Raw genomic sequence first — 72,089 nt, forward strand, 5'->3', positions numbered from 1 at the left:
TATTTGTTGCCCGTACAAAATACACTGGGACAGCTTCACAGCAACCTCGTTAGCATCGATACTAAATTCGTCAAACTGCATTCTCTGCAAGCCATCGAAATCAACAGCATACCCAATCAACAGAGAATCTCCACGTTCGTCGAAGGTAACAAACTGTACATGTTACATCCTTATCATCCGTACTACAAGTTTCTCCTCGATGGCACGATTCAGATAAACGAATTTTCGTACTGGTCTCACGGCAGAAAAGCTAGCGTTCCCACCATGACCTTGATATCGAATCGTGGTGTTGAGAAAGCAGGAAACATTCCTCTGGCACGTTGGAACGAAACGCGCAACGTATATGAAATACACGAAGACGAAGATCTTACCGTTTTCGACGTGAGTGCTGGCGATAAGCTGATCATTCAAAACACTGGTGAGGTGCCACCCTCTTTGAATCCCATCACGCTTGTGCTTCTCTTCAAACGTAATCTCTAAAAAATGTCTAGGCAAGCCATCGTCGAAGAATTGCATAAACCTGCACGCCGCAACTACCAACGTTTGGCGGTGGTAACCAAGAGCATCGATGACCTCTGGCAAAGTGACCTCGTGGAGATGAGCAGCGGCAATCTGAAAAACGTACATAAATTGAACAAGGGCAACAAGTACCTCCTCACCGTCATAGACACGTTTTCGAAATTCGCATGGGCTCTACCTTTGAAAGCCAAAACGGGAACATGCGTCACGGAAGCATTCAAGACAATTTTTCGCGAAAGCGACAGACGACCACGGTTTTTGCAAACAGACAACGGTAAAGAATTTTACAACGCCGTATTCCAAAAGTTTATTCAAAAACATGACATTCGACATTATTCGACTTTCAGTCACATCAAAGCCAGCATCGTGGAAAGATTTAATCGAACCTTGAAAACACACATGTGGAAACGATTCACGCTTCGGGGAAATTACAAATGGGTCGACATTCTGCCGGAACTCGTCGATACCTATAATGATACAGTACACAGAACGATAGGCATGAAGCCAGCTGACGTTACCAAGTCCGACGAGCGGCGTTTAATTTCTACAGTTTACTGTCCAAAGTACACGCCCACGACTACCAAGAAATCAAAATACAAAATTGGAGACCAGGTGAGGGTCAGTAAATTGAAGCGAACGTTCGACAGGGGTTTCACACGAAACTGGAGCACGGAACTTTTTACCGTGGTTCGAGTTCTACCCGGAAACCGTCACACATATATAATAAAGGACAGTGGCGGTGAAATTTTATTGGGACGCTTCTACGAGGAGGAACTCTCTAAAACTAAATATCCCGACACGTACCTTATCGAAAAAGTTTTGCGTAAGAGAGGCGACAAACTTTTGGTGAAATGGCTGGGACTTCCGGACACGAGTTGGATCGATTCAAACGAAGTGATTCTATGAGTGCATGGAATGTCGTGAAACGTCTACCTGATTCGGAAAATCGAAAGAAGAAAAGGAACGGCGAGTTGCTTCCCGACAGCATCCGCTGTCTGATCGTAGGTCCTTCAGAGTGTGGGAAAACAACACTGCTCGTGGACAATTTTCTCCTCGCACCGAATTGGTTAGATTGGAAAAACAGGCACCTGTACGTGTTCTCGAAAAGTTTGGAGCAATCCAAATACCAGCAACTGATGAAACTGTATGATGGTCTGGACATTGCAACGTTCTCTTCGGAAATAAAACCACTCGACGATTGTCGTGAAAATTCAGTTGTTGTGTTCGACGATGTCATCCTGGAAAATCAAAATGAAATTCGCAATTTTTTCACGCAAGGTCGTCACAAAGGAATAGATTGCTTCTTCCTAGCTCAAACGTTTTCCAAAATTCCAAAACAGTTAGTACGCGACAATGCTAATTTCATATGTTTGTTTCGTCAAGATCACACCAACCTCAAGCACGCGTACGATGACTACGTAGGCGGAGACATGAACTACAATCAATTTTCGGAACGCTGCTGCTCCCACTGTTGGAACAGTGACGATTTCGGATTTGCGACGATTGACATGACGAGGAAACCCAACGACGGAAAATACAGAAACAAAATCAACGACTTTCTAAACGTTGCAACGTTGTGAGAAACGACGTGTATAAATAACGTTATGACGAAACGAAAAATCGAAGACGAAAATCTCAAGCTTCGCGATTACCTCGCGAAACGCTTCAAAGGTTGGAAATCCGAGAATCGCGGATTCTACGAAGAGAAGAAACGTCAAGATCAACCTGTGATCGACGCCATCAGCGATCTAGGTAAAGAAATTAAAGGCGTCACGGAACAAAATAAAAATTTGATCAACGAACTCGTACCACTTGCAGCTAAAAGTTACACCGTACCCACGCCCATTTCGAGCATTCCTTCGACGCCGTTCGAACTGAAGGACGTACCGGCACGACGTCGAGCCATAGGTAGCACGTCGTCGTCTTTGGATAAGATCGAGTTGGGACCTTTGGCACGAGACTACCTGAGCACGGGGAAATTCGACAAGGATGAAGTGTTCGGATTGTATCCGAGCATGGAGAGCAACGAAGGCGGCGGTGTGGTTTGGAAGATTGGAAAATCGAAGGTGACCTTCGAAGGCAACGACATTAAAGTTAATTTAGGCGAGAAGGATAGTTGGAACAGGTATCCGGGTACGGTGGGACTGTGGGAACTCGTTGCCAAAAAGCAGCCGAAAGATTACACTGACGAAGATTACCAGAGTTACAAGGAAATTTTGATCATGACGGATGCCTTATACCAAAACAACGACGCTACGCAGAATAGGGTCAAATCCAGCAGCGGCGAGAAGTACAGGAATCTCATCAAGCCGATATGGAACCAGGTGAAAACAGGCAGCGGCGTCAAACTCTACAACACCCTGCCCAAAGAGTTTGTGTGGGTGGACGACGTGCGCAAGCTCATAGACAGGTTGTTGGTTATTGCAGGAGAGGAGAATGCAGGCAATCGTAATTTCTACAACGAGAAGGTTGGCATCGTGGACATGATCAGCACCAAACTTTCCAACTTCATCGTGAACGACGACAAGGGCATAGGTTACCTCATCAAAATCATCAACACGCTGCCTCCGAGATTCTGGAACGTGGCCGAAGGAAAAGGACTCGTGAACGACATCATCAACAAGTTACCTTTCGAGATGCATTTACCTGGCTACCAGTACTGCGGACCGGGTACCAAACTCGAGAAAAGATTGGAGAGAGGAGACAAGGGTGTGAATCCGTTGGACGCTGCATGCAAAGATCACGACATCGCCTACAACACCACTCGCACCGATCTGGATGCGCGTCACGAAGCAGACAGAAAATTAGAGCATGCAGCTTTCGAAAGATTTGTTAGCAGAGACGCTTCGCTGGGAGAAAGAGTTGCAGCACTGGGCACCACCATCGCCATGAACACGAAACAAAAATTTGGATGGGGTGTGTAGAAATAAAAAAATTTCTCGAACCATGAAAAAAAAATTCTTCGGTATATAAATAACACTACGTAAAAAAAAAAAACTCCAGTTGTGTTTGTCATCTTATAAAAATGAGTAAACAATCACTAGACGCCCAAGCATTAAAACAAATGCTAAATTCATCAGTCGAATATGTAAAAATTCAGGAATTGGAAGTGGACAAACCTTACACGATAACTTCCGGTTCAATTGTTTCTACCCAGTATGGTCCTAAGGCGCGTCTGTTGCTCAACGCACAATACAGTCTATTTTTACCAGATCGATACGCTAACATGTTATCCGACGAGAAGCTAGCTATTTTAATCGAGAACAAAACTCGAATCGTGTACAAGGGTACAAAAGAACTTCTTGGTAAAAAAACAAAGCACGTAATAGAATTTGTGTAACGACTCTGCGCGGAGTATATCCATGAAAAAAAAATTACACGGAACAAAAAAAAATCTCAGAACATTTATATATAAATAACATACCGAAAAAAAATTACACAGGAAAAATCTCAGAACATATATATAAATAACATACCGTGAAAATAACATATAGAGCATCAACATGAAGCCCAAAGGTGTCGTGTACCAGATACCATACTCCAATCTGAAAAATCTAGGTGCCCTCGATGGGTTACTCACCAAGAAGCAACGCGAGAAGAAACGTTCTTGCTTGACGAAAGGACACGGAATGAAATTACTTCTCAGCACACCTCAATTGAGACGCTTGCAGCGTTCGCGGAAACAGCAAAAGATCGGAGGTTTCATATTCAGCATCCCAGCCATCCTGGCAGCATTGGGGGCTGTTGGAAGTTTGGCCGGCGGAAGTGCCGCCATCGCGAAAACCGTCATCGACTCGAAGAAGAACAAGGCCGAGTTGGAAGAGCAGAAACGTCACAACCTGGCCATGGAGAAGAAGGGGAAAGGTATGACAAAAAAACAAAAAAACAACCTCGATGCTTTGAAGAAATATAAAAAAAAGAAGAAGCCCTGTCCAACTTCGATATTGAATCTCTGATCGAACTGTTGGGAATAAGAAACTTCAGGGGTGTTTTCATGTCCGATTCTCTACCCTCTGCTGTGAAGAAAAAGGAGTATCGCGTGGTCAACCTGGACAGTTACAAAAATCCTGGTACACATTGGATATGCTACCTCAAAATTGACGATAACAATGCATTTGTTTTCGATTCGTTCGGTGGCACACCACCTGCCAGGTTGGTGAAGTATCTCAGTGTTGCCAACCTCTACTACAATGACAAACGCATCCAGGGTTTCACCGATGTTAACTGTGGCCACCTATGCCTTTCTGTTCTCGCATACATGTCTAAAATAAATAACCCGTCGGTAGAACATTTTCAGAAAGCATTGTGGAACCTGAAACACGATGGGCGTGTTCCATCTCACGAGCGAATCTTCGATCCTGAAACTCACGCTGCACGACGACATCGTCTATCCTAAATCCGTAGCTCTGCGTGCATTCTACAGCATGTACCTCATACCTAACGTCACGCAGCACAACAACAAAATTAGCGTCGGAAGCGAGCACATCGTCGTCACGCCAGGCCAATACAATCTTTCCACTTTGCAAGCTCAGTTACCCAAAGGCACGTACCTTTCTCAAAATTCGGTCACGCACAGAGTGGAAATCGTATCCGCGACGGAGACCGTGGACCTGGGCACCATGGGAGAACTTTTAGGTTTCGAGAACAACACCAAACTCGAAGCTGGCATCAAACACACGGCAACCAACATTCCTAAATTTCTAGCCATAGAGACTCTAAACGTTCACTGCAACGTGGCGGAAGGCATGATCACGAAATCCTCGGACAGATTGTTAGGAAGTCACAAGCAGACAGGAATCATAGCCACGTTCAAACCCAGTTCCGAATTCATGGAACCGATCATCTACACACCCTCTTCGCCGATCTATTTTCCAGTATGTCGCAACCGCATAGACGACATAGAGTTGGTGGTGACGAACGAGAAAGGAGACGTGGTGGATTTCGCAGGTGCAACAACCACTGCCATCGTGGAGATCAACGTATAATAAATAACACACATAGTGAAAATGGAGCAAATCGAAAGTTACGAATTGCAATCTTTTCCTCCCAACCGTCGCACGTTCGCCAATCTCAACGAAGCGAACAGGGAGATCGAATACGACGTGGACGTAGGCGATGGGTTCGTTCATCCTCACAGAGCGGACCTCTACCTTCGATTCGACGTGGTGAAGAAAGAAAGCGGAGACGCATTTCCGCCCAATGCAAATTTGATACTCGTGGACAACTTCGTGCCTCATCTGTTCTCGCAGGTGGAGGTGAGGAAACACAACACCGTCATCGACAGAATCGATTATCCAGGCATCACGTCGACGGCAGTGGGAACATTGAAATTATCCAAAACAGACGCAGCGTACTATCAAGCAGGAGGATTCGAAGCAGGGACGAAAATATCGACGACAAGTCACACGGTGCTCTTTCCCATGCGTCTGCTGCCGGGATTCTTCTCGGACTACAAGGAGATCATGTGGAAGGGAGGATTGCGCGTCACGTTTCGAAGAGCAGCCAACGACAACAACGCGCTGATGCGATACACCAACTTGAACGCCGACGGCACGCCGATAGCCAACACATTACCCGAAGCAGCCAAGTGCGTCATCCGGAGCATGGAGTTGAGAATGCCAATCGTAGAATACGAAACAAACTACGCCCTCAAGTACAAAGCGGAGATCTTGAAGAGTCCGCAGGTGCCGATTCACTTTCACGGTTACCAGTGCGTGCAAAAGATGGCGTCGGGAAGTCACATGGAATTCGACGTGACAACGCAGTTCAACAACATACAGTTCGACATGCCAGATTTCGTCGTGGTGCTTTTTCAGACCGGGCGCGATAAAAATCAGGAAAAAAATTCCAGCAAATTCGACAACTGCAAGATCAAGAATGTTTATCTGAAGAATGGAAGAAACGAAGTGTTCCCGCGCGAGAATTACAACCTCGACATGACCAAAGACGATTACCTAAAACTTTACGAAGCTTACACCTCTTTCAAACGTGTGACCGAGGGAAACGTGGGCATGTACTACACGCCCAGCGAATTCATAACCCACAGACCCATGTCCGTCATCAATACCACGAAGAGGAAGCAGGTGGTGGTCAACGATCGCACCAACATCAAGGTCGTCTGCGAGTTCAACAGTCCGTTGCCCGAGGACACCGTATGCAGTGTGATCCTGGTCGCCGAGAAGTCCTTCGTCCACGACGTGAAGAACGAGAGGGTCACAGAGCAGTTTTAACAAGTTTTTAACATTTTTTCTTGCACAATAAGAAATTTTTGTACTAGCACAATCAGTTTCAATAGCACAATACAAAAATTTCACTAATTCAAGATCAGTTACAATATCAATTTCATCAGTTATCAGTTACAATATCTTTTTTCTCATCAGTTTTTGCACTATAGCACGAGACAATCAGAAATTTTTGCACAAAAATTTTGTTGTTGTTGTTTTTACATGAGAAAATTAACAATAAAATTCTTTTTTTATCGTTTCAGATGCTGTCGAACATCAAAAACACATACACATACAAACACACTAAAAAAATAAGCATGCAACTTTATTTGTAACACACATACATTCTCCATCTTCATCAAAAAAATATTATAATAAACATAATTATTTTTATCTATCACACAATAAAACTCTATATCCAAAATATTACAACATCAAATAACACTAGAGTCGTTAGTACACGTTGCATGCATTACGGAGGTCCTCTGTAGGGTTTCATGGAAGTTTGGGGTGGAAAAAAAAACACGTGAAACCCTACAGAGGTGCGGTAATCTACAACCGCAGCCGTTAGAACCTTTTACTTTTTGGTTGGGCACCACGCACCCTGGCGAGGTTATAGGGGCCAGGAATCCTAAAAAAACAACAATTATTTATTTGTTTGTTTGCGTCACAATACAGAAATAAAGAGAAGTACGTACGTGTGTGTGCGTGTGCAGCACATCGTTCCCGCGAGAGAGGTTTACAAAGGTCACGATATACATTGGCGCCCGGGACTTGGAAATAATGCGTATTCGTTCACCACTGTTGCCAGCTCTAGGTCTCTCTCTCTTCATCTTACAGCAATATTAGTATCTCTATTTTTTCTAGTTGTAGGTGGGTTGCCAACACACTCTAGTTAATAATGCTACATATTATACACACGCACGCACACACATACTGTGTTGCCATCCATCCATCCATCTCTCTCTTTTACGGCAGTATATATTTGCTGCCGGCTCTCCTTGCCCAGTGTGTGTATGTTACGCCAGTATATAAATTGGCTAAGCCCTTGCCAAGTAAAAAAAAAGCTGTAGGTAAATATTCGTAATATTGTCGGTTGTTTAACTCTTCCCTCTCTCTCTCTTTTTTTTTTTTTTGTAAAAAGCTATGGCAAAAATACCAGTAGGTTGGCAAATTGCTTTATGCACTGTAAAGCCTCAAGCAGTATTGCCAGCTCCTTGCTTTAGGTTAGGTTAGACCAAAATAAAAACCTTGGTGACTTTTCGAGTAAGATGTTGGCAATACTGCAAGACAAGCCTCAAGCAGTATTGCCAGCTCCTTGCTTTAGGCTAGGTTAGACCAAATAAAAACCTTGGTGATTTTTCGAGTAAGATGTTGGCAACACTGCAAGGCAAGCCTCAAGCAGTGTTGCCAGCTCCTTGCTTTAGGTTAGGTTAGACCAAAAAAAACCTTGGTGATTTTTTCAAGTAAGGTGTTGGCCACACTGCAAGAAAATAAGGCTTATGCCTTACGAGAGGAACCCATTAAGGCAAGCCTCAAGCAGTGTTGCCAGCTTCTTGCTTTAGGTTAGGTTAGACCCAAAAACAAAAACCTTGGTGATTTTTTCGAGTGAGGAGTTGGCAACACTGCGAGAAAATGGGGCTCATGCCTTACGAGAGAAATCCATTAAGGCGAGCCCCACCGAGCCCCATTTTCGGTTTGTGAACCGGTGCACCTACACTACTAATGATAACTAAAAAATACGATTTATTTTACTAATCTGTGATTAACTACTTAACGGTTGCTCCTATCGAAAAACCTAAGATAACATTAAATATAGAACACGACTTAAGCTTTCAATTAAAAAGAATGATCATTGAAATCGGACCATTAGTTTCAGAGATATAATCGTTTTTCAAATGACAGCATCTGCCATCTTGGATTGACCGCCATTTCTATTAGCTACAACTTTGAAATGGCAATCATGGTTCTTTGACATCCATTCACACCCATATAACTATGGCATAAAGGAAAATTAGTACCTCAAATTATACCGAATTCGTGGCTGGCCCATAGACTGAGAGAGGTGGAGAAAGAAACAGACAGAGAAATAAATGAGGAAGAAAATAGAGAAAGAGAGAGAATTAGAATCTTAGCTGCCATGACCACAGAACCAAAGCCAACATGAAAATATTTCGTCCACCCTCAAGCCGTCCCAATGAAATTCTATGTCAGCGCCACTAGTTGTACAGCCACGGACACTTCTCGGTTCTGACATCCCTTTTCAAAGCAAATGGCGTTGCTACAAACAGAAATGTCCGTGACTGTACATCTACGAATACCATTCATCTCTATCGTCACGACTAACTTGGAAAGAAAAGTTATGCAAAATAAAATACAGACAAGAGGTAAGATATTTCAGAAAACAAATGTGCATGTTATGCGTTTTTCAGTTTGATATAAGTACTACGAGTAATTTAGAACATGATCTTATGGTGGGTACAGTGCATCGCGAAAAAACTGTTTCAGTCGAAAACCGAAAATAACCCGCACTTTTTAATCTCGTCACCTATTAGACTCGAATAGTTTTTTAAATCCCTTTCTGTGTAGTTATATTTCTTAGCAGTTGGCAACATTAAACGAAACCTTGCCATTGCTATAATTTGTACAGAATCCAATACGTTACGCAGCAGGTGGAACATTTGCATTGATGAACACACTCAATAAGACTTGCTAGTTCATTCTAGCATGTGGATACCTTCGAAACACTGACAAGTTGGATACGAGCGACTGGTAAGGCAATTTGCTGAACCAAGTTTGTCGCGTGGGATGCATAATATTTTAAGAGTGATACCTCGCAAACAGATCTGTTCCGAATCTTCTGTACTAGTCAATGTAAAGTTTACACAGACAACCTGTTCATTCCAGTAAATCAAATCCTAAAACTGGATTAGCATTATTAATAGACATTTTTGTGTTACTCTCAGCGAAATGGACAACACTGCATTTATTTCAGTTCATCGTTATTTTTGGTTCTGCAATAAATTCTGACGATCATAAATTAGAGGAAGAATTACTTGGAAGAGAGGAATTATGGATATACGTTTTGAAGCATGTATTTCAAAAGTTACCTTATCTTAATTATCAACTCAGCCTTACGTAATTATATTTATGAATTGAAGGTCTCGAGTGTAAAACATGGTAAGTGACATTTTGGTCATTTCTGAGTTAATTAAGAAAAAAGGTTTTTAGAAGTTATACTGCAGATAAATTGTTTTCGTGTTGTGTTCACCAATTTCAGAAGGCTTCACTGAGTCCAATGCAAATTGTATGACATGGGAATTTTACTTGAATATTGAAGGATGGCACATTTTACTTTGTAACTCAAAATTACCAAAATGTCACTAACCATGTTTTACAGCCGAGCCATTCAATTATTTTCTTCTGAACCCAACAGAAATATGAACATAGTAATACGTAGTTGCTGCTGTTCTTGATTGATTAAATTTTTGATTTTTTTTCCTTTTTTTTTAGTACCTTTACTCAAACAACGACCGACAAAATGATAGACGAATGATGAAAAGAAAAAGAAAATGGGGAAAAAGAGCATTTTACCTTCTTCAAAGATACATCTCAACATCTACCTGGAGGAAAACCCATGAATAAACTTAACAGAGTGTAGGGTTTGAACCTCAGCCCTCCGAAAACGCGATATTCTGAATGGTGTGTGGCAAGTGGCAGCATCTGGAAAAGAGTGCGAAATACTGGGGAGGAGGGGGACAGGTGGTGATTTTTTTTGTTAGAACAACAAAAGCAAGAAATTATTTTTTTTATTTCAAATATACTTTACTAAGGATATTACCGAAAACACACACAAGATAGACGGAGGAAAAAATTGTCTTTGAAAGAGCCAACAAATGGTTTCTTGCTATAAAGAAATTTTATACAAATTTGGCAACGTTGTTCCGGTCCTGCGAAAGTGAGAACACAATTCGTAGACACTAACAAAATAAACTAATTCCTCCCAATACGAAACACCACCAAAATGGTACCTCCAAGTATTTTGTTGGTTGATTTAGTTTATTTAACGTCATATTTCTGCAACTTTTCGTTAATCACAACGATGGGGATGAATTGTAATAAGATGAAATAGATGAAGAGAGAGTCGCAAGCTTACATGGACAGTTCACAACGCAACTCCACAGAGTATTATTACAGATAAACGTATTATACTCGTACGTACAATATGTGACGTTATACTGTCTGTGACTCCAGACCCTAGGGCAGGGGTTCCCAAACCTTTTCTTTCCAAGACGCCCTCTCTGTTTTAAGATTTTTACGCGGCGCCCAAGTCAATGTAGGCTTATCTAACACTTGGAACGCTCAGTTAGTGTGCGGGACGGCGCTACAGGGGGCTACTAACCAATCATGAGTAATCAATCGTGCTACGAAATCTGTTGCCTGCCTGGTAGGTGGCCGTATTCAGTGGCTGTGAGATTCTTCTTTAATTGTTGCCATATACAGCTAAATGTGTACAATTAAGCCTCTAAAAATCATTCATATATTTCGGAATAGGTCTAACAGGTATGACAACATTATTTTTATAAGTAGGACGATGTTCCACATCTAAAGAATCGTTGTGTTTCTTTTCTGTTTGTTAGTTCCTCATTCGAGTACCGACAATTGCACGAGCGTTAGCGATGTTCTCTCACTGGTTTCATCGTTACACTCGTATCTATCCTTATCGCTGCAAATATTCGAGAGGGACAATACGATGTTAACGAAATAAATAGTACACATACTACCCAATTCTTAAATGCTAAGAATTGAAAATAATAAAAATTAGGCTCCCAGCCCCGACAGTCTAGTGATAAACTGCTGTTTTAAGGGGTCCCGGATTCGATCCCAGGTATAGGTAACATTTCATTAATTGGTTAGGATTTCTCTAGTCCCGATTAGCCTCGGTGCATATAGTGGACCTTAATACAAATCCATCAACTAATAATTGGAATACGGTGCGAAAAACAGCACGCTTGGGTAATTTTATTGCTCACAGTCCTAGTCCTACATGTTAATTAATTATAATTTGTGAGGTTAGAAAATATTTTTTGCAGTAGTGTCATTCCATGTAAAATCAACCAATAAGAAAATATTTTTCAACCTTTAGGATTCAGATTTCTGAGATTTTTTGTGTATTCATAGTAGACTGACTTGTACGTTCATCAAGAGGACGAAAACTGCCAAATTTTAGATTTTTTGGGCTCATAGTTTTTGAGTTATTGACTTCCAAAAGAGCAAAAATCCCAAAATTTGCTTGGCGAATGCTTGCTTGTAGACTGAAGGGGCCCGTGTCACTTGTTGTTTGTCACTTCGGTGTGAACCCTCGCTGTCGTTTGTCACTTGCCATGTAGTTTCGGTCTGAGATTCCCCTTATAGGTATTTGAAGAATAAAAAGTATTTTAATCATGCCTCTTAATACAATATAATGATAGACGAGAGACAAGATATGCGAGATATTCCTGTCAGTTTTACAAAGTCATTAACAGAAAAGGATCACGTCTCAAGAGGAATAACTAGCTGTATTTCTTCATGGTTTAAAGAGATATGTGGTAGCAACTGATTGTGGTTAATCTTTAATGCATCGTCCAATTCCCCCTCCCTCCTTTCCCCTTCTGCACACACACACACATACGCACAAATGGATAGATTGTATTGTTGTTTCAATAAAATTTGTGACCTGAATATTTCAATTTGTTGCAACTTTTCAACGTGTGCAGCGGCCGGTGGGTTGAAGGTGAGGTAGCAAGGAGGTGGAAATGGAAATTTCAGTTTTACTTTGGTGGCAGTTTACCTGAAACCCTTCAGGCTGTCGAAAATGCTCCTTCCAGTGTGCCAGCTTATTGTAGCTGGGGTTGACAAGCACGTAAAAAAGAGTGTCGCTTATGAAATGTGCCTTCGGCAAGACAAAAAATACTGCGATTAGAAATGTGACAGAAATTGATCTATCATTACTAGACTCGGTATACCTCAGTGAACCTCACCAATTGTTTACTACAATGTTCAGTCAATTGTCGTTTGTGAAATGCTCAGTGAAGTAACAGTGTTTCATACTCTCAAAGTGATGCTTTTAAAGTGAATTAATTGAAATTAATTGTTATTAAACTAATGCGTGGTTGATTAAAATGGTTATTTTGTTTATTATGAATATCATGTATATATGTATATTGTATATTCGATATTAAGACCTTGTATTTGTATCCTAGCCTAAAATGTAAACACAAATATACATTTTTCAATTTGTTTACCTGATGTTAAAAGTGATAAATATTATAATTGATTGATTGATTGATTTGGTGTTTTAAGTCCACTTTATGTACATTACGGATAATCGGGACTGGACCTACAGTATAAATTGGGATCCGAACCACTATGTGCCTTCACCGGGTATCAAACCCGGGACCCCTTGACTATACGGCGTACGCTTTTAGAAGGAACATGAGTTCAGCCAATACGCAGCCAGTGCTGTCGCGCTGCTGCCAAACCAACTGCTAGCGGAAAGGAAACGCAGAGATTTCGCCGTGTCCAATATTCAGCTTTTTATAGATAATGCATGCACGAGATTTGAAGGTATATTATTTATTGTAGAGGAACTGCAAGGTCATCATCATCGCTCTCGTTTCTGCTTTCTGGTATGTTTCCCAGGAGATTTGAATAGGGGTTCACCGATTTATGTGGTAGATACGTTACCCTGTTTTATAATATGCAACACAGTATGCACACAGACAGCACACGCTTTAGCCGTAAGATCTCGACTCAGAGAAAACCCTGTTTCAGCACGCACTTCTTCCGACCAATTCCTTGAAGCAAGAATACACTAGATTTCTGTCTTGTGAACGTAATATTTTACCCTTGGTGCCTGTACTATTTGTAATAGGTTTCGAGAGCGACATTGTTAATTTTGATTTGATTTACTTTATTTTATTTAACTCTTCTGTCACTTTTGGCTAATTGCGAAGATGGGAATGAGTGATGATATATGAAATTGATGGATGGACATTCACAAAATCCATTTCCAGGCCGGGATTTGAACCCGGGATCCCTGGCGTCGTAGCGCGATATGCTAACCACTCCATCACGGGGGCCGGCGCGAAATTATTAAGTAACACTCGCGGAACACACACTATTGCATAACTATCGAACATAAGGGCTGGACTTCACAGCGCGCTACGACGCCAGGAGTCCCGGGTTCGAATCCCGGCCCGGGCATAGGTGTTTGTGTCCCTTCATCAATTTCATCATATCATCATCCATCCCCATCTTTGTGATTACGATTAGCCAAAGGTAGCAGAAAAGCGAAGTAAAATAAACCAACATTTAATCAATCAATAAGGGCCATGTTGAATAGTCCCACAACTGTTCTTCGTGGCGTACGAGTACAATTACTGTATCTTACACCTTCCTTGTTACGAAAACGCTGAACTGAAAGTGACTTCGACTCGCAATGTTCGTAAACGCCCACGACAATGAAGGGCCATTGTTCATATTCAGCCGAATTTGACACCCATAGCTTTACCAAGACACAAGTGAGCGGGGTTCATAACAATGTGGCAAATAAAAAAAAACAGACGGAACACTGAAGGAAAACGAAGGGTCATTGTGTGTGTGTAGAGACGCGCTGTTTCCCTTGTTTCTTCGAGAAACGATATCTCGGGCTGTAGGCGACGGAAATGCATGGGACTTGGACAGTCAGGTTCATAATGTTGTGTCCCATGCCATGATGAACCTTAAAGTGGCGAGTTTTATAAAGAACTTCTTGCGCGCAAAAACAATTACAGAACACGGCGCTTAACTTGCTCGCCGCAGTTTCCTAACTGTACAACGTTGCACTCCTGCTATTGGCTGGTCGCCAAGGACACGCTCTCCGTAACTCCGCCCGATATCGCTTCTAAAACCGTGCGTCGTATACAAGGCAACGACGCTACCACTGCGCCATCGGGGAGGCCCGTGATAAATATTATAAATTTTCATATTATTTGTAGTTCAAAATTTATAAAATAGATTAATATAAAGACTTGAACATCAACCAGTCAGCTTATAAAGTGCCTTTCACGATCGAGTCTTCCGCGGAGCGGCGGCTATTACACCAGGCAGCGAGAGATCGTCTGCCGGCAAACTGTGTGACGGTCCTGTGAATCCGCACAATATAATTATATGTTTATTGAAATTATTAATTTCATATTATAAAAATCACTTTATATTAACGTTTAAAAATGTATAATTATTACTTTGTACAACGTTAATTATGTTTTATGTTATTCATTGCACTCTACGCTGTATAAACGACATATTTGGAATTCTAACGTTGCTATAGCAACGAGAATCAATAGTCATTATGTGGTAGTGTGTCTGACAAAAATGGAAATATAGGTAATAGTGAACTGCATATTGCTCAGTTATTTCACTAATAGAATAGACCCATAGAAGTTGTATCTTCACCTTCGCGTTTTAGTTTCAAATATTTATGAACGTAATGTAATCGTGCAAATTATTGACTTGTGAACGTCACAGTAAAATTGGTGGTCCAGTATTGGGGAACGTTATCAGCACGATCTTGAGTGATGTGTTTTGCGTAAGTGTTAACTTACACCGTTGTTCTCGTGAATCTAGTTTGTACATAAATTTATATTATGTACGCATCAACTAATCCTTATAATCTGAGATCCAAAACAAGTCTTACAGCTAGATCTATCAATTGTGGTGATGAACCTGATGAATCACAAAATAAGAATGGTGCCATGAATATGGTGAAGTGCTGCAAGGATCCCGATAAGGAAAGGTTGGTAGCTTGTGAAAATTGTGGCCATTGGTATCATTTACAATGTTTGGGTTTGTCCGATAAGCATTGGGAGTTATACCAGTTAAATGAAAATTATTTCTGTACAGATTGTGATCCATCTTATGATCCGTTCAGTATTGAAGCTTTTGTGCAATGGAAAAGAAGTCAAGAAAATGTTCAAGAAATTGACATTCGTTCTTCTGTGTTGGCAGAGACGTCAACGGGTCAAATAATGTTCCTTTTCAAATGTTTGATCTACTGGCAGAGTTAAGAAAAATGAGCGAGTCACAACAGATGGAATTTACAAAAATTAGGGAAACTTAAGATTCTATGAGGCAAACTCAACAGCTTGAGTTTACAAAAATGAGGCAAACTCAAGAGTCTCAACAGCTTGAGTTTACAAAAATGAGGCAAACTCGAGAGTCTCAACAGTTTGAGTTTACAAAAATGAGGCAAACTCAAGAGTCTCAACAGCTTGAGTTTACAAAAATCAGGCAAACTCAAGAGTCTCATCAGCTTGAGTTTACAAAAATGAGGCAAACTCAAGAATCTTAACAGCTTGAGTTTACAAAAATGAGGCAAACTCAAGAGTCTCATCAGCTTGAGTTTACAAAAATCAGGGAATCTCAACAGGAAATTCAAAATTCACAGCAAATACTCAAGCTTGACTTCCACGAATTGAGTACATCGTTACGAAAGGAATTAGCTGAAATTGCCGAGTCCTGCAAATTAGCAACACGTTCATTACATCAGGAAATGGAAAGAGAAGTGCAAGGACTAACAGAGAAAATCGAGGAAGTCAACACTACTTGTACAGAGAATTCTGATAAACTTGCTGGATTGAATGATCAGATTAGAGAATGTCAGAACAATGTTTCAGGATTGTCTCGACAAGTTCAAAGACTTGAAGTCGTTGTGAGCAAGGACGAAATAACTAAGCGCGTGGAAGCATGTGAGGAAAATATTACTAAGTTAACATCTAATATTTTGACTAATGTTGAATCAAGTAATCCTGTACAAGTTTACAGTTCTCATGTGAATAGTAACTGTCAACCTGGTATTCCTGCACGGAACCTAACCTCTCCTAAATCATCTGATTCTTCAGCGTGTGATGTTTCTGATGATGAACACAATCGCATTGCTTCACAACGACACAAACGTTCTAGAAATAATCGAGTGAGAACTAGTAATACTAACAAGTAATGTCAATCAACCCGTACTTTATATTCTGATGGTTCTGGTCAGGAAAGAAAGAGGCAAGTAAACCAAAGGTCAGCAAATCCGCAGAATCATCGATGTGATTATCTTGACAATTGTATGCGTTCGCTTACTCAAGAACCTCGACGGCTGGTAAGATTGAATGAACTTACTGTTCTTCCTAAATATTCTGGAGATCCTGAAAAATCGAGCCCACGTAAGTTTATTAAAACTTTAACGTCCTACTTAGACTTACTGCAAGTTCTTGACATGCAAAGGCTTGAATGTATTACCAATTGTTTTCAAGGACCTGCAGAAGGTTGGTATAATACTCATGTCGATTCGTTTACATCGTACAAACAGTTTGTTGACGAATTTCTGAATCACTACACGTCTTATTCGTTAACTCAGGCTCAATTATCTGAACTTAGAAGTCGTAAATATGATCCTAAATCGACGAGTAGTATGGAAGTTTTTGCTATTCGTACGCATTCAGCATATTATAATTTAGTTGATCGTCCGAATGATGCAGAAGTTATTGATATTTTGATCAATCAGTTGCCCACATCTATTGCACAAACAATATTAGCTGCTAGATTAGTTAAAATGGATGATGTAATTGCGTTACTAAAGAGGTTGGATTTAGTGAATTCAAGATCAAACAAGAGTTTTAATGTTCATGATAATGTACGTGAAAAAAATTTCCGACATGATGGGAATAATTCTAAAAGTTTTACCGACAATAATAGTGCAAGGGCAAAACTGAGAGTTCAAAGTGTTGCTAAAAGTTCATCGTTTGTGAACGATGATGAACCTAATTGAATTCAAGGTTCAAGACGTAACGTAAGACCTAATGATAGTGTTCGTTTTGTTTCTTCTAGCGATGAAAATAAAAGAATTAAGATTCCACGTACAGATGTTGTTGCTGAAAACCAACAATCAAACTCCAGCCAAAAGACGATGATATTTAATAGAAATAATAATTTTGGGAAACCTAACCTAACTAACAGACCATATAATCGTTACAGACGTAATGGTTCAGGAACTCAAAATTTCCGGCAAAATAGAAGTCCACAAAGCTCACGATACTTCAACAATAATGGTAGATTTATGAGCAACAGTTTCAATGCCAGAAACGAGCAAGAACAACAGCAATTTACACTGCGTCCTAACTCTCAGTTCTCTAACAATAATTTCCACTCATTCCAACCATGCAGTGTATGTGCCAATTGCGGATATTCGTCTTCTCAGTTGTCAACGGGAAACAGTTGCAATGCAACTGCAGTGGCGAATACTCCATTAAATGAAAATGCTCCATCTTTCGATCCAAGAGAAACTTCTTGTAAACAGTTCATTTCTTCTGTCCCTGAAGCAACATTAAACGAACGTCGCGGGTGAACGTGGACCAGTTTGCTCGCACTAACATAATGGAGGGTCCGTCTAAATCATATCGTAGTGATAATATAGCCACAACTTGTCAGTATGCTGTATTAAGTAATTCCGTTTTATCTGAAGTTGATCATTGTTATCCACTTTCAATATTTTTTCAATTAGATTTGTACGAAGATGAACCTACTTGGATTTTAAATGATACTGGTATACCTACTCCTATTACTGATCAACCTCTGATCACAGGAACAGTTTGCGGTATTACCATACAGTGTGTCATCGACAGTGGAAGCCAGTGTAATTTAGTCAGTTATGAATTATGGTGCAGTATAAAATCAATTATTCCGAGTGCCAAACTGGATACAGTGGATCAACTTAAGTTATTGCCGTTTGCAGGACATCAGAAGTTTCGTGTTGCTGGTAAGAAGATTATAAGTATTTCAATTAAGTCGGAAGTTTTTTCTTTGGAGATGTTTGTATTGAAGCAACTGCATGCTGAATTAATTCTCGGAATACCATTTTTAAGGCAATACAAAGCTGTACTCGATTTTAGAAGAAACGAAATTAGTTTGATGGCGTCTACTGGTTCCGAATTGGTTCAGCCATTAAATTCTAGCAAAAGCACAACTGATAGGGATTGCTGCCAGATGCAGGAAGTTACTATAGTGAAAGAAGTAGAAAATTTACTTGTCGTGTCTCTAGATCAGATCACAACGAAGGTGCGGTCGTGTGAATCACTCAACACGGAGCAGCAGTCTCAGCTTGAGAATCTAATAATAGAATATCATAGTTTGTTTTCTGATCGACCCCGATCTGCATTCGTAGAACCTTATCAAATTGAACTAGACACAAAGGAACCAATTAAGGCACCTATATATCCAGTACCGTTCGCCAAAAGAGCGGCGTTAGAAAGGGAACTAGAAAAATGGAAAGCCTGGGGAATAATTAAAGAGATGTCTTCGCCTTATTTGAACCCAGTACATATCGTCCCAAAATCTAATGGTGAGTGGCGTCCAGTGGTGGATTTTCGTCGCCTAAACCAACATGTAATTTCACCACTTACCCATGTTGAACCGATAAACGAGCTACTTCAACATTTTAAGGGTGCAAGATATTTTTCTTCGATTGATCTCTCCTGTGGATATTTTCAAATACCACTTACGCCCGACTCATATAAGTACACAGCTTTTTCGTATCGAGGACGACAGCACGTGTTTTGTTACTTGCCATTTGGTATAAAATCAGCTGTTTCTGTTTTTGTTGAAAGAATGAATAAGGTGTTTGGACCAGAGACTCATTCATTTCTGATGATATATGTGGATGATATTTTAATTTTTAGCCCAACAATAGAGAAACATTTTGAACATCTTTATTATGTTCTACAGACATTGCAGAAGACGAACATGTCCATAAAATTTGCCAAATGCAAATTTTTCCAAACGGAAATTAAGTTTTTGGGTCATGTGGTGTCTGGTTCTGAGATTAAGGTCGATCATGATAAAGACTCAGCTATTCTACAGTTTCCTGTTCCTCAAAACAAAAAGTCACTTCGCAAATTTTTAGGACTGGCAAATTGGAGGAATCGTTTTATACAGGGATTTTCAGATATCGCTAGTCCATTATATCATCTTTTACGCAAGAATGTGCCATTTTATTGGACACCTCAGTGTCAAGAAGCTTTCTTGTTATTAAAGAATGCTCTAATTTCAGCACCCGCATTGAGTCAACCCGACTTTGAGTTGAGGTTTTGTGTTTCTGTTGATGCAAGCCAGAAAGGATTGGGTTGTGTACTTTGGCAAGTTGATAATGATGAAATTCGTGTCATACAATATGGCAGTCGTGCTCTTAGAGGAGCAGAGATTACATATAGTACACACGAATTGGAATGTTTAGCTATATTATTTGCTCTGGAGAAATTTGCTATATATCTTAAAGGAACTGATTTCAACTTATATTCAGATCATAAGTCGTTGTCTTTGCTTAAAACTGCACAATCACTTAATTCTCGTCTCACGAGATGGGCTCTCAAACTGCAGTGTTTTGATTTCACGTTATATCATGTCCCAGGAGTTTCGAATAATATTGCTGATACGTTGAGCAGATTTCCGCCTTGTACTACTTATTCTGCACTTGATGATAAATTATATATCAATCAAGTAATTGTGGAAGATTCACAAGATGATACTTCTTCTATTTGGTTAAAAGCTCAACGAGCAGATGAAAAATGCAATAATGTAATTTCTCACCTGGAAGATAGTACAACTGATAAAACTTTTTCAAAGTATCTTCTTCACAACAAAATTATTTTTTATAAACCAAATTCAGATGAAATTTGTAAACTTGTAGTGCCACGTGAGCTTATACCTTTGGTATTGCACAAAATGCATGATTTAAATGGACATTTTGGTTATCAGAAGGTTTTAGCAGCTTGTAGAAGGGCATATTTTTGGCCGTACATGAGAAAATCAATTAGAAATTACCTGAAAGATTGCTTAGAATGTGCACGAACAAAGATTGTAGGTCGGCCGTTGCGGAGAGATGAATATCACGTCGTTTCTCACCAACCTCACGATTTCCTCTCTATTGATTTAATCGGAAAATTACCAAGATCACGTACATATGAATATCTCCTCACAATTTTAGACGTTATGTCAAAGTTTGTTATGATTTATCCGTTAAGAAAAGCGACTGCCAGGGAAATTATCAATCGTTTTGAAGAACAATATTTTAAACATTACCCTGTATGTAATGTATTATTATCAGATTGTGGAAGCCAATTTACATCAAATGAGTGGAAAGCCTACATGGATTCAAGAAAAATTAAGCATATTACTACCACTACATACAATCCGAAATCTAATCCTATTGAGAGGTACAATAAGGAGATTGTTAGATTACTGCGATTATTCTGCAATGATAATCACACCAGTTGGTATCCAAAAATAAATTCTATTATTCAGTTATTAAATCATTCATGCTCTTCAGTTACCGGATTATCTCCTAGTGAACTTTTCTTACATGAAGATATGAAGGACTCAATATTTGAAGAAATCAGCTGGCCAGAACAAATTAAATCTTTGCCATGGAAACGCAAATTGTTTTTAGCAGAAATCAGGACTAGACAATCTAGAAGAAGTAGGAAGATTAAGAATGCATTGAACTCGATCAAACTTCAAACAGGAGATTTGGTTATGATAAAAAATAGGCAAGTTAGTTCCAAAATTAACAGCCAGATTCATAAATTGTTCAACTTGTATATTGGGCCATTCCTTGTCAAGGAAATTAAGGACAATAATGCAATTCTTTACACAATGAACCAGCAATATTATGACAAGGTGAACTTTTCAAATCTTCGAGTGTTTAACTGTTCGGAAGAAAAGAGGAATCAACGTCTGAGAATTAAATTTATGAGAGTAGATACTTCAAAAAAATGAAACCATTCTGTTTATTATTTTGTACAATTGAATGTTGTATTATGTTCTGATTTGTTATTACCTGTTAGGCACAAATCTGTTTATGTGCACGTTGTTGTCGAATGTCAGATAATATTGTCCATTTGTAACTTTGTTGTAGTTATGTTGATATACATCTGACTGATTTATAAATGAAAACTCCTCCTCGTTGTTTCGTAGTTTTCATTTTCCCGGAGGAGGGGAATGTTGTGACGGTCCTGTGAATCCGCACAATATAATTATATGTTTATTGAAATTATTAATTTCATATTATAAAAATCACTTTATATTAACGTTTAAAAAATGTATAATTATTACTTTGTACAACGTTAATTATGTTTTATGTTATTCATTGCACTCTACGCTGTATAAACGACATATTTGGAATTCTAACGTTGCTATAGCAACGAGAATCAATAGTCATTATGTGGTAGTGTGTCTGACAAAAATGGAAATATAGGTAATAGTGAACTGCATATTGCTCAGTTATTTCACTAATAGAATAGACCCATAGAAGTTGTATCTTCACCTTCGCGTTTTAGTTTCAAATATTTATGAACGTAATGTAATCGTGCAAATTATTGACTTGTGAACGTCACAACTGGATGCAACATGCGCGTAAATGGAACCGCTAGCTATGTAATGAAATAAGCTCGTACAATTACACGGACAGTTATAATTAAAATGAGCACGTACCTTGTTACAAGAGGTGTTGGAAATGATGTCCTCCTGCATCCACACATTTATGGCATATTTTAAGTAACACACACAGGTCCTCTTCCGAAATTACTTCAGATTCTCTCGTGATGTTTTCGGTAAATTTCTCGTATCGGACAAACGGATTTCTTCAAATTTACAGGAGAAATTACTTACCGAATGCAGTTTCTTTATACTTGTGGAAGTTCGGGGAAGTGTTTTCTCGCATCGTTCATTGAATTTTGCCGGTAAATCATCTATTTTTCGATATAAATGTGTGACCGATGCACGAAAGCTCTTGCATCCATTTACTTCCAGGTGGATGTAGTCTGTGTGTGATGATGTAATCCCGATCAGTGTTTCCAAACACGTGTTTTTTGTAACTGAAGAAGGTACGTTTCCGCAAATGGTTTGTGGGGCTGTGTGTCAATGGTTTGTGGGGCTATGTGTCAATGGTTCGTGGGGCTATGCGAGAATGGTGTGTGGGGCTACGCATATTTTTTTCGAAACCAATTTTTAACTATTGTAACCTATACGTGACCCTACCTAACCTAACCTTACCGGAAATGGTTTGTGGGGCTATGTATGAATGGTTCGTGGGGCTATGCGTGAATGGTTTGTGGGGCTACGTAGGTATTTTTGGGTGGAGTGGGGTGGAAACACTGCATGCCGAGTACGGTAGTGAAACTGTGACCGCCATTTTGCGTGTTACCGAAGGCAAAAAGAAACTAAGAAAACTTACTCGATATGTCGCAAATAGAGCTTATTCCCGTGAAATAAGCGAAATGCCACCTTAAGTAATGTTTCTCAATGCAGAATACATAAGTACGAATATTCAAATTAAATGAACAAGCAAATTTCATCCGTTTGTCCGATACGAGAAATTTACCATGTTTTCTTTCAATTCTTCTAATGTATGACTTCAGGTTTAAAAGTTTGGTAACCGTCATGTAACCGTCATACAAATGTCTGTTTCTTGTGCAAGACGCCGGAGAGATTTTTGAAAAGCATGTATCAATCGTGCTCCAACGTCGTCTAGTTTCTCCCCAGTAAGCACAAGACGTTGTACACTTCGCTTCTTATCAAGAACAGACCCTGATTACCTAAATTTGTTCACAAGTATCCGAACACTGTCTCTGTGTGAAACAGGAAGATCTGTGAATTCTGCTGCAAAACGTATTTTACCTTCCCTACAATAATTCGTAATGACGTAATAGTGGTACATAAAAAACCGTTGTTTAAAATTGTACGGATATAGTGTGGCATTATTCGACTGCACAAAAGCACCAGTAATACGTAAACTGCTTGTAAAACAAAACAATCTAAAACACTTGTTAACATCTTAACACTTCACAAACACGTGCAAACTGGTCACCAGCTATCTGGATACAGAAGCACTTGATATGATCCATATTTTTATGTGACGTCACAACTTTAAAATATGTCACTAATATATTTATTTTGAGCAAAAAATCGTAATTTCCGTGTTATTATATGTAATATTGCACCTTGTTTGTAATGTATATCTTTTGTTTAATATTTATTGTATCTTATGAGTAGTTCAATGTATCTTTAGATTTGCGAGAGTGCACTATGTGAATTTGTATTTCTAAACATGTATAGATGTCAGCTTTGTTGATAGCATCCTTTTGTAGATAGTGAGTGATTCATCTGGGTATATCTAGTGCTGTATCAATTTTTATAGCTGCCATGCATGCTGTATTTGGTCCTGAACAATGTGTAACTTGACAGAAGGAAAATTGAATTCCATTGATGTCGTACAAAGAAAATTCTTGAGGCGTTATGAACAGCACTCCAAACGTAGTAGTATATATGGAAGCGGGTGAATGTTCCATTTCATGTAGACAGAAGATGTTAGCAGCAAATATGCTCTTGAAAGTGAAATCATATTGTGAGCATCCTTTCAACAATGTACTAACAAATATGATACACTTACATGAAACAGGAAAAATAACAAACAGAAAAGCTGCTATGTGGATAGAATTGTATAATTCGCTTTGTCAAGAATAACAGGATGTTCTACAGATGCGTTCACGGCCTGTTTTTTCATTAGATTATCCTCAACAGTCTCTGGATAATATTAATTTCCCTCGTTATTCGCACATATCGGAATATTTTACTCAATGGCCAAGTTTTTATTTCATATACACAGATGGATCTAAAAGTGAGTCAGGAGTTGGATGTGCAGTGTACGATCTACAACATAAAACAGACTTATTATTTCGGCTTCCACAAGACTGTTCAATAAAAAGGTAAAGTGCTCCCCTGTGCTTAGCACAACGCCATGAACGCGTATAGGGGGTGTGGGGGTAACGCCCCACACTTTCTTGATCCGGTCATGAGTGGGGGTGATGTGATCAGCATCACGCCCCTGACCGCCTTTACGCCCCAGGGTTTCCCCCAGGTACCCATGTCATTCGACGCTGGGTGGGCGCCGGAATCGCTTCCAACGTTAGAAAAGTTCCCGGATTTGAACCGGCCGGGGATCGAACCCGGGACCTTGAGCATGGTAGTCAGACGCGTTACCGACTGAGCCACCGCGACTGTTCAATATTTACAGCAGAATCTTACGCAATTTACCAAGCTTTAATATATGTCCAAAAATTAAATTTACGAAAGTTCTTAATACTTACTGACTCGCAAAGTGTATTACAGGCTCTTAAATCTTCTTACAGGAGTCTTTACAAATTATCCCCTTATATTATAAATTGTATACAATTAGTTCAAACAATACAAAAATCTGGAAGAACCATTGAGTTTTCTTGGGTTAAAGCTCATAGCAATATTACAGGTAATTCTCATATAGATGAATGTGCAAAGAAAGCAATGCGTCTTCCAAATATTACGAACTTATCATTATACTATACGGATCTTCTCCCTAGAGTAAAGAAGGAAATTCTGAATGAATGGTTTGATTGGTGTCGAAATGAACTTACAACAGTTGGAGAATCATACAGACCATTTGCTGAATTCAAAACACAAAAACCATGGTTTCATCATGTAAGTGCTACAAGTAATGTAATTGTATTAATTAATAGACTGAGAACGGGCCATTTGTGTACTAGGCAACATTTATCCAAAATTGGAATAACGAACAATAAGAAATGTGCATGTGGCTGGGAAAGTGCAGATGCACAACATATAATACTGGAATGCTCAAAATATAATAGAGAGAGACATATCTTGTATAAATCTTTAAATAATCTAAAGGTTCAGTTTCCAACAAATTTGTTAAGTTTAGTTGTTAATCCGGATGTGCGGATTGGTTATAGTTTGTTATCATTTTTAAGGAAGTGTAACATTCAATTGTAAAAGGCAAAGTGTTCTCTCTTTTTTTAAAAAGAAATCTTATATCTGTAAAATAGGGGGGGGGGACTGATAATTTTAATGTAAAAGAATTGTGTACATTTTTTATGTTTATTGTTATGGACAACAAAAATCGGCATAAAAGCTGTTAGGTTCGAAATAAAGGAATGAATTGGTCCTGAAACCGAAGAGTTTCGAACTCAATATATGGATGACTTGCTGGTTTTCGACAAGGAACTCTCCAACATCTGGATGAGATGCTACAGCGACTCCAAGAAGTGGGGATGACAGTAAAGCTGCGAAAATGTGAATTTGTCCAGAAAGAAATTACCTACTTAGGCCACATCGTTTCTGGAGATGCGATCAAAATCTTGCATGCCATTTTTCAGTTTGTACGTACTATAAAATGTGATGAGTGAGTTTACATTCCTTATTATATTGATCAGTTCCAGAAGTAATAACACAGTTGCAATGAATGAGTGAATGAATGAAGGTACGTCAATACATGTGGCGAATTTGCACGCTTCACACTTAAAAGGGAGAGAACCCTTTATCTCAGATCCTTATCTAATTTTGAAAGAAGTGTAAAAGCCCCTTGGGAAAAGTAAAATTGCATGGTTGTAAATTGACCTGCATAAGGCACACACAACACATTAGAAAGATAAGGAGACATTAAAATACAACTAAGAGACAGAGCAAAAGACTCGTACATAAAAAATTGGGTTAAAACATTGTAGTCAACTCCAAGTATGAATGACAGAAAGAAGCAGAAGTTTGAAGTCATTAAATTCTGTACATTCCATAAGAATAATACATGATGTAAATAAATATTGCTTTCGAAGAGTTTGTTTTACGTGACCTGCAGCTCGAGTCGCGTAGCAGAAGCTACTGAGAACTCTTTGGCGCAGGAAACCAGACTATGGTATACCCTGTCCCAACTATCTCTAGAGCAAGGTCGCGCATACCGTAGGAAAGTAGGGGAAATTCAGTGGGAAGAGCAAAGCAGTGCACGCTTCTGGGAAGGCTGGTAACTTCAGTCGCCCCCTCCACGCAATCCCGTTTCTCTCGTGTGTTCATTGCTGGAACCGTCTCGTGTCACTACTTGCGCAGAGACTTGCTTTCGTTCGCTTGCTCCAGAGATAGGTGGGACAGAGTTGTAGCACTTTCTGATGAACAAAGAAACGGTGTGATGCGACAGATGATGACGTCAAAGTGAAGCTTTCATCTCTGAAATGCGATGAAATTACGAATGTGCTGATTGTCAAGGAGGGGAACAGTCAGTGCACAGAGCGGTTGTGAGTCTGCACATGTCCCGAGTTGCCCGTGAGTGAAGTAAAACAAAACTGTATTCTACCAACTGGTGTGTCAGCTTTTTTGCAGACCTGTTAGCAAGAGGTAAAAACTTCACGTTCCCTTATCACAGAAACTATTAGGTATGTGAAGATGAAATTTTAATATTATAATATTAAATTTAATAATTTAATATTAATATTATAGATGAGTGTCCGTTCATTTAGCACAGGCTTTCCTATCATTGTGACGATAATTATATTATTTAAATAATATAAGTAAACAATTGAAAATCAATATTGGTACAGAATAACTAACTCTAACAATAGTAATAAAATACAATGCTATATCTCTACTTACAGGTAATATCAGCTAAATCCCTCCCATTAAATAAATCTGTACTTTCAGTGTTTCCACGTTTTCTAATGCGCATTACTTTCATAAAAGTAATAATGTGAAAAACATCTTCTTTACTAGGTGATTACTGATTACTTTACACATCGCTTTAGAGAGAGAGAGAGAGCGAGAGAGTGCTTATGCGTATGAGAGAGAAAGTGAGAGTGAAGCATTCCAAATTAAACGAAACGAAATACGTACATTATTTTCATTATATTAATGGTTATTTTTACATTTCATATTTATGAGGACACATTGAGGAGTGCCTAGACACCCCCTGGCATCACACTTGTGCAAGCCTATGGTAATAAACACAGGAGGTTTCTATCAACACAGATTATAATTCTTATAGCAGCGGGCAAATAATTTCATTCATTAAGATTGTGTTATTCGTTATGCTTCTGGTTACCTTTAAGATGCATAATTATAATGAAGGAATGCTTCAAAACGTTTAGTAAATTACATTTTTTGTACATATGACTCAGCATTCTATCGGAAGTGTTCAGGCATTTAAAAAAAAATAATAACTTCGGTTATTATTACAAATATTTTTCAGGTTGGACTTCGAGAAGTTTTCTCTTGACGGACCGGCTACATCTGGCATCTGTGACTCCACTGTTTCTAAATTTATCATTCAAGGAATTGGAACAATTTGTGGTGAAAACACTGGCCAACATTGTAAGTTACATTTTGTTTCAAGTTATTTTATTCACGCCCAAGGCCCAAAGAATTGTACACTAACATATGTAGTCAAAACAAGTTGGAAAAGGAACAATTTTAGATTTTTAAAAGCCTAGCTTAGCACTTCAGTAGAGTGTTAAAAATATAGTAGTACTTTTGATATGCAGGGTCATTTCTAACTTCGTACAATGAAAAACATACAAACAATTATATTTCATTTGTTAAGGTCTTGTTTCCTACATTTGAATACTCGAATTATTCCGTAACATTTTCAGATAAAAACGTAAAAATAAAATTTCATTAATGAGAAGTAAATTCACAGCTTTTCTTCGCATAATGGAGTGCTTATTTTAATCTCGTATTTGTGGAAAAGAAAACAATGTGGCGGGAAGTGTTCAGATGATCTACTAAATTAGAGTAGAGTACCAATGTGAAAAATCAAAAGCTAAATATGAAAATTCATAGTACACTTAATTTTGTAAATGGCCTTCATGGTCATTCCATTAAAATACAGGCTATAAATATCAAAGCCACTGAACTTTAATTTTTGTACAAACAATGTCACCCAAATGTACTGCAATTATTCCCAGCGTGCTACTAGTGACGCGCCAACACTTTGTAAGTGGGGCTCTCAAAGTCACCGCATATATAAATTTGATATATTAAACAATTAATGAGAAAATGGAGTGGTGCTCTCTCCGGTCTCGAAAGCAAGAAAAACAGCACTCCATACGCTGACCACGCATCACTCACCTAACCGCCGCCCTGCCCCTCAATTGGCTGTTATGAAATACAGCTTAGTTTAGTTTAGTTTAGTTTAGTCATCTTTTTACGGCTTTAAGACTACACCTTCTAGTGAAAGGTCATATATACGCTCCTTCACAGTTGACTAAATAAAAGAAATGTCTAGTTTTAAAAACTCGCTTCTAGCTTAGGTTACAACATTTTTAATCGCTCTTAGCATACATGGATTCTATTTTATTTCAGTTTATATTCCGGTCAGTGGTTCGTCTCCCGTACAGCTGGAATATGTAGCTGGTGCTGGTGCTGATCCTGGTACTGATCCTGGTACTGACACCACCATGATGGAATGGAGCATAAAAGTTACACAATTAGCACCTAAAATAAATTATGATCTTATGGGTAAGTGAAACATACTTTCGTAAAAACAGTGGCGCAGGAACGGGGGGAACAGGTGTACATCCTTCCCTCCATGTACCCACTGAAATAAAACTTGACATCCAATATGATGACGTTGAAATAATCAAATGCATCTCCCTATACAAATGAAACCAACCCACCCTAAACCTCAGTGGCATATTGTGGGCACAAAACTCGAGCTATCTCACCATACCATAATGTTTGAATGAACAAAAATATGCTTGATGAGGGAGCTCTTTCTCGTTCACGTTTCGGAATTTTGAAGTGGTGTGATATTTTTATTAAAAACACACATCTCACAAATTATTATGACAATCTATAATTAAAAGAATCTATAGCGAATTCATCAAAGAATGCCGGAAAGGCTGCCAACTCCTAGAAATCAGTTGCCAACTCATGAAGCACCATTAAGCTTCAAATGTACCCGCCTGCTAAACCCATTATCCTACACTATTATCCGTGTCAAAAATATTTAACATGTAAACAGAAGGTTCAGTATTGTAATGTTGGCCCACATAAATATTTGACAATATATGGGCCGCAAATTGTTATGAATAAGCACAGGAAATACCTGAAATCATTGTTCATTTAATGATAGATTTTCATAATCATTTGTATTTTTAATAATAACATCACACCACTTCAAAATCCCAAAACATGAAGGAGAAAGAGCGCGCCCCATCCCCCTCAAATCAAGCAAATTTGCTTGGCATAGACTTCATGCAGCAAATATCTTTCCGTGCGATACGAAATAATATGAAAATTAATTAAACATTAAACTTTTCTTAACTAGATGTTGATTGTAGTACTGTGAAACCATACTGACATAAACACCTATCATTTCATGTTATCTAAAGTGCATAATGAGGTCATGTTCACGGCCATGATCTATTCATACTAATTCTTGAATTTATGTCAAATACATGATACTATAATCCATTCACATCATTCAACTAAAAACAAGTATGTCTTCATCAATGAAAATTTTTAATTTGGCTACGGAAAAATGTTAAGTGAATCTTCATATCAAAATGCGTGTAATCTTGTTTAGTATTTCAGGAGTTATATTGCCAGCATAGATTAGGCTTCCATTTAATAAGAAATAAGATTTAAAGATTTTAGTTTGTAAGATATACTTATTAATTGCAACTGTTTTTGGTAATGTTAATCGCCACCAACCATCGCAAGCTATGGTGCTACCTGCTGCGCACGTGCTCTTTAGTAACTAGAAACATGGTTCTTCTTCCATTTATCTTACATAGTGTCACATATTGATGATATACAAATAACACAAGACAATATCAGCATTTCAAACATTAACTAAATTTTGCACTGTATATTTTTGGCATTACATAAAAAGGATCTACAGTTGTTGATTTTACTCACGATACAAGTTTAAATTTAGATTAGTGGGTTTCAATTAGCATCATCATCTTCATTATTTTATTTAATACTAGCTGATTTCCCGGCGTTGCCCGGGTATTTATTTATTCCAATCTTCTATTAGACAGGAAAATAATGAATTCTAACTATAGTGTAAAATGAACTTGGACTTGAACGGCATTGGGAGTGTCACTATTCATCTTATCGACCCCGAAAACTATGGATTCCACAATAATATGAGTGAGATAGCGAGCGAGAGAGATTATAATACAGATTATTAAGATTCTCACCCAAATCAAATTCTTTCTGGTTATTAATTGGCAGCCAATAATCAGCTATTCAAAAAATTACCAACGAGAGTTAATTTTTTAGAGTTCAGTGACATCAAGTTTTAGTTCTTAATTGCAACTATTGTAGTCGAACGAAAAAACAAAATCGTATTTAATGAATATTTTTTTTTATATTTGTATGTTTTGTCATTTTATATCTATTTTCTATTTCATCTGTTCTATCTGTGACGTTGAGCATGAATGGTGAAGGGTGAAATAGATGAAGGAACAAACTCAATGATGATTCGAATGCAGGACCACTGGCTTCGTATCTCGCTACTCTAATCACTCTGCAGACTGTCGAATAATTCACGTTTGAATTAGAAGTTTTTCTTTTCTATCGGCAAGAAAAAAATGAAAGAAAAAAAGTGGTCATGACTCTATACTATAGTATAGATTAAGGTGTAGCATTACATTAATGTGCGTCTCTTTCAAAATTATTTAATGTTAATTAGTAATAATTTAATACAAAATCAACTTTTCCAGCTCCAGCAGGTTGTCTGCAGTACTATACGAACCCCAGTGGCACAATCGAGAGTTTCAATTGGAATGGAGTCCCACCAACTTACTTCACAAACCAGGATTACAACATCTGCTTCAAAACATCAAAAGCTTCTCGTGGAGTAAGCTTTCAAGGAAATATTGCATTGTACGATAGTAGCCAATGTGCGACAACTCCTATCGTTTGCAATGATTACCTCTCCTACACAAGTTCAATAAATGGACCGAAGACTAAATTATGCTGCGACTCACAAACCCCGTTCACCGGTACGTATCATTCATAAATTAGAGATAAAGAGAACTATAATAAAAATTTGTGTTCCTGTGGTAGGAATAATTTATGTAATAATAGCAATTAGATTGTAAGGATTCATTGTATGAGCACATGTGTAGCTAAACTTTTAAGACTGTTTTAGGTAGTGGTAGGTAGCAAATGATCTGTTTGTAAAGTCCTTTAAAATGCTCTAATCCAACGATTTCCTAAAGCTAACAAGATATCAGTTCCACATCTGGAGAAATGTTTTAATGAATTTTTATAACTCTACATCTCCATATCAAAACAGTTTATTTTACACCATTGTAACCTAAAAACTCTTAACACGTAATAGAAATTCAAAATTGAAGAAACATTTGAAGTTTGGGCTAGTTTGCCCACGGACACTATTGAAGCAAATTTAATCTACCAGAATTCACTTATTATGTATTTCCAATATTTTGAATCTTAATGTAAATACATATTGTAATCACATGGGAAACAATGAATTCAGAGTTAGTGATAAATTTAACACCGCATATAGATCTAAACTCAACTTTAGTGTCAATTTTTGCACTTTCCAGAAATAGAAATATCCGATTTTACACACCTATTACGATGCATTGTTTCCATTCATAGCGATAGTTACAGATTTCAGCCCCCCCCCCCCCCCCGGAGAGAGAATAGAATCTCACACCGTAATACTGATGTCTAATAACGACATAATTACACCTATCCCTTGTAACGGTCGCCATTTTGCTTTGTGGAGTAATGTCCGAGATATTACTTCTGACATCAATATGAACGTAAGTTTCAAATATCATGGGAAAATGTTTTATCACAAGGAGAATTTTCTACGTTCATCATTTACATTTGTATACTTCATTTCCAATATTTTTAAAATACATTTTTTGAAAATAGGTTTACTGTATAACAATGAGAAAATGCACAAGACTTTTGTAAACACGGTCATTGTGGCGCTGGTGTGTTAAAGAAAATGGCGACCTTCGCAGGTGCAGAAAAAGCAGGCTGTGTTTTAAAGTTCCCAGACCTTACACCACTAGTCCTAGACTTCTGCATTTGGAGCTTTGTGAAAGACAAAGTCTATGCGCCATCTATGCCACAGAATATGCAACAGCTAAAGGAGAGATGATTTATGGACAAGGAGTTCTTGAGAAAAGTGTGACAAGAACTAGAGTTTCGATGGGATGTGTGTGGGTGGCATAACTGGTGGAAGTCACATTGAAGATTTCTGTAGACACACATTCATAGAAACTTGAAGTGTTACTGATTGATACAAAACAAATATCATTGTTGTGTTCCATATGGGCTAGTTTAGTCTAAATAAATTCTTAAAGTTGTTTACTCTATTATGATTTACCTATTATAACTTGTATGTTAGTATGTATAGCATTTAAATGAAGGTTTTTCATTACAGCAACATATGGAAGCCCTGTCGTACTATCCTTTCATTCGGGAGCAACCCCCGACATTGGTTTCCAGCTTAATTATAACTACATATTTTAACGACTGTAAATGACAATTTTTCGGTTTTAAATCAGGATGAAATGTAGTTTCTCAAAATTGCATGAAATCATCAGAATAATACATTTAATGTTCGAACCCATTAAACGCTTGTTTGCAGAAAATTATATTTAACAAACTTTGTCAAATAAATACTTTATATTTATTTAAAGTAGTTTTTCTTCAAGGTACCTATGAAACTTTTTTGTCTTTGTTTAAACTGGCAAATATCATCATTTTGGACATTTCTTTAAAATCAATTCAGATACCATACACAGTCTACCGATTGATGTTAAACAGACGTTTTATACACGTATGTTTTTTATCACAGCACGCTATGACACCAAAGGTTCAGGGTTCGAATCTCGACCTGGGATGGGTGTTGTTTGTGAATGTTCCTTCACCAATTTCACCATTGCATCACTCATCCTCATCTTAGCTAAAACGGGCAGAAAAGCAAAGTAAAATAAACCCAATCAATCAATGAATTATATGTTTTTAGTCCAAATGGTATTGAATTTAAGTATTCTCACTCACTTCCGCCATTTAAATACATGATGAGATGGCGGCTAGGTGGTAGCAGGGCTATCATCTAGTGCATTTTGGTGGTCATTGTTACCTGTGGAATACAAGATGATTTTTACTAAGTCTTTTGGCTCAAGTTAATATCTGCTGTACTTGAGATGAACTTAATTTCAAAATTGAAGGCCCACATTTGGAGTGAAAAAAACAAGCATTATAGCATGAATGCTTGGCATAAGAAAAACTGTGTTAGCAGTTCATTTCAGGCAAAAATGGCACTTTTTCACTCAACCCATAAAATCGCCAGTCAAAAATCCATGAATTGCTGCACATGATCATTATTGGTTGCAAATGACAAATTGACATGGCATCAGTCATCAGACGTCTAATTATTACTCTCCGATAATTTCTTATATATTCACTCAAAAGTGCATTTCTGGAAAAAAAAAAAAAATAAGCTGCCTTCCGCCAGTTATTAATTTATTTAATTTTCTGTATGAAATAAATTGATAATATTAAGCATTGAATAATATGTTAATGGATGAAGCTTTATAATGCAGCACACTCGGTGTGCCAAAGATTGTGGTTCAGAATGACGATGCCTTGCTGTGATTGCATTTTGCATTACCAACATTGTGTAACATTCTAGCACTAAAGAGTCAGGATTACCACGTCACGGCAACTCGCCCGCGGAAGAGTTTGACAAAGAACACCATCCAATTTTACCATGGACATGGCCGCAAATCATCACGATTCTCATTTTTTATTATTATTATTATTTGGATCAGATTTTACAGGTTCAACACTGCCACGTAACAAAATATAGCTCCATATTTTTCCTGAACTGGGCGTGGTAACTATAAATAATAGCCTCTATCCCACCTGGTATCTTCTTTCATAGATAACTAAAACAATTGACCACAAGGGGGAGAGACAGAGTTCTTTTGTTGTGGAATGAATATATCGGAGAGTACCAAGGAAAGTCTTGATCACTGATATTGTTGAAAGAGATAGAAAGAAAATCAGAGGAAGGAAGAAAAATAGAGACAAAGGAAATTAGATAGAAACGAATGAAGAAAGAAAGTGACAGAGAAAAGGTGAAGAAAGAAAAGTATAGAAAAGAAGAAAAAATATAGAAAAGAAAGAGAGAAAGAAAGGATTTAGTAACCTTGACCACCAAAGCACCTGAAAATATTTTGCCCAGCTTTGAGCCCACCCGAAAAAAAAAAAAATCCGTGGCAAGGTTATTGGTTGTATGGTCACGAACACTCCCGGGTTCTAACAACCCTTTTGAAAGCCAACCAGAAGTGTCCGTGACTGTACATCAGTTGTGGGCATCTCTTTGTCAATTTAATCTAATATCATTCATCCCCACGGTAAGGACTAGCTAAGACTGATAGACAGTAATGCATAAGTTTCGATTACCACGAGTTGTTTATGATATGATCTTATCAAAAATAGAATATTACAGAACTTTTGAATCTCTCGCCAATCAAACTCGGTGCCTCCCCGACGGCGTAGTGGTAACATCGTCTCCTTGTAATCAAGTGGTCCCGGGTTCGAAACCCGGTGGAGGCACATAGTGGCACGGACCCCATTTTAAACTGTAGCTACAGTCCCGTTTAGCTTTACTGTGCATAAAGTTGACTGAAAATAACAACTCAACTCAATCAAACTCGAAGAGCTCTATGTACTCGTAGTTGTATTGATTTACAATTGGAAACACTAAACCTCGTCACTGCTACACTGTCAACAGACTCAACTACGTCACACGGTAGGTGGAACATTATATCGACTGAACAGACTCGCTGACAGTTGATGGTTCTTTCAGGCCTGTTCTTGCCTGATCGGCTTGGAAAACCTGACAAGTTGGATGCGAGCGATTGGTAGGGCAACTTGCTGAGGAAAGTTTCTCGAACGGGTTGTATAATATTTTAGGAGTGATACCTCGCAAACTGGTCTGTCCTGAATGTCGTGCAATCTTTTATACTCGTCATTGTAAAGTTTAACAATAATATCATTTCCGTAACGAAATCATAAAAAATTGATTGACAATTATTAACAAACTTTCTTAGTGTCACCCTCCGATAAGTCGGCAACACTATATTTGTTATTTCAATTCATCGTTATTAATGTGATACAAACACACTTTGTAAAAATATTTGGCAATTATAAACGGCATTTAAATAACATTATCATCCTCTTGGAATATAGGAACTATGGATAAACGTTTTGAAACATGTATTACAAAAGTTAGCTACATTATCGCAATGAACAACACAACTTTATATACAGAATATTTTATTAAACTGTCAATGTCCACCATGGTACATACAATATTTTCCCAAATAACTTAATGAGTAGATACTAATTATGAGAATATCTAAACAAGAATTATGAAATGAGACGAATTATGCGTTTCGTGGTATTGTCAAACACTTAAGGGGAGTAGGAGAGATTCCTTACATTGTATCAATTTGTTATTCCTGCAGTCCATATTGCATCTCAATTTATCCTTATTGTAGAATACCCTTCAGGAGACAATAATTGAAATTTAAAAATATTGTCAGAACCTCACATTGTCTTCCAGTTCCATTGTCAGATGACCTTACTTTTCCCTCCACCTTCGTTGGGACCAGAATCCGTCTGTCTTCCAGAAAGGAAGCTTTGACATCTCCTCAGGGGCACCGCTCAACCACATGGCGCTCCCGTCTGGAATGATCAAGGTTTTGATACACATAAAAATTTAGAATTGTAAAAGATTGCGATTTGAGATGGGCTGGATAGAAATTGGGAAGGGTGGTAAAGGTTGGATTGATGTTGTCCAAGATAGAGGGATAGGTGGAAAGTCCGTGTTGATGCGGCAATAGATGTCGGGGTTAGAGATGCCTTATTTATAGTTAGTTTTTTAGTTTTTTCACCAGGAAAAAAGGTTTCTGGACCGAATTGAAATACTTTACAGATAAAAAGGTTCTTTACGGTCCAGAATCCATTTACGCTTGCATATTTTTCTCTCCTGGACCGGAATTGAATTTATTTAAAATTCTTGGATCTTTAACAATTCTGGTTGCACAGATAAATGGCACACCATTTTAACACTTCTCAAATTGAACGTTGACCAAAATGTGGTGTGGGCTTCATGGAACCACTCAGTGTGTCGCTTTAAAAGCAGTTTTTTTTTTTCTAATTGTGCGACGTAGAAAATGATGGAATGAAAAATACAAAGAAAGCAGTAGAAATTACAGAAATAACCCTTGACTTTCTTCTCAGATACAGCCTAATAAAGTTTTTTTTATTGATGATTGAAATAAAACTGTCGATGTGTCAGCACGGACCATTTGCACCCGTCACATTACGGGGTTCTCGTGTAAAATAAATACTTCTATATGAAGAAATTAGAATGTAGAAATGCTCATGAATGTCGTCGCAGAGCAAGCTGTTCTTTTTTCCCAAATTGACGCATGCACAGCATGCACCGCATGCGTTCACGAGACGCTTCTGATTCTGAGTGAAGATATAGAGCGACCACAAGGAAATATACCTTGGACGAAAAGTCCCCGCGCAGCCTACTTCCGTTGAGCTGGGGCCATAAGGAAACATGGTCCACTCTCCCCCTCCCCTCCTCGCGGGAGTACGGTGCACAGGAGTCGCGGGTCTGCGCAGGTTTCTTTACTTGTGGTTCCACTATAGTAATGACCACAATCATGTTATTTTACTCTGTGCAAAAGAAACGTAGCAAACACTTACCGTCTTCTGCTTGGTAGTTTGGCATTTCTTGCTCTGATCTCTGTGGCCGGATGAACCCCACGGGGCCTTCCCTCAGGATGCCCATTCCTGGATCAGGAGCCGATCCCCAGTTGTCCGCCCGGAACCACGGCCAGCTGTCCCAGTCGGAAGTCGCGCTCTCGACCTTTTGGGCGGAGAAAGATGAAATGTTTGTAAAATGTTACGCTCCATTAGTTTCTAAATCTGCACATTTTTTTTAATACAATGTCGGTACTTATATTGGCAAATGATTACTTTTCGTGGCGGACAAAATTAGGTTCAATTGACGTGTTTTGACCAGTAAATGTGTCTGCTTATACTTTTAGGTTTAAAAAATCCTCTAGAATGACTATAAATTAAGATCAATTGGTTAAAAGATTTGGTTTATGCTATGATGAAATTGATGGCGGAATACTCACAAAGAATACTCATGCCCAGGCCGGAATTCGAACCCCGGACCAAAAACTGAATTTTTGTGAAAAAAAATCGGGAATGCAGTGAACAGTTTAGGAGATGTGGATGTCATGATATTTTGTTTCGGTTATTTTACATCGCTTTTCTACGTCTTGGATTAATCGCGACGATGAGGATGAATGATGAAATGGTGAAGAAACAATGATACATCAATGCCTGAGCAGGGTTCGAACATGTGGCAGCCGGCTTCGTAGGACGTTACGCTGACCAGTCCTCTACTGAGGCTGGCGAAAGAAGCCAAAACCAAGGACAAGCCTCTAAGCAGATACCACGATAATGATCAGCGTCTGGTAAAATAAATAAGGTCATGAGAGTGTCAAGCAAAGTCTCTGTGGACGGGGATTTAACTATATACAGGGTGTAGCAGAAGTGATAGCGCAAACGGAAATGGTGGAAAGTACACGATAGTAGAAGCAAAATGTCTCAGTAAACATAGGGTCATAAACAAACCGTTTGCGAATGTATGGTCACGATCCGCCACTGACTTGATTGTTTGTACACATCGTCCGCTTGTCTCCTTGCGCACTCCTAGGCTTCTTTGTTTATAACTGAACACTGCCGAAAGGGGGCGTTGTAAACAAACCATACGTCCTGTACAGGACGGAAAGCATAACACGTACGTCACTTGTAAAGTGAGGAGAAGCGTCCGATTATGTGTGCACATGCTTTGTGGGGGGGGGGGGGGGGCAAGGCACTTTCTACCCCCCCAATTCATGGAGAAGGACACCTTTTACGTATATTTATATATATAGAGTATTGTTTATGCTGATCTTGTTCCCCAAAAATGTATCTTAAGTTGGCGCGCCTCTTTGTGTGTGTGTGAGAGAGAGAGGGGGAGTGTGTATGTGTTGTATGTATGTTTAAACAAGAGTAAAGTGGTTTTCCGTACCTATTATAAGAATCAGATACGTTCGATTAGCTACGCTGTACACACACCGACGTCAGGAACGCCAAAGATTAGGAGTTATTAATCAATTACATATCGCTGGAAAACAAGCCACTCAGACAATATATATGAAAAAATAATATACAGGGTGCACTAATCATTAACTTACCCACGGAGGCAGAGTCCGTCTCCTGCCCATCCTTGGCACTGATTTGGATGCTTTGAGGAAGTAGTTGTCAGGGTCGCTCCGCCGGCCGATGCGAGGGACTGACTTGGAAGCCTTCAGGAAGAAGTTCCCTCCCGAGGAGGTGTCAGTGGACCCAGACGACGAAGCGGGGGAAATGGCGAGGAGGAACAACAACAAAGAAATCCCTGGAGGAGAAACAAATCAGAATCTCAGTACTTCTATAATTCCCTGTCTGCATTTGAATACAAGCCGTAAGATTTACATGTAGCATCTCCATTATAAATGAAGAAATACAATATTAGAATAAGAAATACGTCACATGCTCTCCCTGGCGCAACATACAGGCACGCATCTAGAAATACATTTCGGAAGGGGTCCGAACCAAGTGTCTCAAAATAATAGTAAAAATAATAATGTTTAAATTAAAATCATTATAATTATATAAATTTATATTAAAATAGTATTAATTGAAATACTCAAACTGATTAATATTACATTTTCATTACATGAAGAGGTAAAGAGACGGTATAAAGATAGTGATATCACAGCACGTATTCGTTATCTAGCTTGCGTATAGGTCAGCAAAATTTGTAAAAAAAAGCAAATAACGTAACTACGTAACTAACTCTCTAGCCTTCTTGAACCCGAAGGTTCATGGCTGCAGCAACACAGGCCTTCCATCTGTCCCTATCCTGAGCAAGATCTATTAGCATAGCAACTAACTTAGTAAGGAAATTAATGTCAAATACGAGGCGTATTTTTAAAGTAAGTACCGTTTTGAAATTCCGCCGCTGCAGCGCTGCGGTCGGTGTCCCGTGCATGCGCACTGTGTACCTATATCTGTTGGCAAGCCACAGACGCCATTCCGGCAACAATCGATCGTGTATACATTTGCTTTTGCGTATTTAAAATGCCTCCGCCAATTGAGAATCCCCGCCGACTGTGAAATACGCGCTGTTATTCGTTTTCTTAGTGCTAAAGGCGTGAAAGCAGTTGAAATTCGCCGTCAGATTTGTGAAGTGTACGGACAAAACATTATGAGTGATGGAATGGTACGCAAATGGGTAAGAGCTTTCAAAGATGGCCGAAAGAATGTTCATGACGAGGAACGGAGTGGGCGACCCTCAGTGATCACTGTCGATTTGGTGCAGAAAATCGACGAAAAAGTGAAAGAGAACAGACGCTTCTCGATTTCTTCGTTATCAGAGGAGTTCCCTGAAGTTTCAAGAAGTGTTACCTACGAGTACGAAATTGTTACCGAACGCTTAAACTATCGAAAATTGTGCTCACGATGGGTACCATAAATGTTAACTCAGGCGACAAACTTCTATGAGGACGGAATACAAAAGCTTGTTGTTCGATATGATAAGTGCCTTAATATTGGTGGCAATTATGTGGAAAAGTAGATAAAAGTGTGGTCTTTCATGTAACAATAAAATTGTTACAAGAAGTTTACTTGTTTTTTGTATATATCAAAACGGTACTTACTTAAAAAATACGCCTCGTAGATAAACAATTCAATATTTATTGAATATCAAAAAAGGATGTAAGATCCAGTTGACAAAAAGTAAGTTCCTGGTAATATTTTGTCAAAGTCCTATGATCCCAATACAATCATTGCCTTCCAATAAGTTCGGCAGAAATAAATAATAGTTATTATTTCATTATTTAATTTTAGTAAGTAAGTCTTTGGGGAGGGGCGGACCCTCTGAACCCTCCCTAAATACGTCCTTGTCAACATAGTAAAGAATTTGTAAAGAATCCAATTCTTTGAACTTGATGCAGACTTCTTGACCTACAACAAAGCCTCCCATACCTTAGTCGTTTACGCTATTCAAGAGTTTGTTGGTATGGTGGAACAATTTTGATCTCTCGATTCCCTTTAAACTATAGGTTCATTCATGATTAGCCTATTTGTGTACAATGACTCATTCAACGTGTCAAAGATTTTAACTGTGAGAATGGTCCTGTATAAATAGTACCAGTGTATAATTTAGCCTCTCTGTGCACCTAAAACTAAAATAGTTTTAATATAATAAAAATTATAGTGTCAAAGTTTATATTAAGTCCACTTTATGCACAGATAGGATACTAGGCACTGGATCTGAAACCGGGGCACTTTGATTACAAGACGATAACATTACCATTGCACCATTGGGAAGGTCCGGCTATGGTGAAATGTAAAATACTGATGCACACCTCCTTTTTGTGGTGTAAGGGGGCGACCCTTCCACGTACTACACCCTAGATTGCATTTTGCAGACTAACGAGGCTCTGGCGTCTGGACCTACGACCGGTATAATCCTTTAAGGACTGTGTGTGTATTGTATGTTTTGTCCTTGCGTGTGTTGAGTGCCCCTTTCCAGCCTCAGCTTTTAACCAAAGTTAGAATATTTTTTATTCCGACATTACAGTAATGTTATGCTATATTATATTTTAGTTATGATAAGGAGCTGGACCCGTGTAATGTGACGGGTGCACCAAAAATTACAATTTCAATTCAATTCAATGCAACGAAGAGATGCGGAATTACACGAGAGAGCATTTGGAGAAGCGGCCAACGGAAATTTTTTACCTAGAAACCTGCAGACTTATGTCACGGAAATTCCGCGCGTTTCACTGTAGTGGGAGTTACATCATTTGATTTTAATAGAAGCAGACAACAGAAGTACTGTTGCCGCGTTTTCAGTGGGCGTTAAGCTTTTATCGAGCTGGCCCACGTGGCGGAGTGGTTAACACATCGACCTACGACGCCAGCGGTTCCGGGCTCGAATTCCAGCCTAGGCATGGATGTTTGTGAGTGTCCATTCATCAGTTTCATCACTCATCCCCAACTTTGCAATTATCCAAAAGTGGTACAAAAGCGAACTAAAATAAAGGAAATAAATGAATGAAGCTTTATCGACAAATCCATTGCGCCTGAAGATATAATTACATCAACCTGGCCGTGAAGAGTAAGTGGAACGCCAGAACTCTGCCAATCTTCTCGCTTTCTATAGAATGCGTAATGGCCACGTAATGAGAAGAAGTAGTCATCTGACATTAATCGTTCTACTTAATCTCGTTCGCTGTTTCTAGCGTGACGGAGGAAGATAATAAGATTCATTCCAAAAGAGAGAGGTGGAACAAGGCCATCGATTCCTGGGTACGTCTTGGTAGCGATCCAAGTGTGGGTGGTTAGTTCAAGGCTAGTGCGATAAGACTTTCTCGAATACTTTGAGGATGGACATGACCTAGCTACCAACAATAGCTGCAAGAGTTCATTGTTCTGGTATCAAAATCGGGTTGTGTATTTTCATGCGATCCCCCACTCGTGTAATAGGGTCTATCCACACGAACAGTCCATGGAGAAAGAACTAAGTCATATTCCTGTTTTTACAAGGGAACAAACAAATTCAAACTTTAAAGGCTCGTTACTGTCCATAGTATACCATTTTTAAACTTTCATATTTCTCAACACTTAAAAAGTTTCTCGTCTGTACAGTTACACCATAAGAGAGCTATTTAATGCCATTGAGAACAGGATTTCCCCCTGTACTCTTAATATGATAAGAACCATGAAGGTTCCATATCCCTTTTCAACATACATCAACTTTCTGAAAATAGCATTTCTTTGCAGAATATCGTTATTGATATATATGTATATTGATATAACTTGATTGTTATTTGCTTAATTTAAAACTAAATTGTTGTAACAAGATCATGTGCTTTAATCTTTGGGTCTCAACTGCAATTCTATGACGTTTTGAGGTACAGTAAAACCTCGTTAATCCGGATCCAGATAAGCCGGACTTCGCTTAATCCGGACAGGCAAAAGACAAAAAAAAAGCAGAATGCAAGGTTTTAAATGTGGCTAGAAGTCAACAATAGCATTCGTTATATTGCTCCGTAACATTTTACTGTACTGTATAGTGTATTTAGGACTATGCCCTTTAAATACACCATAATAAACGTGTTTTGTTGCTATAGACGGAGTTTTAATCCACTTTCTACTGTTCTGTTAGGTTATTTCAGTTAATCCGGACTTTCGTTAAATCGGTCAACTCCCCCCCATTAGTCCGGATTAACGATGTTTTACTGTATAATGAAAAAAAAACACTTTTATTGAAATCAATCTACAGGTTGAGGCAAAAGTCAGGTTACTATGAATGGTAACTTCGGTCGCCAGAACTAACACCCCTGGATATTTTTGTTCTGAGGATACTTAAAAGACCATCGTGTACGCTAAGAAAATGAAAACCTTGGACCACCTTTAAGAAAGGATCACGTTAAATAGCTAGCTGGTGGCCTGAGTTACAAAGATTTAGGACAACTTTTCATGAACGTAACGTTTAAAGGTTCAAGCAAATCGTTCTGCCCAATTTACACAATTCACGCTGATTTTGGGAGCAGCAACGAAGAAACGAACATACTCGTACATCTGATCGTGTTTGTTTTGTTGCCGAGCAACAAGAATGATACTTATGCAAGACTGACTATTTCAGGACATCCTAGAAGCTGTGCCAGGATGGAGACCTAAGATAGTTAATGTAGATTTTGAAAAGCTTTCTAGCAAGAAAATAATGACGAAGTTTTTATAAACAGATTTTAAACCGCCTAAATAGCTGAAAGATATTTCAATTATTTAGCCAGTCCACAGCCTGGAAAAAGTGTGATGGGAATAAAATATTAAATAAATATAATACATGAATATTTGATTTCTCTTAGGGTGGGGGAGGGTCATTAATGGTTCTTGGAAGTGTGAACGGATATTACGCTGAGCGGAACTTTCGCGACACCAAATTTTCTGAAGAGACACTTCCTTTCTACTTTTACTTCTTTAAGTTAATCGCGACATGGAGGATGAGGGATGAAACTGATAAGGAAAAATGAAAAACAAAGAACGGCCATGATCCAGTCGGGACTAAAACTCAGTTCGTCAGGGCCTACCCGATGGCGTAGTGGAACACGTCGTCGCCTTGTAATCAAGAGGTCCCGAGTTCGATACAGACCGGTTCGGATCCCATTTTAAACGGTAGGTTCACCGTCAACTAGCCTATCTGTCCATAACGTGCACTTGAAACAAGGCCTTCTAACTTTCAACTCAGTTGAGTTGAGGTCCTTCGTCGGGAATGTACATTTTTGTCTCCCAAGGCTGGCCCGAATGCTCTCTTTTGTTGGTTATTTTAGGTAGTTTTTCTTCTTTTACAAGGTGAAAAGGTAAAGCTCCTCTGCACATTCCAACATGTCATGGATGCATAGGGACCCGCGATGTCAGCAATTTGTAGAGATGATATAATCAGCACCACGCTCCGGCTTCCTTTCCCTCCCAACTTATGTTTTTAGAGGGTGGGCACATCCCACAGCATCTCTACATACATTGCTTTCAAAATTCCAGCTTAAAATTTCACACCTCGAACTTGAGTCTTCAGCGTGGCAGTCTATAGATTAATCGCAAAGAAAGCAATAACTCTAAATAGGTGTAATCAAGCCATATACACACCCCCAAAGTTTTCCCATCACTGCACAATATTGTTCGTAAGAGTCCAATAATAGTCACTTTTGCATTAAATATACCCTTATACTCCCTTGAAAAACATCTTTCAAACCTCCAAATGAAAAAGTCTGGATAATGTTTGAAGATACATGTTTTTAAAAAGTCATTACTGATTCCAAGATTCGTTTTCGTACTTATGTAAATGAGAACAGGGTGTTCTATAGTGTGAACCTCCAAGGAGAAACAAACTCGAAGCAAAAAAAGCATTACCTGCATGTTTGAGACATTGTAATGTTCCCTAAAACTATTATAGAGACCTTGGGAAGTACTTACCAAAATAAATAAGGTAACTGCATTGGCCAATGCTCATGGTATCTTCTTGTCGCTACGTTACGTATCCTTGCAGGCGAGAGTGAGTGATTCTGCAGACAGATAGCTCGGACCTAGATGGAAGTTGTCGCTGGACTCCTAAGGGTGCGATCGCGGGCGGGAATCCTCCCCTTCCTCCACTTGTTGCTCTTGGGCGGCCTCTGTGTCCACACGAGGAATCGCACGATGACGCAGATCTGCGGAAAGTAAGGGTAAACACAAATTAATTGCTTGGTTTTGTAAAGAGAGGTCCTGAGAGGGTGCTGCTTCAATTTCTTTTCCCCCGCGGTCTTCTGCTGTGAGTGGGTGAAGAGGTGTTCGCCGCGGAGGAGGTAGAATGGGGGAAGATTTTGTAAGAATGGAAAGACAACATGAAAGCGGTGATGGTGGTTCTTGCAGAAGTCGATTCCTGGAAAAAAGGGGAGTCCATCTGTAAATAGTGCGGCTTATTTTAGATCAAAATGGAAACGCATTTCGACTATTGATTCTTTCGGGTTAAGTTAAACCTTCTATCGATGTACTTCTCGGGATGAAAAACAAGTGTAACATCACTCAATCTCTTCTGTCTGTAAACTCTAAACGTCTTAAACTTTCGTTGCTGAATTCTCTCTTTTGTGCAATCAATTACGCTGCTCCACATTTACTTACTTTTTAAAAATCCATTAACCCTCTCTCATCAACGAATACTCTGATCGACCAACCTATATGTGTCTACTTTTATTATTTTTACGCGTAGATTTGGCAACATGACAGTCAGTTGCTGTGACATCGATCCTGCCATCTGTTATCAAAAGGTTGCAACAAAATTGCTTTTAGTACAGCCTTAAATCAAGGATTGAAATCCTGAACATCTTCCATTCATGAGGAGTGTAGAAAAAAATGTACGTCCACTTCAAGCTCATATAAGCTAATCGGAAATGTTTATGACAGAAACGTTTTGCAAATTGTAAGACTGGATATCGAAATTTCAATTAAATCTGGACACACTCATCTTAAAAAAGGTTAGTACATTTTAGGTCTTCATCCTGTGTCAAATATACTGGGTAAATAAAAGCAATGAAAAGTTAAACAAAATTTATGCAGACCTATCTTCATGCAAAATGTAAATTCTATAACAAAATTGCAATGTAATCAGTAAATTTACCAAAATTGTGACACGTGAGTCGTCATCAAATATCGTTCTTAATTAGCTATTCCAATCCTGTTTAAGATATATGAAAATGTAAACTATCCTCTAGGGGCAACTGCATTCGTGAGCTATCATCTGCTTTAATTGTTCACATACTCTTACCCATAGATACCTTACAATAAAAATAAAATCATAGCTACAAAGTATAATCCAAAAAATCCAATACTTTTTAGTAATAAACTCTGAATTATATGTGAACGGTTTTGTTACTTAATGCGACATCTATACTTACAAGGATAAGGAATATATAAGATCTTGAAGGTTTAAAATCTTAATTAGAATGCACATGATCGATAGAATTACCTACAATTACCTACACTTAGGTAAGTTACTAAAAGAAAGCGTTGAGTAACAGTTATTTTGCGTCCAAAATTAACGTCATTATTTTGTCATACAATCAAGATTTTTAACTGTTTAGACAAGTATCACAAGTATCTGTTCTAGTGCATGCTTTCCCCACTGGCGTACGCAGGATTTTTTGGGGAGGAGCTGGAGTTGTAAAGGTGAATAGTACATACTTACATTCTAGGGGAGCGGCATACACAATAAGATATCTCGTATAGTTAGAACTTTCAGCTCTCAAAAATGATAGTCGCCCCCCCCCCCGCGTTCTTCGCTGCTTTTATTTGAAAAATGTTAATTTGCTAAAAATGTCAGAGGGAGCTGTAGTTTCATCAGCTCCCCCTCTACGTACGCCAGTGGCTTTCTCAGTGTAACTTTACTTGTACAAGTTTAAAACAACACAGCACAAAGCACGCTTCGTCCTGGCAAATGGATCCTTCAGTTCTGAAGGATGGTGCAGTGGTATCTTCGTTGCCTTATAATGAAGGTGTCCGGGGTTCGATACCCGGCGGAGGTAAATATAGTGATTCGGATTCCACTTTAAACTGTAGGTCCAGTCGTGATTAGCCTATCTGTGCATATAGTGGACTTAAAGCAGCAACGCAACTCAATACAGTATCGTTACAACCACTCATATAATTTCGGAAACACCTTACCAAGTAAGGAAAAAGTAACGTATTATTCCATTCGGTACGTTCTGCTCGTTGGTAAGTACGATGTGATTAAGTCTGAGTAGATGTGTCTTGTTTTAAAGCACTAACACGATGTTCCAGACCATGAAAAACTAGATTTGTGTTAGAAATTCCTATTCTTCTAGGAAATAGGACTAGGCCGACCGCAGAGGCGGCATGGGTGTTCTTTGTGAGTGTTCCTTCATCAATTTTATATCATATCATCCTCATTTCCATGATTAGTCAAAAGTAGCAGGCAAGCGAAGTAAAATGAACAAAATCAATCAATTAGGATTAGGTACCGAGAAACTATTACCAATATGTTGCCAACAAAATTGATTGATTGAGTTCGTTCATTTAACTTAGAGATTTTCGGCCACTTTTAGCTAATCTTGAAGATGAGGATGAGTGACGACATGATGAATTTAATGAAGAAGGGACACTCACAAAGAACACTCATGCCCAGGCCGGGATTTGAACCGGAGATCCCTGGCGTCATAGAGCGCTGTGTTAACCACTCAGACACGGATTTTGCTAACAAATCCAATTTACAAGGTGCTGATCACATAACCTCCAAAATGGCCGAGATGAAGAATGCGTGGGTACCTACCCCGACATCCCTCAAGTGTACCTTCATGGCTCGGAGAACTTTACCTTACGTTACGATGCATCTAAATGGTTTAGAAGAAATTCTCAGCATATCTATACGGTTCTTGACAAAAGCCATTACTAAGAGACATCAAGGGTCCGGCAGAACACAAATCGTTCTAACAAGTGTAGTATTAAGTGCTACAAAGACCTACTAACTGGTGACTTAAGTGAACACATGCACTTTCCAACCATGGCAGGCTCCACCAACTCACCTGTTGAAGAACCAAGTGACTTCCCCCGCCGGTGGGTCTTGACTTAAAACCTCGCCGAGCGAGGGGGTGAAAGGATGAACGGGAGATTTGGGTTACGAGACCACCTGCCACACCAGAGACCCCCCGCGGAGGTTACGGAAGTTATCAATGATATCACCCGAGATCATGAGGGCACCACACGCACCCTTCTGCGTTCCGAGAAGCTCTTCGCGAGACATATCTAGACTAGGGTGATTTAAGTAGGGCTGTAAAGTGTTGCCCAACTGTTATCGACCAGGGCCCTTGTAACACTTGCATCGTAATTAGCGCTGGTTGACGCCAGAGTGAGCGTTCTATAAATATAAACAAGAAAAAAAGAGTCTAGGAGCTATTTGGACGTAAAGGGTCCACGTCCTTGTCTGCCATCCTCAATTCCACTCTGCTCCGAATATAACTTTTCCATGACCAGTAGCGTTATCAATTGCTCGATGGGAAATGCTAGCTGATGCTTCAGTGGCTTTCGAGTTCTGCCTGCTGTTTTGGTTCTTTCAATCAAGCGTTATGATCAGGAAATGGCTTTGTATGTAAATACTATATTCATAAAATAACTAACTAACGAACTCTCTAGCCTTCTTAACCCCGAAGGTTCATGGCTGCAGCAACACAGGCCTTCCATCTGTCCCTATCTTGAGCAAGATCTATATACTCTTTTCCATCCCTACCGATTTCCTTTAGGTCCATCTCAACGTTGTCCCTCCATCTTCGTCTTGGCCTTCCTGCAGGTCTCTTACCATCAGGTTTCCCAACAAGAATCCTGTAAACTCCTCTTTCCTCTCCCATTCGTGCCACATGGCCTGCCCACCTAAGTCTTCTTGATTTAATCATTCTAATAATATCTGGACATGAATACAAATTATGTACTTCTAAATTATGTAACCTTCTCCACTCACTTGCCTCATCATCCCTTTTTGGTCCAAAATATTTTCCTAAGGATCTTATTTTCAAATACTCTCAATTTATGTTCCTCTTTCAATGTAAGGGACCAAGTTTCACATCCATATAATACTACAGGCAAAATTACTGTTTTGTATATTTTAACTCTTAGTTTCTTAGATATTAAACGAGGAGACAAAAGTTTATGAAGAGAGAAGTAACATGCATTTCCTGAATTAAGCCTACTTTTTATTTCCTCTTTAATATAATTTTCACTTGTTAATATTACTCCTAAGTATTTGAATTTTGAAACTGGTTCAAACGAGTTATTATGAATAATTACACTTTGATTATTACCTAACACTTGGTTTCGGCCTGTAAGCATATATTTAGTTTTCTCTTTGTTAACTTCCAAACCTATCTCTTTAGTACTTTTGAAAAATATTTTAGCATTATTCTTAATTGTATTTATATCATCCCCTAATAAGTCTACATCATCTGGATATGCTAACAACTGAGTCACACCATTTAATTTTAGTCCTTCGTTAGTTTCTTTTAGTTAGTTTAGTGTCTACATATGAGATATTCATACAATGCCAAAATCAATGTTATTGCGTATTATCTTTGCGAATCGTGGCATGTAAGCTCCAAAAATGCTGTTTTGTTATCCATCTTTTAGCATATTTTAGTTATTTTGTACATGTACGAGTAATGTCCATATTTTCAAACGTTTCCCGGCATATATTCCATTTTCACGCTATTACTACATCTTGTTCTCTTGCGTAAAATACCAAAGGTTTACCGTCCATCTGTATTTTGTTCGTTTTGTGCTTTGTTTAGACAGTGCATCTGTCATTCATTATAGCGTTCATGCCAACAATTGATAATGCAAGTTCAAGCTTTCGCGGTGAAATCCATAGCATATTTTAAATATATCCCCATTATTACATGTGATGCAGTTTCCGTCAATATAAATCTGTCTTTAGCCCAATAGAAGATTCACGATTCAGCCGAGAGATCGGGAGAAGCGTGGCGGGCGACGCTGGCGGAGATGCCGACATTTGCGGCCTGTAATGCTCGCTTATTTTTATGGACATATGGAGACATTTATATAAATATTGCAAAACGAGCACTAACCTGTGTTATAACACGCAAAAGTTCTTCTGTAATTCATCCAAGCTCTGCCCTTATATACAAAAATAAATACGCTTTAGAAACGATATTAAGAGCCACAGATAATAAAACATTTTAATCATAGTTTTGACCAGTAACGTCCTGCTTAAGTTAATACGTTAGAACAAAGAATTTTTATGTATGACACTTACGTGAAAACAGACTCTTGTCGAGACGTGTGTAGGTACACTGCAAAAAAAAAGGGTGTGTTTGGGGTGAGTTTCGCTCTTTGGAGGCTTCGAAGGTCAGAATACTCGGAATCCTCACCCTTTTGAGTGAGTTTCTCCTCCCTACCCTAGGGTGAGTGCAGATCTGTCGTGAAAACCTTCCCTATACACCTCTTTGGGTGAGTTTCGGCTGCACCGTGATGCCACATGTACAAACTTTCCCACTGAAAATCCACTCACAGGCCTTGTCATAGCGAAAGAATTTTGCCGACATGACAACGTTTGTGGTCCTTGACCCCCTGCCAGGCTCTCCGAGCAATTTGTCTACCTGCTGAACCCTTTTCCCAACAAATTACCACCCTGTAACAGTTCTCTAAATATTCAACAGAGGCGCTGTACTGCAAGTGGCGCTGGTTCGAGTGACCAACTCATGAAATACTTTCAAAATAGGCCGAAAACCCAAGGTCCGTCGACGTTGTTCCTGCGGGAGATACTAGCGGTCGACGGACCTTGGAATAAACCTATCAGTTTTGAGATCCCTTTGATGTTTTTATAATTAGAAAATGTACGAAATAAATACCTGTATGTTACATGTAAATTTCAGGAATAATCTATTTGAATAGTCATTTCATATTTTCAAGTACCACTGCTTTACGTCAGTAATTAACAAAATTTGAGCCTAAAGAAAAATATGATTTTTCCTCTCACATTTCATATTGAGATTTAGATTTGCTGCTACATTTCTTACTGCACTTAAACAAAGGAAATATATGTTTATATTAATATAATTCTCTGTGCCGAGATGTAAAATAAACTTAATGTTTCAAATGTGACCCCACCACAATTAACAATTTAATATTTCCGAACTCACTGGTATTATCGTAAAGGATTATGACAATAAGAGAAGGGTTATGCCTTCTTGTTATGAGGCACGTAGCCAGGGGGAGGGAGGGCTAAGGAGGCTGAAGCCACCCGAAATCCTACAAATATCTAATTTAAATAGTGCATAGAGGTAATTAATTTTACTTAGCAGGATTAAACATTAGATCGAAAAAAGGTTTAGTGTATAATAGAGGAACCAGTTTATATTTTTATATTCTATCATTTTATCCAAAGAATAAATTGATCCACCAGTTCTCAAAAATTGTAGTTTTCTTTGTGACAAGCCATACAATATAAACTTTACGAGTAAAATTTTGCAAAACTTTTAAAGCCTTTTTCTAACGGAATGTGTAACGGTTAATAACAAAATACAATAACTATGAATTTCAGTACACTAACTGTACAAAATGTAAGAAAAAATGGACAATGTGTTGGATATACACAGTGGATCGAGTAGCAGTCTCTCTCCATTTACACAATAATAATAATAATAATAACTAGGGCTAGGATTTTGATGAAATTGCATCTTTTTTTCTGGTGAATAAGAAACCCAAATCTTTTAATATTTATATGTTTCATGTCGTGCTGAAACTTTTAAGCACTATTTGTTGGGGCATTTTTTTTGCATTTTTTGCCATTATGGGTTGTATAAGTCATTTTTTGGCATTTTAAGTCATTTTTTGGTCATTTTTTTTATTTTCTTAGTTTTCCAGAGCACTTGTACGCTGCGAGTGCATGGGCAGCATTAACGTGAAAGGATTAAGATGAATAAATATCCTATTTTTTTTCATATCTTCCCTAGACAATTTAAAATATATGAAACCGCAGCTACCTTCCATCCGTCTCAGAAGAAAATAAACAACACGAATATAACGATTTCCTTACAATGAAATTCAATTGTTAGAAGTTCAAAACAGCTCGCAATTTTGCCCCAGGAGAAGAAAGTCGTTGCCCTGCCTAATCTTATCTTCTAATCTGCTCAGACCAATTGTTGTGTTCCTTGAAAGTGAATGGATGGAACGTGTGATCTGGCCATTGTCGAAGTTCCTGTTTATTGCGAGAATTTACTTTGGTGCAGTGTTCAGTAGAGCAGGTTTTCGAAGCATTGGACAAGATGCCAAAAACCAAGCAAAGTACACAGTACAAATTAAAACAGTTTGTGTCCCAGTATGGTGAAAATACGTTCAGTACGGACGGATCAGTATTATTCTGTCAACTTTGTGGTGTAAGAGTTGCTGCGGAAAAGAAATTCACGGTGGAGCAACATGTCAACCGCGAGAAACACAAGGCAGCTCTGAAGCAAATTCAAGATCAGAAGAGGACGGTGCAATTGTTAATGGGTGAGTGTTCCTTCAAATCCTCTGTTATTTCTGAAGAACTGTGCGACGCTTTTATTTCTGCTGACATTCCTCTAAGTAAACTAAATAATCCTAAACTTCGAGCATTTTTGGAAAAACATACTGGGAAATCGATACCAGATTCTTCCACGCTAAGGAAAAATTATGTCAAGAAATGCTACAACCAAACAATGGATCAAATTCGGCAGAAAATTCATGGTAAAAAAATATGGGTGTCAATTGACGAAAGTACCGACTCACTCGGACGGTACATTGCAAATGTAGTGATTGGTACGATGCAGGAATCCGAGTCTACTCAAGTGTTTCTAATAAACTGTGAATGTCTAGAAAAAGTGAATTATTCAACGATCAGCAAAGTTTTCAATAACGCGATGCAGTTACTGTGGCCCGACGGCATTCAATATGACAAGGTGTTGCGTTTCGTAACAGATGCGGCACCGTACATGGTTAAAGCAGGGAATTCTCTGAAAGGTTTGTACTCGAAAATGGTACATGTAACATGTCTTGCACATGCGTGTCACCGTATTGCTGAAGAACTGCGAAGTCACTTTCCTGATGTAGACCAACTGATTGCAAACATTAAGAAGATTTTCCTCAAGTCCCCATCACGAGTGTTAGCTTTTAGGTCTCATGCACCTGATTGATGTGCCTTTGCCACCAGCTCCTATTCTTACTAGATGGGGTACATGGTTAGAGGCTTGTGGTTACTATTGTGAAAATTATAAAGTTGTGAAAGAAGTTGTAACCTCGTTCGACAGCAGTGAAGCATTGTGTATAAGACAAGCACAGGAACTCTGGGCTGATCCCGAAATGGAGGGAAAATTATGCTATATAAAGTCCAACTTCGGCTTCCTACCTTCTGCCATAACTTCACTCGAGACATCTGGAGCTACATTGGTTGATCAAGTTAATGTCCTTAACAAAGTTCAGGATAATTTGGAAGCAGTTCCAGGTACTGTTGGAATACAAGTGAGAGAAAAGATGCAGAAAGTGCTAGGGAAAAATGCAGGATACACAATAATATGTTTTATTCGTGACGTATTGTGTGGGAAAACGTTTTCATTGCCAGACTCTGAAACCGAATTAGAACCAAGTGACATTGTATGTTTTAAATATGCCCCTATTACCTCTGTTGATTTTGAAAGGAGCTTTTCTATGTATAAAAGTGTGCTAGCTTTTCTATGTATAAAAGTGTGCTAGCTGACAATCGTCATTCATTTCTTTTTGAAAATTTACAGAAAATATTCGTTACACACTGCAACTCAAAACTGAACAGTAACCTCTCATAATTTGTCAAAAGTTGCATACTAGAGTTGCTGTAATTTGAAGTTCAAATAAAATTTTACTTTGAAATTTTTAACGGTTTTTAGGTCATTTTTAAAGTCATTTTTTGGCAATTTTTAGGTCATAAATGCATCTTTTTAAGGGCATTTTTTACGAATTTTTAGGTCATCAAAATCCTAGCCCTAATAATAACAAATAATTTGGATTAAAATTAATTTATTTTCAATAACTTATAATACTTGTTATTGTAAAATGATAATTATAATCGTAGTAAACTGGTAATAATTATTGTTGTCATTATTCTTTCTACCAATCAAGTTTTATCAATGACCTGTCCCCTTTCTGCAAATATTCCTGGCGACGCCTGTGCTGATAAGAGATGAGCCCCCCCCCCCCCCGAAATAAAATCCTGGCTACGGGCCTGTGTTATAATCATGTTCCTAGAATTCCCATGCCTCCTGCATTTGAAATTCTTTTTTTTTAAAGTTCTCTGCCAAACAACTTATGTACGCCACCAATATGACATGTGACGAATACTTCAATTTTCAATTTGACGAATGGTTTAATTGTAACAATGAGGATAACACTGATGAGACAAAGAAAAGGACATATTTAACCTTTACCCAAAATTTGAACTTAGAACCCTCTGCTTCGTAGTTTACTACACCAACGACTATCTTTTGCATTTATTCAAAAGGTATGCCTAAGTGCCGTAACGCCAACAAAAAATAGTCTAGTAGGAAATGTTTCATCCCACTTTGCGTTTTATCCTTGCAAGGGACCGCAACTCCAGAAGACATTCAACTTTCATTATTTTCCCCCCACCCCCTACATCACAGTCAATGTACAACCTAAAATGCTTATCCATATCTTTGAAATCTTTAGAGCAGCACAAACAAAAATCATAAAAGCTTCTAAATTAGTCCGCTTTTCTAAGTATTCAAAAGAAATTTTGGTTAGGCTAATCAATTTCAATGAGCACATAATACCATAAACGTAGTTCCAATTTGTTATTCTTGTTTCACTTCCAAATATACGCTACATTGAATGAGGCAAGTTGGTTCCCTTTCTGAGCCACTGTCTTCAAATAGATGTGGCAACAAATAAATTTTGCAACGACGTGTTGAATACCACACGTGAATATCCTCCAAAGTCCCGTTTCTGGACTTTCTCTCCTTTGTAACGAGCAACCCCTTGCTGTGCGCGTCACGCGTCAAAGCACCAAACCTGAAGTCTTCCCTGGAAATGACATTACAAGTCGAAGCAGTGTTTTATTTCGGGTACATGATTATATTCCGCTGATAAACGCTGTGATTAAATTTTCTAACTAGCTTTGAAAGATTTTTCTTGAACAAAATTGTACAAAAGTTAATTGTCCTCGTCCGTGGCAGTGCGGTCTAAGGCGCTGTGCTTTGGGCTCCGACGGCATGGGTTCGAGTCCGCCTGGGTCCAGTCTCTGGGTTCTCGGCCTGTGCATAGGACCGGTGGCAACCCACCATCGTGAGGGAATTGGCGAGCTACGAGTGAGTAGTGTAACCCGGTCACGGATATCTCCTATAACGGCTGGGGGTTCGACGTGCTGACCCCACGTCACCCCATTACTGGTTGAAGATCTCCACGCCACTAGGTAGGATTGTGGGATGGAGTCTGGCAGCCGGGAGATAGGTCAAGGCCCTTCGAGGGCTGTAGAGCCATGGGTATTATTATTATAGAAGTTAATAACAACATTTAATTACTATATGCATTTCAGTCAAGTTACTGTTGCGCTGGAAATTCATTTATCAAGTGGATCGAGAAGAAAATTCTCCCCAAGCAGGATATAATAATAATAATAATAATAGTAATGATAAAACTTTTGGAATAAAGTTGGTTTATTTCAATTAGTTTATAACAATAATAATCATAAGCATGATAATTATTATTGTTATTAATATTACTGTTTAAATTTTATTGTTCGCCTGACAACCCCTATAAAGAATTCCTCTTCCTTGTAATCCACGCGCACGTCGCCTACTAAATCAAGATATTATTATTATTATTATTGGTTTGTATATATGTGTGGAGGGGTGTAAGGGGTGATTTTCCACGTAGTACACCCAAATGTCAACCTCACTTCCACGTTAGTGCACCCTGGACTTAAGACTAACGAGGCTCTGGCGACTGGCCCCATGGCCAGTATAATTTTGTTTGTATTGTCCTGTCCTTTTGTCCTTATGTGTGCTGAGTGCCCCTTTACAGCCTCAGCTTTTAACAGAAGTCAGAACATTTTAAATTTTTTAGTTATGCAACGTTAGAGTTGTTATTTGTAGAGGTAAGGGGCTGGCCCCCGTATACTGTGACGGGAGCAAAATAGCCTAAGTGCTGACGCTCCCAAAATTTTAAATTCAAATTCTAGTCAAAATATATGTGTGGACCTGTTCATAAGCCAACTAATTGATCGTCAAGCATTCTGTAGAAAAATCCTGGAGTCTACTATTCAACGTGCTCTGTCACGGCTTACTTATTACAGACAGTTTGCATTACACTGGCACGAAAGATTTCTCAAAATATGGTGAACTGAAGTGAATCAATGCAATTGAACATAGGATTACTTTTACAAAAATTAATAAAAGTGGAACATTAATTTAGGTTACAAGCTGAGAGGAGAGTCGGGAGAGTCGTGAATGAAGGAACCTGTCTGGCCTCTTTCGTTCTTCGCAAGACGTCGCGGTAAGCAGACTCGTTCTCGTTGCTCTTTTTTTCCCGAAGGAAAAGCCTCGGTCTCGTTTAGATTATCTCAATGATAAATATATAAAAAAATGTTTAAAGACATTTAGTAATAGGACTTAAAAACGAAAGTTTTAGAAAATTAAACATCTTTAAATAAAAAGTAAATCAATTTGCATATTAAAGAAATTTTGATTATAACGAATTCTAAAAATAATTTACACTACGATTTACCAAACCCTTGAACAATACAAGGCTTTCGGACAGTATAAGTCTCGATTATACAGACGGCTGTCACTCTCGGTCTTGTCTTCATTTTAAATTGTGCTCGGTTTCAGTCAAAGTGGCACAAAAGTGAAGTAGAATAAATCAAATCAATCAATCAAAATAATCATAATAATAATAAATGTTATACCAACGGCTGATCTTCCTTTAAAAATTTCTGGCGACGCCCATGCTTTAATTCTATTGTTCTAGTCAACAGTCGAAGACAATCGATATATGTAATACCTCGAATGACGTGTCTGCCTGCCAGGGAGAAAGAAAAAAACAGCATTATACCTGCTTACCACTATCTGAAATACAGTTTCATTAGCAGTGCAAGTCCCTGCATTCAACGACTAGTTAAAAAAAATTGAAGTTACTTATTCTATTTTGGATGATATTTAGGCCGCAGTGGCTCAGTCGGTAACGCGTCTGACTACCATGCTAAAGGTCCCGGGTTCGATCCCCGGCCGGTTCAAACCGGGAACTTTTCTAACGTTGGAAGCGGCCCCGGCGTCGAATAACATGGGTACCCGGGAGAAACCCTGGGGGGTAAAGGCGGTCACCCCCACTCACCACCGGATCAAGAAAGTGTGGGGCGTTACCCCCACACCCCTATACGCCTTCATGGCGTGGTGCTATGCACAGGGGAGCACTTTACCTTTACCTTTATTTTGGGTGATACGTCCTTCATATCTTCACATTAACGCTTGTTATTAACTACCTGGATTTTTTTTAAAAAATGTTATTTTTCGTAAGTTCTCATGTCCATTGGCAATATGTACAAATACAGGAAAATAATTTATCTTATGGAAATGGCAATTTCAACAGTCACTCACCCAGGCTCGAACCTGGACCCCAAGTGGCGAGAGCGTTTCACCACAGCTCTGCACCCTGTCCATGGGGGTCCCCTTATTGAGAAGAACTTTTTTTTTTTATTGCTTCCAAATCCCGCAGGAAGAGTACATTTTCTTTGGTAACGACCACTATATAAGTTATATTTTCTGGAGTTCTTTGTTCCAATCAGTATATTAGGACACTACAGTAAATGCAAAGACAATATTTTCAACAATAAGACATTAAATACTCATTTATTATTATACAAATTTTCATTACAGATTATTGTAACGAACTGATAATAGCCAGCATTACACAATAAACGCAGTTTGAACCTTTCTTTATATAAAAGCGACAAAAATAACATTCTCATGTTCACATTAGTTTTTTAGGTGGTAAAATTCTAGATTTTTGGTCAACTAATCATGTGTATTCGAAAGTATCAATGTCAACTATTAACTAATAAGTACTGGGGAAGTTTGAAGTTGAATCAACTGTCCTTATCCTCCCCCCTCCTTCTATAGGGCTGTTTCTGGATGAGAATTACAATATTATATTCTACTTTAATATTATTATGAAGTACTTAACCTTATGAAGGAAAGTCAATTTCCATGGCGGAGTGGGTAGCGCAGCGAATCCAGGCCTGGGGATGTGTTTTCTTTGTGAGTGTCCCTTCATGAATTTAATCATATCATCAATTGATCCTCATCTTCGCGATTAGCCAAAAGTGACACAAAAGCGAAATAAAATAAACCAGCTCAATCAATTTGTGGAGGAAAGAAATTCTGTCCTTTATTTTCTTAGGACTTTGGTATCCACAGAGCGTTTAATTGTCACAAACCAGTGGCGGATCCAGAAGTTACAGTTGGGAGGGGCGAATTTCATTCGAATGCCTCACCTCACCGAACCTCAATTCTAACACACCCTTGCACTGCTATATATAAACAACATATTATACTGTAAACAGGAACAAAGCTGTTTTTTGTGTTCTAGAAGACAGAGAATTCCTTTGCAAGAATAGAGGTCGAGGAGTGGAATGTGGTTATTATTGTATCATAATTCCTATTGACCTCCTATTGCCACAATGTAAACTGAATGAGGATATATGAGAAATATAGTGAATAGGCAGAGAACACAAAAGTCTATTCCCTCAAGGGGTCTCAGTTCGATTTCATTTTGAAGCATATTGCACAGTGATTCAATACAAATTTAAACTGTAGTGTCTTTTCCGATTAGCTTATCTTGATCATAAAGTTGACTTATTTTATAAATATTCTCGAGCCTTTTAAATTTGGGGATAAAAGGCGGAACATCTGAGTCTCAAGCCCGACCCTGTGGCCGAGTGGTTAGCACATCGCGCTGGGACGCCAAGGGTCCCGGGTTCGAATCCCGCTCGGGCTTGGTTGTTTGTGAATGTCCATTCATCAATTTCATCATTTCATCACTCATCCCCATCTTCGCAAATTAGCCAAGAGGCACAAAACGCGAAGTTAAATAAACTAAATCAAATAAAAAAAAATCAAAATCTGAGTCTCAAAAATATCAGGTATAATATCATATCCAAGAACTGGCAGTTGGGAAAGGAGATCGCTCCCATGGCCCTCCCGGTGGATGCGCCTCCCACAAACAACAGAGTGTAAAAGTTATCTAAACCACCCCCACCCCCAAAGATCGTTGCTTTGTTTGAAGGACATTCACTTTTCTGTGTCTTTTGTTACGAGTCACGCGTCGTATACCCCGCGCTTTTCGTGAGGACCAATCGAAAGACGTCTGGGACCAGCAGGAAGTCATCCCAGAATAGGCTTGCCTTTGCCATTGTGTGAGGCAGTGATGCCAAAAGCAGGGAAATTTCCTTCGGCACAGGGAAATTTGAGGGTGAAAAGGGAAAAGGGAAATTTAATGAAAAATAGCTAAAAAACAGGGAAATTTAAACTCACATTTTCGTTTCATTCTTTTAACCCTTATGGACACGCGTGAATATTTGTGACACAACCACACGCATGGGGTGTTTTCCACCCCACACTTTATATTGCAGTTTTTTACAAATGTATGAGTAAAAAAGGTTTTCTGTTGTTTTTTTGTTAACAATTAGTATTTTCCATAATAGTTAAACATATTTTAGCTATATAAAACAACTGTATAGTGGTTTGAATAATTGTTGATTAGACAGTTACATTTTTCTTCTGTATTTTAAAGTATTGTTAAAAAAGAAGTAAAAAAATAACTGTACCCAAAAAAAATAGTTTTTTACTTGCATGTGGTTACAAGACAGGGCAATGAAACAACTGAAGGTATTTTAGTCATAGGTTTATTATACAAATTTATTAGTAAATCACCATCGAGTATTGGTCAATTTAGGCAGCTGTTTATAATATCATAAAAACTTTTTCCCAAACCAACAAAATTTTTAGAGTGCTTTTTTTAATTTTTGATAAAATCTAAACAAGAGTATTATTTAAAGAGATACATTTATAAAAAATTATAAAATTTAAATCAAATTTACAACATGTTACTTAGCTACTGACAAAGGTTTTTGTGAGTGAATGTTCAAATTTATTCTGGGCGGCATTCTTCGCAGTAGATGAAGGTGTGCTCTTTACAATGCTGTCTATTATGCTTTCGTCTATCATACACAACCACTCATCAAGTGGGGTTTTTGGCTTCTTTAGCAGCGGCTTTTACAGTAGGATGATGTGTACTTACAATATTATGAGCTCTTGTCCTTGCGTTTTGTGGTGGTGTTTGTTTCTTCCATACAGTAGTTTAATCTTTCCCGATATAAGTGTTAAGTCTGTGAGCCAATGGTAGTTTGCTGTCACTGTCACTTTCTTCACTTTTACCACTGTCACAGTCTTGTTCAGTTTCTGTATCATGTTCACTTTCGTGTAAACTGTCTTGTTCTGCATCACTATCTTCGCGGACAATTGATTCATTATCACTTCCACACTCATCCAACATGGACAGAATCCTCGCTTGTTTGCTACCCAAATTATCCATTTTTGGAGTTTTTTTTAAATATGCAACTTAAAACACCATCTAGACTACAGTTCATAAAAAAACATAACAATTAGATAAAACAAATAACAAAAACTAAAAAAGCAGCATTTTGGAAATGTGTAACGTAAGCACACGCGTGGGGTGTAAAGCACCCCTGGCCAAGTTTGACGATGTTCACTGAGTGACAGCGGCGCGCAAACTGATTGACCTTGAGTCAATGACTAGAAGGGCAAACAACGGAAAGGTACCTGGAAGGCCACCAACAGAAACAAAACACTTTTAAACGTAGTAAAGAAGAGAGACTGTCTGGGGTGGATTCCACCCCGGCGCGTGTGCATAAGGGTTAAAAAGTTCGAAAATATTTTTTCAGCGCGTACTTTTTCCAAATGTATAGTTAGCAACAGTGACACTTTTCAGCAAGCTTTCTTCTCCCTGTTATAGATGACCTTGACCGGTCAGTCTTATATTGTCGCGTTTCCTAGAAAGGCCTCAAGGCACGAGCCGCGCTGCACCTGGAAATAATTTGGGACGCGATATTCAACTTCTTTCCTTGTTCCATTCATCATTTCAGAATGTTTCTTAGTGGCTGTGTGTGTGATTTTGTGTGTCCTGTGTCGTTGCAAGGAGAATGGAAGAGGTGACTGATAGGAAGCTAGCTACCTGTAACTCCCCAAAAGGTTAGAAAACGTAGTGGGGATTTATCTGCGGATGAAAAGATATCTGGGAAACATGTGCAAAAAAATTTCGTATTGAGTGGCTGCCCATTACTTCACAGTTTTATGATTTTCATAAATATTTAATAATAATAATAATAATAATAATAAAGTTTGTTCCTCAGGCAAAACAGGCGTCAAAAGAAAAATATTAACAGCAGGCCGCTAGCTAACCTTTGACAATGGGTGGGTCTCAAAGTCCGACAATCATTGCGCCGCATACGAATTTTTTTTTTTGGTTTGGGGATTTTTTCAATACATTAGTGTTTTATTTTAAAATTCAAATGTTTATTTTAGGATAATTATGTTATGAAACTATGATCAGTTTCTAGTATTTTTTTCAATGGGGGGTTTAAACCCACTAAACCCCCTTATAAACGGTTCTGAATAACAGGTATAGTAATACAAAGATACAGCTTCAGATGTGTTTTGAAAATCGAGGGAAATTTAGGTCGAAAAAGGGAAATTTTACACTGGTAAAAGGGAAATCCTGCATTCGGAGATTGGCAACACTGGTGTGAGGTCGTCTGTGCGGTGGCCACTGGCCAGAATAGTTTGTCTGCTGAGTGGGTATGTGAAAGTGAAGATAAGAAAGCAACATTCAAAGGTAAGTAAGTTCAATAACGTTTTCAATATTTTTACACTGTAAATTTTCTTTATACATATATGCTCAGATTGTCGTATCCGCAATGATTAGACCAAAATTTGTTTCACATTTCGAAATAATGACAGTACACGGTGAGAGGACATTGTTTAGCATGCAGTGTGAGCCCTTTCAATATTCCTCGTCCGAGGATTGACATTCGTCATGGTTTGATTTGATTTCATTGATTTGTTTTATTTTACTTCGCGGTTTGTGCCTCTTGGCTAATTTTGAGAAGATGGGGATGAGTGATGAAATTGATGAATGGACATTTGCAAACAACCATGCCCAAGCGGGATTCGAACCCGGGACCCCTGACGTTGCAGCTCGACGTGCTAAGATTCGTCATGGTGTCCCTATCTTTGAGCCTCGTAACCTGGAGCCTACTTTGAGGGGGAAGAATGAAACCTGAGGCTTAACTTTGGGAGATTAGGGGAAGAGTCGCGAAAAATTTTCCAGCTCATAAAAATAGCGTCCAGGGATTATTTCCTAAAAAACTAGCGAAATCACAAATATTACTCTTTATTACTTTGCTCCTCAGGTCGCCTAACTTGAAGATTTTAACAAATGTGAAAATTTTGGGGGTCCTTGTCCCCGCCAATTTACGCTTATGGTTACGGAGACTGAGAAATCATGGTTTAAGTTCGTTTCCGTTCTTCCCACTCCCATTTTTGGAGAAAAATAACTGGAAAACTATAAGGATAAAAAATAAAATTTCAAGTGCACAAACGAAATTCTATCCAAGAAGTTGCTTGATTTTTTTTCCTCCATGATGGGGAGCTTTTAGTTGTTAATTTAGTTATTTCAATGGCACAAACGTAATGATTTTGTCCTTCATTTTAAAGTTGGGGGCGAGGGAACTTCAAATTTTGATTTAATTTACTCTCAAACCGTTACGTTACAATCGAAAAAATGCGCTGGGATAAAACTGTACGGGCTTCCCGAAGCCCCCACCCCAAGTTCAATTTGTGAATACTCGAACGCTGTAATGTTGCAAACGAAAGTAAATGCGATACAATCCGGTACAAACAAAGGATAATCTTATGACATACCTTAAACAGAATAATATGTGTATGTTTGGGGGGACAACGTCACAAAGGTTGACCGTACTACAATTATCACTGCTACTAGGATTCTCTATCATCTTTATTTCTTTCTCCGCTTTTCATACGTTTCAATTTTTCTTTGCTCTCTTGGTTCCTCTGTTTCCATTTCCGTTATTCTTCTTCACCTTTTCCCTTTATCTTTCTACGCTTCCTTCTCTCTTTCCCATTTCCTTCTTCTATTTCTGTTCTCTGTCATTCGCTGTCAATGTATCTTTCGGTCTCTTTCACCCTCTCTCTTTGTGTTCTTCTGACCTTGTGTGATTCTCGCTATGCTGTAAGCAATCCTAATTTTTAACTGTTGGCTATTTGTGTTAGGAGGAGATGGGCCAAAAATATTTCGTGGTGGGCTAGAGCCCCCTTTGGTGTCGACTATTCTGACTGCGCACCTTCGTTTGGTGTGTGATGTTCCTAAAGTTGTAAAGTAACTTATTGCACACAATTCATAATCTTTCGTTATTGGCTGTCGGAACGTACCCCAGAGGGATTTGTAATTGATTTTTAAGTAAAGAGGCCAAAATAATGCAGTGGGATACTGTGGGACGTAAAGTTAATTTCCATGGAAAATATTATTTACAAAACAGGCTTCTGTAAGAGTTTATAAGATTTGTAAGGTGTTGCTTAAACTCACTTCATTCATTCGTTGTAGTCGATTGCGCTAATATCACAATTTTTTAAAGGAGAAAAAGACACATTGTAAGGAAGGGCGTGAAAGTTAAATATACAATGACATTAATTTTCGGGAGCAATGATCGCCTTCCCACACTCAGAAGCTGATATTCGTGAGGTTTTCTGTAGTGTGTGTCCATAGTATCTTCAAATTTTCGGTCCTTGGGGGATTCTAAACATTAACAATTTAAGTTAAGGAAACTTACAATTTCAAGCAGCAGCTAGAATTTCTTTTAGAGTGTTGTCTTAGACTTCTTTTACACATAAATATGGTTGTGTAACATAAAATTTTAAGCATCATTTTAATTTTCAACTCCTTTTCAGGAATGTGCCATGCGTAGAGCAGTGGATACGGATAATGCCCACAAACACACTTGTCTTAGTTCCAACCTACACTGAACATTACTCTTTGCTGAGAGCAGTTTTTCAAGGATCCTGCATGGGTTGGGTTTACACAGATATGCACTGTAAGTAGAGCAGTTTAAATCTAATTTTGTTCTTTTTTCAAGGGAATTTATTATTCATTATTTTCATAAGTTTTAAGCTGTAGGAACTTGAAATGACAGAGGTCTCTTAGGAAGTAAGCTTATATGCTGAGATGGGAGGACCAGTGGCGAGCACTATATGTACCCAGGTGTAGCACACGCTAGAGGTGGTCAGCTAGTATTGAACATATAGTCAACATAGTGAGTGTGAAAAGAAAATTAAAGTGTCAAAAGTACATGCATACTTAAATACATGTATCAAGGAGTCCGAGGTTCGATACTCGGTAGTGGTTCATAATGGTTCAGATCTCACTTTGAACTTTAGGTCCAGTCCTTATTAGTCTGTGATTAAATTGGTCTTAAAAACAAATTCAAACAACAAATCTGGAAATAGGAAAGGGTGGGTGGGTGTCTCATAGCTTCGGTTATTTCTGTTTCAAAGGGAGTGTTCGCCACTGGGAAGGACAGTACTAATAGTTACACAGTGTAGGCTGGAGTGTAAAACTTTGTTGTGGCTGTCTTAAGAAGTATTTTGAAATTGATATGGCATACTAATTACACAATGTGTACAGCGAGATGTTAAAATATTACCAGGCAAGTTGTTCATAATTATCAATATTTTTTGATGTCCCATGTGTATTTAAGGAATTGAACATCATTGAACTTTTCCTGGAAATATTTATGCATCTCACTCTTTACATACCTTTCCTAATATCTTTGTTACACAATTAATTTCATGGAGGATTAGTGAAAAAAAAAATATGGTTGACTAGACCAAACAGCAAATATACTTCTGTGTCAGCATCTTTAAGTTCTGAGAATCGATTGCTGCTTGTGTACAATTTAGTGTTCTTGTGGATGTGGGATGAAGTAAGTGATTCCTACATTTTATTTGTTTTCTCTTTTCAACTTGCAAAGTGAGGTCTGTGATGCTACATTTATTGGCTATCAGTTACCCTGTAAAAGCCTACATACAAATTTTGTCTTTGGAAATTAAATTCATTTTGAGATGTTATGTAGAAGAAAACACACAGATAAAGAAATTAATCTCATTTGAAAAGTATCTAAACTTTCATCATTCTGGGTTTCTTTCATTCAATCTTCCACTGTATGTATAGACATTCCTTAGGAGAATTTAAATTGCTGGGGGGATCCAATTGATACTAACTTTGCATGATAATTAACTTTTATATGTTAAATCCACTGGAACACTTCAAATAGTTTTCTTTCTATTAACAAATATAGTTGTACAATAAACTGTTGTATTGAAGAAGTTAAATTTTTGCTACTTTCAAGATTAATCTAATTTAAATTTATTCCTTGTTTCAGACATTGAATGCTGTTTAACTAAAATAACCACCTCTGATGTTTGAAGATGATCCTGATTTTGTAAATGGAAATGTAAGTAAATAAATCAATTAACCTGTATGCAATCTGAAAATGTCAGAATCACATAAATAGAACTAGGAACGTACAATATAATGCTGCGTGTGCGAACCATACATACACACCTTTCATTTTGTAATTAATAATCTTTGCATATGCATTTCCAAAATGCACCTTAGCATAAATATACAAATTATAATCTTTATGTATTTCTTTCGTAGCCTACTAAACTTTCAATAGAACTTTATTTCTGCTACTTGAAAACAGAATCATATCCATGCTTTTATTTTTGGAGAGTTGAACTTTCATATAGCTATGTCTATAGAAAATATTTAAAATTGTCAAGGGTATGTGTCTCTTGTCTGCTGGGTGAAGGGATGGAATGAGGCATCCACTCACTTCTCCTTCTGGCACTGTGCCTGTTAAATGCTAGTATAATGTACAGAATAAATAAAATCTTTTTGCCTTTTCGCTACATGATGTTTACACATACACTTTGACAGGACAGAACTACAGGGTGCGAAATCATTGAAAACTGGTGGGGGAAGAAAGTTCTTAATCTACATTCCCCCCTCCGCCACATATGTGTATTATTAAAAGTAAATTAATTTGCTACTTTTATACATATCAGATATTGTAAAGCAGCCAAATAATTCCTTTAGTAACTTGGTTAAAGATGTTATAAATTATGAAATAGTTGAAGTGCTTTCATTATGTGTAAGTTTTTGTTTTGTTTGTGCTTTATGTTAATATAAATCAATTAGATTTCATAGTTATAATTTTCTTGCATTCTTGTTTTACTTTGCTTATTGGTGTAGATTTGTTAATGATCTCTTGAGAGAGAAAGCATTCAATACTCACAACTACACTAATTTGTGTGTGTTTTCGATATTATTCTTAGTACAGTATATTTGAAATTAAAAGTAATTGCTTATCTTTCGTTTGTTATAACAAAAAATCTTCCTCCCGGAAATTTTTGGTGGGGGGATTTTTGAGGCCAAGATTGTTGGTGGTGGGAAACCCCCTGTCCCCCCAGGATTTCGCACCCTGCAGAACTAACAGAAACATAAGAAAGCTAAAGCTAAACACTCAAAAATTAGTAAAAAATTGTTTTTCACACCAACATTGAATGGTAGTGTTTGAGCTCTTAGGCGACACCAGAAAGGTGTTTGTGTGTGTGTATTGGGGGGCAACCCATTGACTTAACTTAATAGTAGAACAAATATTAACAATAAGAATCATGGTTATGATAATAATTTTACAGTAATAACTATTATAACAAAAAATAAAATTATATTATTATTATTACTATTATTAAATCCTTTGGGAGGACTACTAGATGAATGAATATCAAGTACAACTTTTCCTTATTATTATATTTTTTTATTTTTTTACATTTTACACAGTTAGTGTATTGAAATGCACAGTTATTCTGTTTTATCTTTAAGTTTTAACTTTTCAATAAAAGCTTTCTAAACATTATTTATGTTATAACAACTTCTGCTTTTTGTGACTTGAAATGGGCGATGGCAATTCCATTTCCCGACACCGATGTTTCAGCACAAAATATTATCCTAAAGTCATTTCTTAATTTTGAAGATAGTGTGCCATTTCCAGTTATATGCTGTGACGTGCCCAGTAGTCAGCCCTCATTTCGCTATTTTTTCCTGCCTGCTTATAGCCCCATCATCACCCTCCTTGTATAGGCCCTTGCTTATGAAATAAAAGCATGCATGTTTATATTACCTTTGCATAATAGGGTGACATAATCTTAGTCCCTCCACCTGTTCATTCAATCAGTGGCGTACGCAAGGGGGGTTACTGGGTTTAAACCCCCTCCTGAGCTTTAAATATTATGGGAAATGCTGTGTAAAATATATTGCCAATTTAGCGCTACTGCATTCAATGTAGAAACTGATCAGCTTGAGGGCCTCCCCGATGGTGCAGTGGTAGGTCGTTGCCTTGTAATCAAGGGGTCCCGGGTTCGGTACCCTGTGGAGGCACATAGTGGTTCGGATCCCACTTTGAACCGCAGGTCCAGTCTCGATTAGCCATATTGTGCATAAAGTGGACTTAAAACACCAACTCAATCTATCAATTGAGCAGCTTGACTGATTGATTTTGTTTATTTTTCTTCGCATTTCTGCCACTTTTGGGCTAATTGCGAAGATGAGGATGAGTGATGATATGATGGAATGGATGAATGGACACTCACAAAGAACACCTGTGCTCAGGCTGGGATTTGAACTCGACACCCCAGGCGTTTTAGCATGCTTTCGTATCCACGAAGGCTGGCTACTCAAGCTTGAATCACTTTGTATGCACACATCACTAGTATACTTTTCAGGGAAGTATTAAGACTCATAAATGTTATAAGTACATTCTAAATTATCACATTCTGACCTAAATGCATTCTTGGTTATATTCTTATTTACTCTTACATTTTTTTCTCCTTTCAGATCATGGACGCCTTTCCATACAGACATTTTAAAGGAATACAGCATGCATATTTTTAGCAATGAAGTAAAATTGAAACTGAAAAATCATTCCTCTTTTTTTTGGATAAAATTGTGAGAACTATGTTGAATTATTGCAAGATGAAATGTACGAATATTGTAAATAAAGTCGAATTTTTTGCTAACTGGTAACTTTATTTCTTCAACCTAATCTTTGGGGCGAAAAAATTAAGCTGTGTATTTGAAATAGAGTGGTTAAAAATTATGTATATGAACATTTATAACTTCTACTAAATTTGCTCTGCCTTCTTAAGAATGTACATTTTCGTTTCTAATTAATTTATTAAAGTACTGAAATAGGTTCTAAAAGCACCAAAAATCACTCACATTGTAATGATTGTGGCATTGAACTGAGTGTGCAGAACCAACAGCAAAGGAAAGGTAAGGTTGAATTATTGCTTAATGTGTATGCATTTAGTGGCAAGGTAGTATTTTTCAGAGATTATTCCCTTACCATGTATGTATATACTTGCATCCAACGTATACATAAAATTTATCTAAGGATATACAAGTATACAGTATTTTGTTGTGTTAAGTATGTCATTTATTTATCCTAGCAATGTATGTGAGCATGAGTGTTGCTTTCCAAACAGTACACAAAAAAGTTGTTATTTTTTAATTAACGGGTGTGACTTCTGAAGATCAATCCCCTTCATGTTATATTGTACACTGAAGGACACTTCTGGGTTGTAACAGCACCATTGACTTTCAATTAAATCATTACAACCCAGCAGTGTATGTGACTGTACATATATCCAGTCCCAATTGGCTTCTAAGCATCAAGTGGAAGTCTCAAAAAAGACTTATTGGAAACTATGAATGTACATTAAAAGTTGCGGCTTTTTTGTATGATTTAGAAATCGATACATAATATTCCTTGCAAGCTTCATGTAATTTATGGATGGCTTGTTCTTCTACATGAATACCTTGGTGAGCGTGCCGCATCTAGTTTCCTCTAAGATTTTTAAGCTTTGTCAAAATTTAATGCTGAATTGAATGGTATTCTTTTTATAAAGAGACAATTAATCACATTAAAATCTGAACGCATTAAATGAAGAAACACTGTTTTCCCTGTGATGTCGTATATTATACAATGCAAGAGTTAACATTGCATTTCTCTACTTTGATACATTTGCCATCTGAGAAGAAATTACAATGAAGTTATGATTGCTCTATCTTATTCTGAATTCATGTTGGATAAGATAGAAAAGATCTGACAGATTCTTCAAGGTTAAAGGTAAGCATTATTATACTAAACGAAGATCATTTACCTCAAACTCACCCTATGGGAGGAAAAACACACTCTATACTAGGGTGAGAAAAACTCACCGTATGGGAGGAAAAACACACTCTATACTAGGGTAAGAAAAACTCACCATATGGGAGGAAAAACACACTCTATACTAGGGTGAGAAAACTCACCCTATGAGAGGAAAAACACACTATACTAGGGTGAGAAAACTCACCCTTATGGGAGGAAAAACACACTCTATACTAGGGTGAGAAAACTCAGCCTTATGGGAGAAAAAACACACTCTATACTAGGGTGAGAATACTCACCCTTATGGGAGGATAAACACACACTATACTAGGGTGAGAAAACTCACCCTTATGGGAGGAAAAACACACTCTATAATAGGGTGAGAAAACTCACCCTTATGGGAGGAAAAACACACTCTATACTAGGGTGAGAAAACTCACCCTTATGGGAGGAAAAACACACTCTATACTAGGGTGAGAAAACTCACCCTATTGGAGGAAAAACACACTCTATACTAGGGTGAGAAAACTCACCCTATGGGAGGAAAAACACACTCTATACTAGGGTGAGAAAACTCACCCTATGGGAGGAAAAACACACTCTATACTAGGGTGAGAAAACTCACCCTATGGGAGGAAAAACACACTCTATACTAGGGTGAGAAAACTCACCCTTATGGGAGGAAAAACACACTCTATACTAGGGTGAGAAAACTCACCCTTATGGGAGGAAAAACACACTCTATACTAGGGTGAGAAAACTCACCCTATTGGAGGAAAAACACACTCTATACTAGGGTGAGAAAACTCACCCTATGGGAGGAAAAACACACTCTATACTAGGGTGAGAAAACTCACCCTATGGGAGGAAAAACACACTCTATACTAGGGTGAGAAAACTCACCCTATGGGAGGAAAAACACACTCTATACTAGGGTGAGAAAACTCACCCTTATGGGAGGAAAAACACACTCTATACTAGGGTGAGAAAAACTCACCCCAATATGGGGTGTGGAAACTCACCTTTTGGGGACGTCTATTTGTGACAAGCCAAACTCACCCCAAAAGGTGAGTTTCCACACCTTTATTTTTTTCAGTGTAATTTGTACAGAAATTCCCAGGCGTTTCACCTCCACATACGGTTAGACATCTTGTCCTTAAATTACGAGAAACTGGATCGTTAAATTTCAAAACACCTAAGCAAAAACGAAGGATTCTAACCGAAGCAAAACTCGATGAAATTGGTGCAGCGTTAGAACGTTCTCCAAACAAACCTGTACGCCGTGTTTCAAAGGAGATGGGAGTGTCAAAACCATCAGCACATACAGCCACTAAGCTACTAAATTTAAAACCGTACTCTTATAACACAGGTTAGTGCTCGTTTTGCAATATTTATATAAATGTCTGCATATGTCCATAAAAATAAGCGGGCATTACAGGCCGCAAATGTCGGCATCTCCGTCAGCGCCGCCCGCCACGCTTCTCCCGATCTATCGGCTGAAGATCGAAATGAACGCACGGTATATTTTACTCAGCTAGGTGAGTAGCTTGCTTAATGAAAATTGCAATTTTTGACAATTGGAAGTCCATACTTAATTCCATATTTTGATGAAAATAACTAAATATATTTTTATGTATCTAACACTTTTTTAGTACATATAAATCCGATCCCTGGTTTTGATTATTTCAATATTAGTATGTCATTATCTTTCTCCTTGGGACAGAGAGAAAGCTATAGACACAGAGGGAGAGAGATAAGGAGGCAATCAATCGAAATGTATTCTTTGTGAAGGGATGTTCTCAGAGAGAGGGGGGAGAGAAAACGGGAAAGGAGAGAGAAGGGAGAAAGAAAAAAGAAAATAGGTTTGTCTCTCTCACTTCCTCCCTCTTTCTTCATGTCTTTCTTTCTCTCCCTTTCTAGAGAGGAAGAGGGAAAGAGACAGGGCGAGAGAGAGAGAAAAAATAGATGAGGAAGAGAGAAAAAGAGAGAGAAAGGAGGAAGAATGGAGAAATCTCTCTCTCTCTCTCTCTCTCTCTCTCTCTCTCTCTCTCTCTCTCTCTCTCTCTCTCTCTCTCTCTCTCTCTCTCTCTCTCTGAGGACATCCTTCCACAGAGAACACATTTCGATTGACTAATTTGTTTTTTTTACTTCTCTCCCGCCACTTTTGGCTAATCGCGAACTTGTGCATTTTCCCTTCTGAAAATGTAACACATACAAAATCTTCCCAGCAAATAGTGGAGGATAGAACTATTCTTTATTGCGAGGGTTTGCCTCCCCGATGGCGCAGTGGTAGCGACGTCGACTTGTAATCAAGGGATAGCGGGTTCGATTCCCGGTGGAGGCACATAGTGGCTCGGATCCCACTTTAAACTGTAGGTCCAGTCCCAATTAGCCTTACTGTGCATAAACTGTACTTAAAGCACCAAATCAATCAATCCATTTTTGCTAGGGCCGTGGAGCAGGTGAAGGGATTCGAACCCCTTTACCACCGATTATCCTGACAATATTTCCGTATTTTTCCAGGCTTGAATCCTCACTGACCCTCCCTCCAACTTCTCTACTACAACTTTCATTTTTCCTTTCTTTTCATTGTCCGTTCATCCTCTCAGTCGCTGTTTAATCTAAATTAGTAACTGACGTTCAAGAATGAGAATTGGTTTCAATCCGTCTTCCAAAGAAACCTGCAACTTGCACCAGCGGCGTATACTCTGGGTCACCTAGGTAATCGGAGATGACCCGGCAATAATTTTTTTTAAAAAGTTGTTTTTTATTTCTTCGCAATATTCTTCCGAACCAATCTTTGATTCACATATTTCTTTGCTTCCAGCGCGCGAATGTTTTCAACCGTTTGC

The 72,089-nt window shown here is 38.3% G+C and overlaps 2 protein-coding genes across 2 annotated transcripts; one reads left to right on the forward strand and one right to left on the reverse strand.

Moving 5' to 3' along the window:
* Positions 1 to 22,045: 22,045 nt before the first annotated feature.
* LOC145986614 (uncharacterized) lies at positions 22,046 to 33,158 on the forward strand. Its single transcript, XM_083120839.1, has 5 exons — positions 22,046 to 22,056; positions 27,862 to 27,983; positions 28,974 to 29,129; positions 31,346 to 31,627; positions 33,052 to 33,158. Exons 3-5 carry the CDS (start codon positions 29,069 to 29,071, stop codon positions 33,138 to 33,140), a joined length of 432 nt encoding a protein of 143 aa, XP_082976965.1. The 5' UTR covers positions 22,046 to 22,056; positions 27,862 to 27,983; positions 28,974 to 29,068; the 3' UTR covers positions 33,141 to 33,158.
* A 2,818-nt stretch (positions 33,159 to 35,976) lies between these two features.
* ETH (Ecdysis triggering hormone) lies at positions 35,977 to 45,010 on the reverse strand. Its single transcript, XM_083120852.1, has 4 exons — positions 44,781 to 45,010; positions 38,954 to 39,156; positions 37,407 to 37,569; positions 35,977 to 36,371 (listed from the first exon to the last, which is right to left on the reverse strand). Exons 1-4 carry the CDS (start codon positions 44,815 to 44,817, stop codon positions 36,268 to 36,270), a joined length of 507 nt encoding a protein of 168 aa, XP_082976978.1. The 5' UTR covers positions 44,818 to 45,010; the 3' UTR covers positions 35,977 to 36,267.
* Positions 45,011 to 72,089: the final 27,079 nt, after the last annotated feature.

This window comes from Lepisma saccharinum, chromosome 1 (genome assembly GCF_977018435.1).
Source record: "Lepisma saccharinum chromosome 1, izLepSacc3.1, whole genome shotgun sequence".
NCBI classification, from domain to species: Eukaryota; Metazoa; Arthropoda; class Insecta; order Zygentoma; family Lepismatidae; genus Lepisma; species Lepisma saccharinum.

What these genes read in the sequence shown, in the direction of transcription:
- ETH (XM_083120852.1), bottom strand. Translation starts at nt 44,817, where the DNA reads ATGAGCATTGGCCAATGCAGTTACCTTATTTATTTTG. An exon ending in CAGTTACCTTATTTATTTTG is followed by an intron (nt 39,157 to 44,780) that starts GTAAGTACTTCC and finishes TTTCTCCTCCAG; the next exon opens with GGATTTCTTTGTTGTTGTTC. An exon ending in GACGGACTCTGCCTCCGTGG is followed by an intron (nt 37,570 to 38,953) that starts GTAAGTTAATGA and finishes TCCGCCCAAAAG; the next exon opens with GTCGAGAGCGCGACTTCCGA.
- LOC145986614 (XM_083120839.1), top strand. Translation starts at nt 29,069, where the DNA reads ATGATGGAATGGAGCATAAAAGTTACACAATTAGCACCTAAAATAAAT. An exon ending in AATAAATTATGATCTTATGG is followed by an intron (nt 29,130 to 31,345) that starts GTAAGTGAAACA and finishes CAACTTTTCCAG; the next exon opens with CTCCAGCAGGTTGTCTGCAG. An exon ending in CTCACAAACCCCGTTCACCG is followed by an intron (nt 31,628 to 33,051) that starts GTACGTATCATT and finishes TTTTCATTACAG; the next exon opens with CAACATATGGAAGCCCTGTC.